Below are 72,089 nucleotides of genomic sequence, written 5' to 3'. Positions count from 1 at the left end.
CTTCTCTCGTTTGCAATAATCACTGTGCGCATGCTACATGGCACATACATACGCATATAGCCTTGCCCAGGAGTAAAACAGAAGCCCAGCTTCTACAGAGCTGAGCCCCTTAGAAAATACTGAGTATGAAGCAAGCATGCAGGAAGGCAATTGCTTCCGGGGCTTAAGGAAAGCAGCAAAATAGGTGCATATGCTGCCATTACAGCTTTAAGAGAACATTTCTTCTTCTGGGGATGTAGACAGGACGGAGCCCTGCAGGCCTGCACCTGGACTGGACCTGCTATTGGTTCATCTCTTTGATCCTTTGTCTGGCAGATGCTGTATGAAAAAAAAAAAAAGAGTTTGTACCATCTACCTATAGCACGTGCCACTGTGGGTTCAGTAGAGCAGTTCTGATTTACCATGTCTGGTCAGTGAACGGTACACTGAGCCGCGCAAGTCTTTGCAGCCAGGCGAGAAGCAGGACAGACAGGAACCTGGTGAGGCAGATCATTCTCAACAATAGTCTCTAATGCAGAATGAAGTGGCAGAAACAGTACATTATGGATATTATCGTCATTATCTCTTGCTACCTCTAATAGGTTTTTATATCATTTTGCTCATTTTTATAGCTTGCTGGCTCAGAACAGACATTCTTCGTAATTCACTGGAAGAAATGCTTGATTTCAGCTCCCCTTGTTCTAACCATCCACTGAATGGATGAAATAGGGATGTGACCACTGGGGTAGAACAGCCCTTTCTTGCATGATTCAAACTAAGACATTTCTAAAGCATGGTATTTTTCATACACAAAGGGATAAAGGAACCTTCCTTTTACATTTCTTTTTGGTTAGATTTTTTTATTATTTTTTCTTTATGCTGGTGAAAAAACTACAGAAAGTCACAAACTGGGCAAAGCACGGTCCTCATGAAGCTGCAAGGAGGGATTCAGCAGTGGAAAAATCTCAGAAGACTATGTAAAATGGTTACACAAACCCCTGAACCAATATCTGTAGGATTTTCCCAGAAGAGAATTGATAGTCTGCCTCTTTCAAACTGCCTCAGGCCGTGGAACAGAATGATACCTCATTATGGAAATATCATAAGTTGTTCCAGCATTTTTTATCATCTGAAAATGAAACCTCTTCTGTGCGAAGGCTAACAACAGGTTAGCAATCTGTGTTATGATAGAAACCCCACTGTAAATACAAAATAATTTCAAATCACCACTATACTGGGAGCGTGCCAAGAGCCTGCATCGGGGCAGCTCTGGGGAGCAGGTAAAGCGTGCCACTTCCTACCTCTTCCTTCAGCAGTTTATTGTTCTTCTCATGTGTTTGCTGACGTAAGCAATGCCCTGGGGTTCTGCGGGCTCTGCAGGGACACACACCCCGCGGAGGGGGCACGGGGAAAGCAGGAAGGGGACACAGAGGGAACGAGGGCCAAGGGGGTATTGTAGAGCACGGGCCGGGGAAAACAGAAGCACTGGGGCTGCAGAGTGGGAGCTGGGCTGGGAGGAACATGGCAGCAGAGAGGGGCATGACCGTGGGGTCCTGGGGGAGGAAAGCCAGGTCTGGAAACACGGAGCTGTGCTAACACGGGAGTTCAGTGGGAAAATGGGATTGTGCACGAAGCGTCTGAGAGGTAGGAGGTCTGAGATGAAAGAGAAGGAATCTGCCGTGGGTACAGGCAAGAGCGGGGATACAGCCACCAGCAGCACACTGCAATGCTGATGGACACCTGCAGCATGGGGATTAGCTGCTTGCAAAATAAAATAAAATTTTGCTACCGAGTGTCTTTACTGAAAGAGGCAGTTCCAGGTGTCACATCCACTGCTGTTTCACACTGCTAAGTCTTTATTAACCTGCCCACACATTTGCCTTGTATACCCCACTCATACTGTTATTTCTGAGTATTCTGCTGGCCCTGTTCTTATTACATTCAATAAGTATTTTTCAAAATGGTGGGTATTCGGTTTGTTGTGGGAAAGGAACAAGAGCTCACTGGGGAATGCAGGTGAGTTTTCTGCCTCGCTTGCTCTGTATTCTTTTGTAGGCCATGTATTATTCTCTTAATGTCTTTTCTTATTTTTTTAAGGTAAGTACAGTCAATTCCTACAATCCCTCTACTTCAGAGATTTTTCTTACGCTGTTTGTTACTCACAGTGTTCTTTGCTAAACAGCTCTAGTCCTGTTTCCAGCTGAGCTGGGCCGGTATTGTCCCAGCTGTTCTAGATGAGGTCCAACCAGAAGTGTCCTGAGTGACGTGACAGACAGCAGTCACACATCCCCTGAAACGCTGTATATGCATACATGCATATATCTTCGGTGTTCAGTTTTGATGGGACTTTATATATAATCTCTAAATGTTATTATGGCACTTAGACAAGTACAAAGACTTGTACTTGAGGAGGAAGATAGTAGGTTTGGGATTATTCTCATTTCCTGTGGGTGTTCGGTCTAATCTTAGACAGGCTGTCAAGAAATCTCTGTTCCAAACACAGTCAAACGTAACCTTTATCTGCAGGAAGTTCTGTTATCCCAGAGACATAGAAACCTTGAGCCCAGTCTTTATCACAAAGCTTTAGCTAACACTATACGTAAACTGAACCCCAGCCATCAGAGGTCTGAAGCATGAGGTCCAAAGCCTTGAATTTTCTTTAGGGGTCTGCAGGTTGGTTTGGGGAGGAGAAAAGATATAGGTTGTGTGGGCTCATGGTGGTGTTTTCTGCACTTGGTGGAACGGCTGGGGTGCCAAGCCTTTCCATGCAGGTTTAGGGGATTGCCACTGCCTAGAGGAAAAGAGAGTCATGGGGAATGGGTTGATGTTTCTGAGATGGAGCTAGGGTCCTCAGGATAGCTGGAGGTGGTAGGAAGCATTATATACTGCTATACTGCTATGCAAGAGCTTGTTTGAAATCTATATATTTGGCTGGCACTCAGGTGCCTATTGTGTCACCTCTTGTCTAGTGGTTACAATATAAGTTAAATAAGGCAGGAAAAAAAAAAAGAATTAATCCTTCAGGGACTCTACAAGTGAAAGAGTGTCATGGGGAACACTGATAGGTCCCAGATATAGTCCTTAGGGGTTATGCTGTTAAATTCTGCACACAATACATGATCACACTCTGTGTTATTTTAAGGAGGACCGAAAGGTATACAGTTTATTATCCTTCTTTGGCAATTGGTGTCACTATAATGCTTCCTATATATTTCTCAGAGATAACATCCTGCTACACAGTGCTGAATTAATTCTGGAGTGCCTGTATGTAAATTAAACCATCAGCACCAAGAAAGCAATAGATATATCAGCCAAATATTGTTACCTTTTCCGAGTGCTAGAAAAAGTTGTATTTGATGAACAAATATTGAGATGACTACTTGAGGATCTTTCATTTCATTTGAGAGGTGTAAGCTTATGAAAGAGTGTATTTAAGATCCATATTTGACTCTGCTTTTTTCTGCATGCAACCATGTTTTGCCAAAAGAGTAATGAAAGCCTCATCTTTTCCCTTTAAGTTCTCCCCATTAAAGTGGAGGTCGAAGGTTTGGTTTCATCTGTTGAAACTGTTATTGACAATACGTTAAGGCCACACGCCACTGGTACTTTGCTCATGAATGCCACAAAACCAGGAGAAGCATTTTTAAATTGGTGGCTTCTCACATCACTGGTTTTCTCTTCTAAAACTGGGACTCAATTTGGTTGAAAGGGATGTACATATGCAAATGCTAGACAAGAGCTCACATGTGTACAAAGCAATGGATCCGTGCCCATAAATTTCTTCCAGATGCCAGTAAATGCACCAGTCTATGTGTATTTTTCTTAGAGTTACTGCTGTAGTATTTTTCATAAAAGAAAATACCTATGAATCCTGTCTGTAAATCAATCAGCTATAATTTTCAGCCTCAATAGTGGTGCGGTGTGATAGATACAATATGTTGCCAATCCAATTTCTTGATCACAGTTGACTGTCTTCGACAATGCTCTGAGTAGTAAGAAAAGAAAGCATTTCTATTTCGTAGTAATGCCATGGTACTTTAATGACAGTGAAGATTGGTGCTGAGAATCCTGCTTATAAAACTGACTTCATACAATTCCATCCTAAGATATGTTTTTCAAGTTATAATTATCTAATCATGCATTCATTCAACATGAACTTTGTCTTCACATGAAAAGATACAATATTATACGGTTTAAAATAGAGTGGAACTGCAACCGTGTATTTTAGTTTTGCTTGCAATGCTAGAGTACACACAGTCATGTTAGCTTTTGAGAGGAAGCACAAATTAAAAATGTATGTTATAAAATGCATTTCTTGTGAATAAATGTCAAAATGGCACACCGTTTCATCCCTTCACTAAGCTAAAGAACTCATTTAATATATTAAAATGAAACTATATAGATTATAATGGAAAAATATTATAAGAGTATCAAATTCAGATTATTACCTGCTATCCTACAGAGACTGTCTAAAAATGAAGGCTTCCATTTTCTTGTTTTTCTACTTCAACCCACCATCCATCCTGTTCACTTTTAGAAATCGTATAGTTTGAGAAAGCTATACTGGGGTGGTGGATATAGCCCGCACATGCCTATGGGTGAGCTAGCAATGCAGAGTTGTTAAATCAAGAGAGCAGATCTTAGGAGCAACACTGCGCATTACAACCTCTGCATCACGCAGCCCAGTGCCGTGACTGCAGGGATACTGCAGGGTGAGAGCGCACCAAAGCTACAGCACTGTTTACAAGACCTTCACAGTACTTCACTAATAAAAATTATGGTTAGATGGAAAGGAAAAAGAAAATATAGATTACCCTTTGCCATATCAACAAAATTTCCTATAGCAATGTGTTTTTTCAAGGATAAGCAGGATCTGAAATCTGCTGTGCTGTTTAAAGACAAGGAGAAAGAGCTAAGGCATCTGCACACATAGAGCAGGTAGCTAATTCGGGAGTCCTTTTCCCTACCTGTACCTGGGAAAGACACACATAAGTGCTCACAGGAGAAGCCCCATTTTGGAAGCTTTTTCCACCAGATGGAAGTATGTTACAACACTATCTCATGGACACTAAATGCACATACGAGATGCGAAGAAGCTAGAGAAAATAGTTCGATTAGATAGGAAAGCATACTGAGTTTAGCTGTTCCCTGCATGACCCTGAATCCTGTTCAATCCTTTAGTTAAGAGCACAAATAGTTAAGCGATAGCACTTACTGGAGCCTCAGGTGCTCAGCTTGCTCAAGGCTGATATGGGAGAAACTATCTAGCCAATGGCCATTTACGCCTTCCTCCTGATCTACTTACTGAAATGTCTTTCCCCACTGATAACGGCAGTTAGGCACGATTTTCCATGCACCTGCTTTGGGGACTTGCACAGCTGTGTAACCAGCTCAGCTGCACAGGGGGAAGGCTATAAGAAACTTGGGTTCCATTGTTTAAATTTTCAATGCATTCTTTGGGGTAGGTGAGATCAGATCTCATCCTAAGAGAGAACAGGACCAAACAATGGCTGCTAAAAGATAGCAGTATTTAGGAAGAATACACTTCTTCCTTACAAAGACAAAACGATAGAGACAGAAACTGCTTTCTGCTGGAAAAAAATGCACCGCATATGCAAAACTGGAAGATGCCTAGGGGAAAAGACAAAGTTGATATCAGTGTGAGTGGCATCTTGGGGAAAACCCCAGCTGACAGAAGGAGGCTGCATAGAGGGACGAGTGCTGGGAACTACCAGACGACTGACTGGCACATATGTGGTTTCTGGTGATTAAAATAAGCCATTTAAAAACAGACCTGCTTGAAAAGCAAAAAAAAAAAATAAATGACATTATACTGGATGGAACAGCTACCAGATGGTCCAGTTACCAGCAGCTACTAGATTTTAGTTTTGTTTTTTTTTAAATACACACATGCACTCACACGAGCAAACGCTCATGGGCCAAACTGGACTGTAAAAGCCATCTGGCACTGCCTGTGTAAGTTTACTACACTGTGAAACCTCATTCTCTCTGACATTATTTGTGGTTAGAGGACCAATTCCGGTTCCAGCCAGGCAACTAGGCTGCAATCTGGAGCATGAGAATCAGAGGGCATGGAAACAAAGCAGGGAGCCATAGGGTGGATTCTCAGCTGTGAAGAGACAACTTCCAAAAGGAAAATGAACTTCACTCTCTCTTCACTCTCCTAATATGAGTAATGGGACGGTAAAAAGAAAATTCCCCTCATTCTTTACTATAAATCAAAACCTGTAAAAGCCTCCCCCCACCCTCTACACACGGCAGAGCTCCACAATCCTTTTAAAACTAGGATTTATTTTTTTATAGTCACTCGCTGCTTTCTTCTGTCTTCTCCAATTCCTGTCCATTATGACATCACAGCATTTGATGAGTTTCTCTTCTCCCTTCAGTCATCAACTCCCAGTTCTACTTCCTTGCTTTGGTACATTAAGGGAGTTGTGATCATCTCCAGGTGTATCCTAAAAATGAAAGAGAAGTATCTGCCACCATGCACAAATGACATTTGATATGTCATCACAAAGCCTTTATAAAGTACATTCGTAACACTCGTATTAACATCTCCTGTACATCTGTTTCTTAATTTTTAAGGAAGATGTTTAACAATGTGTATTCCTAAAGGATCTCACTCTGGTAATAACTGGCATTATTTTTATAAAACAATCAAAAAGTTGAACACCTACCTATCACTATACTGGAGACCATGTCCTTGCCCTGGGGTCTAACCTGGCAAGTGACTCAATACAGTCAGAATTCAGTTTAGTTTCATTAAATATTCTCTTTGGCTGCAATGCAGAATTGTTTTTTGGTGTAAAGAAGGAAAAAGAAACAAATGCAAACAACAACTTTCAGATCTATAAAGGTGCATCAACAATCCATATAGAGGTAGTTTTCTAGCATATTAAAAGCTACATCTGCATCATATATGTTAGGTACCTACTCCCTCCCAGCTGAGACCTGTATCTGAGGATGTAATCACAGTGCTTCAACACTGTTGCCGGACCAAAGTCCAGAGCCCAAACTGAGGTTTAACACATGGTGCAAACATAGCCCAAAGTGCTATGGCCCACCTTTACCTTACAGTCCCTGAAATTCACTGGCAAAGCTTTGAAATGTGTGAACATGAACTAGCTCTGACCTACAGAGCATCTTAACAAAGCTTAAAGCACTGCAATCAATGTCCAGGCTACAAACATTGCCATACAGCCCACTTATGAGGGCAGAGAGGCTCAGATTTATTGAATTTATCTATATAGACTTGCCCTTGCTATACTTCGCCAAGAAAATTCAAGTCACTTAAATTGTGGCTGAGAGCATTTACACAGGAACTAGATGTGGTTCGCTTTGTTTTCAATATTCCGAGATGGCAATTTAGGACTCTGAATTAGGAGGTTATAAAATTTACGAGTCTTCAGTATAACAAGAAAAATGCTTGCAAAGGAGATAGTGGAAGCTGCTAGCTCCCCTCTGTAAGGCTGCTAACACTTTGTAACCAACCCAAAATGTTCCTAGGAGAGTAGCAAGTCAGGGAAAATGTTATAAAGGGCCAATTATCACTATATAACCCATTCTAAAATTAATTCAAGTTACAGATAAACCCCAGAAATGCTCTGGTCACAAAAGATGACACTTGCAATGCTTCTTAGCAATTTTACCCACAAAAACACTCAGAAAAAGTAAACCAAACAAACTAATGTGAAAGCTAGGATAGCTCATTGGGATTTTCATAATCCCTTTTCCTCTCTCCCCCATCTTAAATGCATTGTTTGCATGCTTAAAAACATCTGTTGAGGAGGCCGATCCACAGAGCTTCAGTCTCATTCTCTCGAGAGGTCAGGGGCAACGGCTCAGCCACACCTCTGATTATTGGCTATATATTTTAGCATTTAGATATTGGCTATATATTTTAGACTAACTTTTAAAAGTAGAAATATCAGTATTATGATGATAGTCATTTGAATGATTATAATCAGGCTGTTGGAGTTTCATTTTACGGTAATTGAAACACTAAGCTTCTGTTATGATAATTCTGTGGAATTTACAGAGAAAGATCCATCCCCCAAGAACCTGTGTATTTCTCCGCCGAATGTTAGAGCAGACCTCTGAACTCTGCAGGACAACCTGAAACCCACAAAGCCTTCACACTTACTTACGATGCCTTTAGCGGAATTTCACTGATGGAAGATAGCTCTTCAAAACTTCTTGTTATAGGACTAGAGGATGACAAATGTATTTCTTTGCCTAAATTCCCAGGAAGCTGTACACAAAAATGTTCATGAGTCAGACTGGAATTTCTCAGCCCTTTCCCAGTCCCATTGCAAACAAAAAATAGGTTGGAGGTCTCACTTTTTCAACTTGTAATAACCATTCTACTTAAAAAGAGTGGCACTAAAAAAATACACTTTGTATCAGATTTGGTGTATTTCAATGATTTCTAGTTCATTTGGACTCAGATGCAAAATGCAACTTTGCTGATGGTATATAGCTGATCACACAAATTTACAGAAATTCCTTTGGATTTGTAAGTTTTGGACAAAACTAACCATTGGAGTGCACTACTAGACAGGTATCATCATGAAGCCCTACCAAATGATGAGATCTTTGAAGCTCTTCCCAAAGAGAACATAATCAGATGTGCCATAGCACTGCACGCTCAGTTCCGGTGCTCCTGGAATCCCAGCCTACCCGATATGTCATCTCACCTCCTACTTAGAACCAAGTGCTCCCACTAAAAAGAATATACACATCCACAAGTACCCCCACCCTTCTGCAGGCACCCGCCTTGCCTTTTCTGCTTGCAGTTACAGCGCATTTTCTGGAGGGGGAAGAAAGGGTTAAAAGGAAAGCAGCCTAATCTCCACTCACACATTTGTCACCTTCCCCAAAATAGCCACAGAATTTGAGCGTAGTATGCCATTTTCATCCCTGACAGGTTAATCCGTTTATTATTCATCCATTTAATGAAAATACTGGGTCTCCATGCTAAGTACAATACAAAACCTCCAACAACACTGGTTGTCCTTAAATCATATTCATAATGTTGCACGATTTGATTTGTCTTTAAATTCAGGTTTATTTTTTAACTATAAATTAGTAGCAGGAAACCTATTTCTTCAGATTTTGCATTGTTGCCTCTAGCCACATTTATGGAATGTTTTCTGGGTTTTGCAAAATTATCAGCATTTCATTACCTGCTTCTGCAACAGCCATGTATCTACTATGAAAAGGTCACCCAAAAGTTAATGAACCTCATGCTTAGCCAAACTGCTCTTCTCCTGTGGGACAGAAATTTTCATGAAACTCTGCAAGGCTCATCTTGCAAAGTTTCCTGAACATGCTCCAAAAAAAAAGAATAGTTAGTAAAGTCATGGAGCAAATCTGTCCCCTTTTCATAGACAAGTGAATCTATAAAGCTTTCTGCAAAAACATGGGGCTCAATTTCTCAGCAGCATCATTTCTAAAGGAAAATTACAGCAGTGTTTTGAACCAGTCACAGAAGTATTACGACCATGTAGCTATACAGAACAATCATATTCCCTTCTAGGCTTTAATTCTTCTAGAGGATTCCCTATCTCCACTGGAAGCACCTCTTTTGAGGCACCACATATGGTGGGGTTTTTTCGCAGATTTGTCATATTAGAAGACTGGATTAATGATCCATTCAGGTAGTATGCCTAGACCTTTCTCTTCCTCAGGCATTTCCTCATGATAACTACCTTGGGTACAGAAGAATTATATAATATTGCATTTTGAACTTCTGGATTTCATCCCACTCCTCTTGCTCCAGACCTCCTTTCCATCTTATATCCCAGCCTTTTTCTGTATGAACAATGTCTCCCAACTCCAGCAGGCCAGCACACTCCCCTATGTTTCAAATAAAGTATTAATGAAGGTATGCAATAGGAAAAGCCCCACAAATAGTATTTAATTCTTTGATAGTTCCTTTCCCAGCGCTGATGACTGTTGCCATGTTCTCTGCCTTCCAGTTCCCTCAGGTAGCCTCTACCCCAGCAGCTTCCACTTTGGGACCATACCAAAAGTTTGCTCTTATCAAGGAGTGACATCAGAGAAGTCCAGTGGGATCTATTCTTCATGAGCCTGTTTTACTATACCCCACTTTGCCTTTCTTAGGTCCGAGTATCAGAGAAAAACCTGTGGCCATTTATTGCACATTTAGTTGGAGCTCACAAGATTCTGAAACACCTTCATGGAACCTGATGCTGCCTCAAAAGTGAAACACTGGAGTTAGTTGATTTTGAGTCTGATCTACTACTTAGACAGAATAACTGCACGAACAAATTGCTGGAAAAAAAAAGATGACCGGATGATTATTATTATTTTATTTAATTTTTGGAGAAAATGCTCTTACACCGAGGAGTACATTCAAAAGGAAAATATTTTGAAAAAAAAAAGAAAACAAAAAAACCAACCAAAAAAAAGCCCCGCGTGTAAAAGACAAGGGCAGTTGTTTTGGGGTTGTTCTGCTTTGCATTACAGGCAAATCATTCCAACAAGAAAAGGAATGTTTTGTCTTTTTACTGTTAGAGGAAATTATTACAGCATTATATGTCTGTAGGCAAACTAGAAATAGAGCAAGACTTGAGTTTAAGGGATGTTAATTCCACTGAATGCAAACTCTGCTAGACTCTGTGGTGTCTGGATTTCATTCACTGATAACCAGAGTTGCTAGTTCGAGTGAACTGTGATTTCCACCCACATCAGCCACTCAGTTCAGACAATGCCATTCCCAAAAGAAAGAGACTATGTTGTCTAATGCTTTCAGTTCATGATTAGGAACTGGTGTTTCCTAACTAGATAAGGTTATGAAATTTAATAAAAGGCATATTCTGATAAAAATCCAGATTAACAACAAGGGGAAAATTTAATAGGACTGAATTGTTTTAGGGAGAGAAACGCAAATAAGTTTGTAGAAGCTGTAAAAACCTCAGGTCACCACTAGAAAAAGACTGGGTAAACCCAGAATACCCAAAGGTTACAAGATCTGTGGTGTGCCTCACTGGCCCAGAGATGATAACCTTATCTCTTATATGTCTCATCAGCCCCCTTCCCAGTTAGTTATTGGTTATGCTTGACTCTGAAAAAAAGGTCTTTATCTTTCATTTGAAATGTCCTGGTTTCACCCTAGTACAAAACAGGAGACTAATTTGGGGTGGGAAAACAGTTCCTTCTCCATCTGCATTACCAAATCCTGACCTCAGCCCTCATGGAGTCTTTCCTCGGGCTTCAGCCAGAGTCACCTTTTCCATGGTTTCACCAACAGTAATACGAGACAACAGCTCACGGAACTACTGAAGGTTAACTGTTGTTTGAAGCACACCATGGAAACGAATAGTACTTGCAGAGGTGTAACTCTTAGGGCCAGGACTTGTAGAGGCACAACAGGGCTTGATCAGGTTCAAGCCTTGAGGCAAGGCAGCAGTCCACGTGCACAATCACAACCACTCAGGCTGGAAGGGACCTCCAAAGGGCTCCAGTCCAACCTCCTCATCAAAGCTGGGTCAGCTGTGAGATCAGACCAGGTTGCTCAGAGCTTTAGATAGGTCTTGAAAACGTCTGAGGATGGAAACTGCAGAACCTCCCCAGCCAAAATGTATATTTTAAAGCATCTGTTGTTCAAGTGCTGCCTCAGAACACCAATGTTTCCAGCTCTGAATATCCCACTGGTTTTAAGTCAGCAACCGTTCCTACTTATCTGTCTTGACAGAAGTCGTCACCATGGCATCCAAGCACCTGGAACAATTACCTAAGGGACAATATGGAAATTGCAAGGCAGCTCCCAGCACAGCTAAGAGGACTGAAGGGCAACGCGATGCCCAGTGTGTCTGCAGGCTGCCAGGGGCTAACGGCACGCTCTTATTTCACCCTAAACCTGGGTGACTCTGCTCCAGCATGAAACCTCCAGCTGCCTGCCTGCGGTGAAAGCAGACGGCGCTTCCCAAGCTGTCAGCGGATGCTCGGGTATCGTCACGAGCAGCTCAGAAATACACCCGGGCATAGGCAGAGCGACCAGGCAGGTCATAAACAAAGTAGATGAGGTTCTTAAAAATAGCAACTCTCTTTGAGAGGTTACACTTGAAAATGTAATGACATGCACATTTTTCTTTATCTGTTACTGCAACTACACAAACTCCACAAAACCATCATTGTACTTCTTTAACTGAGCAAAAATAATGTTTCATACTCTGCTTTCGACCAACAGACATAATGAATCCGTGCAGGTTCATTTGTTCTGGTGCACTGCATGCCCTTAGTGTAATTGTTTAACTTAGCTGTAACTTAACTTAATTTCCTAATAATCCTCATCAAATTTCCTCAAGCTGTCAGAATACAGATCGTATTTAAGTAGCAAATTCTAGGTATTAATAGTGCAGAGCAAATGACAGTTAAACAATGAAAAACTTCTTTTTTTCTTGCCACTGCCAGTAGGCAAGCAATCAGCAAGGTATTTTAGCTTGCTTGTGTCCCTCAGACAGCAAGGCTAAAATCAAATTACCAGTTGTGAAAAGACTTACATATGTCTGTACTGATTTCAAAGAGAAATTCAAATTTCCCACAAAACTTAGGTAAAAAAAAATCAGTATTCATTCATTTTCATATGAAACCATGCACTGCTGTACATTTTGGTATGCAAAAGAGGTCTCAGAATGGGGCAGGGAGCAGGGATGTCAATACTGAAATAGCCTTCGGTAGGGCTGCTTTGCAAGACTGGCTGGCACTTACACAGCAGAGAGCTCAAGGACTTGCTGACCTTGGGTATGTTACTGGCCAATCGTTCCACAAGGAAAGGACATTAGATTGCTTGGGCCTAATAAGTGAGGCAAACACTTACCAACAGGCATGGAGATACCTGCATTTTTTTCTCATTCTATCATCTGTTTACAAGATTCATTTGAAATATTAGTAAGTGTCATTAAGTCCGGATGCTAGAACAGGCAAGTTTATGAGGTCTGAGTACTGGCATATTAATTAATGTCTAGGGTTCAGAGTAAAAAATGTGATACACACAACTCAATTTGTATGGCTCAGTTTTGAGTTGTGAGAGTTTCTCTCTGAGAGCTGGGAATGGGAAAGGAACAACTATGACTTGTAAAGCAATAAGCTTTCTAAGTTCTGCTTTTAAAAATACTGTGATGACTAAGTAAGCGCTTAAATGTTAAGAGAGATTTGGAATGAGATCTCGCCCAGCTCCCAGTCAGAATACCCAATGCAAAGCAGAAAGAGCTGTTTGAGTAAAAAGACGAGTTTGTGTTGTGCACACAGAACTTTTCCGAAGTTCAGACGAAAAGTAGATATTGCCACCTGCTGACAAAACGGAGAGTAGCAACGGGGATGAGAAAAAGCACTTGCAGGGAAATCCAGGCTCTGCCAAAATCAACGGGGATTTTGCCACTGACTTCAGCAGAGTCCAGATCCCACCCTTGCTCTTAATTAGCCTCACCGGCCAAATCAAGACTTGTACTCATAAAACCCCAAAGCTGTCTACTTTGTCTGGAGAAGAAAACAGCTGACAGAACAAGAAACATACTTAGGCAGCAGGTCTCCTGTTCTGCTGGCTTCAGCTCATATTATCATACTCATAGTATCATAATGTCATAGAATCATAGAATGGTTTGGGTTGGAAGAGACCTCAAACATCATCTAGTTCCAAGCCCCTGCCATGGGCAGGGACACCCTCTACTAGACCAGGCTGCTCAAAGCCCCATCCAACCTGGCCTTGAACACTTCCAGGGAGGGGGCTGGCATCCACAACTTCTGTGGGCAACCTCTTCCAGTGCCTCACCACCCTCACATTAAAGAATTTCTTCCTAATATCTCATCTAAATCTACTCTCCTTCAGCTTAAAGCCATCACCCCTTGTCCTATCACTACACTTCCTGATAAACAGTCCCTTTCCAGCTTTCCTGTAGGCCCCTTCAGGTACTGCAAGGCTGCTATAAGGTCTCCCCGGAGCCTTCTCTTCTCCAGGCTGAACAACCCCAACTCTCTCAGCCTGTCCTCATAGGAGAGGTGCTCCAGCCCTCTGATCATCTTTGTGGCCCTTCTCTGGACATCTGTAACAGGTCCATGACTTTCTTATGTTGGGGGCCCCAGAGCTTCATGCAGTACTCCAGTTGGTGTCTCACAAGAGCAAAGTAGAGGGAGAGAACCTTCTCCCTCAACCTGCTGCCCATGCTTCTTTTGATGCAGCCCAAGATACATGGCTTTCTGGGTTGCAAGCGCACATTGTCAGCTCATGTCCAATTTTTCATCCACCAATTGATCAAGCGTGGGGGAACATCTGATCAATGGGGTCCCGCAGCAGTGTGAGGGCCCCATACAAGGTGGCTGGTGGAGACAGGAGGCAGCACTGGACCACAGCCAGAGGCACACCACTGCTCCATCTCGCACAAGCACGGAGGATCCTCTCCACACCAGCAAGAAGGCTGCAAATGCACTCAGCGTGGCCACAGCCACCAGGAAACACAAGACCTGGACTGCTCTGCGTTTCCCAAGGAACAGAGGACAAGAGAGGGGAGATTAATGCTCTTCATGCTCTGAGAGTGGCTGCAGCTTGTCACCCCTGATGAGCTACCAGAGGATCCACATAGAATGGGGACCTTAGAAATGCCTCAATCACAGAAGGAGCTTCAAACCAGAGCTCACATCTTCTTAAACACTAAAGCTAATAATTTCTGTATAAATCTATAGGAAATCAGACCATTTCCGAGCAGTGTATGAAAACCACCTCTTACTTTACCAGAGACATCAGGCATAATTATATTATGCTGCTAATTCCTTTCCATACTGACAAGAGAGAAGAAATAATCAAGGAAATATTTGCTTTTGGTTTTTATGTGACTGCAGGTAAAACAATGATGCAGATGTAGGAATAAGCAACCTGCATTGGCAGGAACTCCTTAAATTCCTTAAGTCAGATTCAGTGCCAAAGTCAAAATATCATGGAACTACAGGATCAAAAAGTTATGGCTGGTGTCCAATAATCTGGAGCAACACCAACAGATTTGCCCTGCACATCAATCAGGAGTGCAGAGACAAAGAGGCTACTAACAAATTCTTTCAGCAAAATACTTTTAGACTGCATATAAAGTAAATAAGATCAAGTTTGTATCAGTTACATTAAAAGACACATCTCAAATCCAAAGGGAAGTGAGCTAGGCATTGCAATGCCATGAGCTTCACACACATGTTAAGCAAAACCAGGAGTTCTCAAATTGTTAGAAAACAATTTATCCTTGTGAAAAGAAAAAGAAATGTTGCTGCAATAATGCTGCAAGTGAACTTTTCTGTGCTGCAGGCACAAGTGTATGTACTGAACCTGCAGGTCTCCCACTGCCAACTTGTGTTCTTGACTTTTAAGCAAGTTCTTTATTTTGGATAGGTACGTATTGGTCATTCATTCATCTACTCTCTCGTTTCTTTCTGCCCCCCCAGCCAATGGACTTATCACCCACTAAACAAGCTGTTAGTGCCTGTCTCGGAATTGCCAGTTTGCGGTAAGCGGCACACGAATCCCAAATTGGCTATTGTACGTGGGTTTGATGAGGGCCTAAAAATTCTGCCCACTTCAGAGAGTCTAGCCAAAACCTGTAAGGCACACACCATTGCACAAACAGCGCTTTGTCATGGAGGTGAATTTGGGGCTGAGGAAGGTTGGATGAGCTCTGTGAATTACTGCCTGCCTCTTGTTACAGGGAATGTGGGAACGCTACCCTCAACAACAAATTTAAGTTTTCTGGCTCAAATATTTCTGGCTACGGGAGGGAATGTGCCCTTTTATATAAATACTGGAGAGCTGCTTCTTCTGAAGACCTAAGAAATTAGGCTCAAATATACTTAGCTATTGAGTCACACAAGTGTCCCCAAGGGAAGACTTTGACACAGCATCTTGGAGAAGACATAAGGAGAAAAACCATAAGGGAACTGTCATCCAGGAAAAAAAGTGAAAACCATTGCTATAGACAAGAAGAAATAAAATTATATGGTCCCTGTTTAGAAAATTAAGATATTAGATTGAAAATATATACATCAGATCTAAGCCTATATGTTGGCAGAAGAAATAAATAGGTTTATAATAAATAGATACGTAAATACTACCAGTATAGACAGTAATATCTGAACCATTTAAAGTTTGTTACTTTATGTCAAACTGAAGGAACTGCAAAAGGAGAGTTAAATGAGAAAGTACAAGGAAACAAACAATTGCAAAGTTTTAATGAGTTCTGCAGTCCTTTAAAAAACATGAAAGACCACTGGAGATTTAACAACGAGCAAAGGCAAGATAGAAAAGGAAATCAGGTGCATGTTAGCAGAGATAAGAGCAGCATGCAGCCAAATAGCACATACTTAACGAAAATTTTCACTTCATTATATTTAAATCTTGAAGAGAAACTTTGCTCTTTTACACTATCACAAGCCTAAAAGTAAAATTGTGCTTTGAGACTTTAAATACATCACGTCTCCCTGGCAATTTTAATTAGCATGCTTCTGTTTATACAAATGTGTCTGTGGGGAGCTGGTTTGAAGAATGGAAGAATGAGCCTAGATGAGTGTATGGAATAATTTTAGTATCCATAATTTAAGTTTCCATTGTCTGCTCATGAGCAAAAGGATCCAAAAAAGCATAAAATTAATATTTTAAAATTATCCAAAATCCCTGTTCATTCAATGCACTATTTACATTTTCCTAGCTTGCTCATATGCTAGTGCAAATAGCTGTCTCAAATAACGTTGCAATTACACAGAGCACAATTTCCATCAAATGTAATTGTGAGAAGCAAGTTCTAACTGCAGTTAAACTGGAGTTGAAAAATATAGAGGGAGGGAGAGAGAGGGAAAAAATGAGAGCAGGAGAGGAAGAGGAGGAAGATGGAAGGAAGGAAGGAAGGAAGGAAGGAAGGAAGGAAGGAAGGAAGGAAGGAAGGAAAGAAATATCTTTGAAATACTTAAAGGACTCTCTCTTTGCTATTTTGTTATTGTGCTGGTTTCAGCTGAGAGAGAGTTAATGCTCTTCATAGTAGCTGGTATGGGGCTGTGGTTTGGATTTGTGCTGGAAACAGTGTTGATAACACAGGGATGTTTTAGCCATTGCTGAGCAGTGCTCACACAGAGCCAAGGCCTTTTCTGCTTCTCACCCCACCCCACCAGCGAGTAGCTGGGGGTGCACAAGGAGTTGGGAGGGGACACAGCTGGGACAGCTGACCCCAGTTGACCAAAGGGATATTCCATACCATATGGCGTCATGCTCAGCATGTAAAGCTGGGGGAAGAAGAAGGAAGTGGGGGACACATTCGGAGTGATGGCGTTTGTCTTCCCAAGTCACTGTTACCCGTGATGGAGCCCTGCTTTCCTGGGGATGGCTGAACACCTGCCTGCCCATGGGACGTGGGGAATGAATTCCTTGGTTTGCTTTGCTTGCGTGCATGGCTTTTGCTTTACCCGTTAAACTGTCTTTATCTCAACCCACGAGTTTTCTCCCTTTTACTCTTCCGATTCTCTCCCCCATCCCATTGTGGGGGGACCGAGCGAGCGGCTGCGTGGGGCTGAGCTGCCAGCTGGGGTTAAACCACAACAGACAGCAAGAGCATTTAAGAACAGCTCTACAGAGGAAACAGATGTAGGAGGCCCCCCTCCCTCATTTACTCTCAGTATTTTGATATCAGAGGAGTAATCTATAATATATATCCCAGGAGAATCTAGAAATACTTTCACCTGCCCCGGAGGTTTGGATTAGTTGTCTAATAAGTTATTTTAATCTATCCTCCAGGCAAAGTGAGAAATTTGGCATATGGCAACTCTGTCCTTCCTTCCTCTGCTATATATAAGGTAAAATACCAATTTACATGCAGTACTCCACCACTACAATTAATGGAACTGCAGCAGGAAAAGTCGGGGCATAATCTAGTGCTATAGATATTTTTCGGGGATGGTTGATTTCACAAACTTTCACTATTAACAGCCTATATTGAGTTCTGAAAGTTCATGTATCTTTCTCCTGACTCCCTTGCTCTCTTGAGATATTTTATTGCAGGCTTGTAAAGAAAGTTCTGTTAAGCTGTATAGGATTTTAGTTTATGGGGAGTATGTGTACATCGTATTTGTGATAATCATGTCTCTTCAGGCTCTTTTCAACAAGCAGTAAATCATGAATTTGGCTGAAACAAGCAAGTACAGAAGGATATTTCAAATGACAAAAAAAAAATATTCCAGATCTCGCCAAGGAGATCTTTGTATTAGTTTTCAAATAAAGCTGATTTTAACAATCACTCAGAAATCAAATCTGAAAAAAATACCTCCCAAGCTCATGCCAGGAGAGACACACAGACCAGGATACAGAGTAGACAGGCTTGGAGGCAGGACTTTGTAGCACCAGTCCTGAGAAGCTCCTTTCCCCTTTAGCGCTCTCAACAGCTACACTGCTTCACGGTCTCCCTCCTTTTCACTTTAGAAAGCAAGAAAAAGGAGACTGAAGTATCCTTGTCCAATGTGGGCAATTATTCATTCTGTCTCAGTGGAGGGAGAGTGGGAAGCTGGTGCTTCTTTCACTAATGGACAGGAGTAGATACAATCAAAACCTGGAAAACTTCAGACTCAGTTTTCTCACAAGAGAAATCAAACAGTCCTGGGAAAGGACTTCACACTTACAGAGAGTCAAAGAAATAAATTTCCATCTATACTTGATATTCAGACTGAGAAAACCATAACCAATTTAGATCACTTCCTTTGATGCCCGCAGCTTTGGCAGGACTGGAATATTTTGTTATCAGTGATAAACACTGCAAAACATCCCACTGCATGTATCACTTGAGGGCAGCAGAGAGGTCCAAGGAGAGTTATCCTAGTTTCTCAGGCTAGGTGCCCCAGCTACCAGCCTCTGAACCTGACACACATGTTCTCAGCAGGCCAGAAAACACCTTGACCCCCTGTTGCATGCAGAAGCATTTCCTTCCCTCTACAAAGCCACCTCCTGGCACTAGCTGGAAACACTGGTGTTACTGCAATGGCAAAAGATAGAGGTGGAGAGTGGGTTCTTGCTCAAGAGTCCTTAGGACAGAGGAGCAAGTACAGTTTTGGCTGCAGAGGAGAGCAGAGGGTTACTGGCATACGGTTCGTATTTTAATTCTCTAAGCCTTTCATTGTTTTTTCTAAAACTGCCTTTCTTGACGTTTGAACTGCTAAGACATTTTGGGGAACCCTGAGCAAGCAGGTACTTTGGATGATCAGGTTTCCTTTCGCTGATCCGCCATCTCACAACAACATATGGGAGAGAGGGGCATTGCCCAAAATTTTCCCAGTACTTTACTGATAAAAGTGAAAAATATACTTTTTAAGTCAGTGCATAATGAGAAAGAAATTAAAACTGTCTTTATGTAAAGCATACCATACAGCTGGTTAAAAGAGCCTGCGGCAAATGGAGATAGCTTTAAGACATTTCTAACTACAAAATAAATCCGCTGAACTGCAACGCTGCTCTCTTAAGCATTGCTGTTACAAAACAAGCTGTATGACATCAACAAAGCCAGTCAGGTGATGATCATTAATACACAGCAACAAAGACCATGGGGTAAAATAAAAAAAAGGGCAAGTTAGTGATACCTGAGGCAACGTCTGGAGGAGATGCTGCAGACAAAGCAGTCTTGCCCTCCGTGCTTGGACAGGGCTGCAGACGAGCTGGCTGGATCCAGCAGCTGTGTGCCAGTGGTGCTATGCTTCAGCTACCCGTCACCTTCCAGCCAGCATATTCTTAAAACAGGAGAAAAAGGCTCTTGCAAAGTTGTTTTCCTCCTTTACAGCTTCAATAGCTCCTTTTTACTGGGTACAAAAAATGTTCAATTTTTTGTTGTGGGTTTGTTTTTTTTTTTTTATGAATCCCATTGCTGGAGTAAACATCACACTGCTCCATTTCAGGAAGGTTTCAAACCTTGCTAGGAGAACATAAAAGCTAAAATTACCAGTACATTCAAATTTCTTATTCTTGTACACATTTTAAAATACTCTCTTCCTACTGTAGGATCAAATTTGAATGTTTGGGATTGGCATTGGTAATACTGTTAATATTTTCCCCTGACTTTCCATTTTCCTCTGGTTAAACAAATGAAATAGAAAACCTTGCATCTCTCATGCTCCCCAGCATGAGCAAGTGGGCGCACTAGTCTGGGATTGTTTCCCCTTGCCTGACTCCTACATCAGTTCCTATTCAGAAAGCAGCTGGTCTCTGAATGTATTCAGAGCTGGTTATCTCCATATACAATATAGCCTAGCGGATCCAGCCTTCTAATTCTCTTTTTTTTTCCCAGGAAACAATTATTTCGCTATTTGTCAGTCTTTCTCCAACCCCTGCCCCATAACTTTTAAAACAGTTGGCCAATTTTAATGAAATCTGGCAGAAAAGCACAAATCTTAAAGACATTAAATTCCTATCATCTTTGTGCAAATCAATAGGTGGGGAGGAAAGATTTTGAACAAGCATTATTATTTCTGCTGTTTCACCAAAGATTTTTTTCCCCCATGTCCCACCTTCTTCCGAAGGAGTCCTGAGGGCTGCCCTTGGCCTCGAAGTGCAATAGTTTAGGGTACTCCTCTGGGTAGGTAGGAGATCCCCGGGCTCCCATTTAGACATGCCACCTGGATTTACAGTGGGACCAGCCTCAGGTGGGAAACACCTTCCTCCCATCTCCGCACTTGAGGGACAGCCAGGCAAGGATGCCAAGCACGCTGCTGGGGTATCCAGTGGGATCTGCAGTGGACTGAGAACAGGGGAGCACCCTTGACTGCACCTCACCCACAGCCTTGATTGGCAGCTGGACGCAGGAGGGCAGTGTGTTCCACCCACGCCTCCTTCACACCAGCCCTTCCTCTGCACGATCCCGCCTTACCAATGACTTCGGATGGAGCTCTCTTAATTGCCCAGCTGTATGGGGAACCAAGCACGGAAAGTAGGTCAACAGCAACAAAATGACCCATCTCGCTCCCTCCTTCCACCCCACCTCTCCTAATAGAACGTTGTTGGAAGGTGACTCACCGTCACTTTTCCTCTGAATGTGTGGCACCCCCAACACAAAAGAGCAAGCCAAAAGCCCAAAATCATTTTTTTCCCTTTTTTAAACTTTATTTTCCTAAACAACATTTTTGAATTTTTCCATGGAAAATACTGGTTTTGTACTAGATACAATAACTCTAATTTTTACTTGAGATTTACAACCAAGGTTGCAAAAATGATGGCATGAGCAATTTTGTGCACCCTATTATTTAGCAGCAAAGTCCTGCTTTGATCCATCTCCCTGCTGACTTCAATGGAACTACACTAGGTATAAATTAAAGCAAAACTGAGTCCATCAGCTCTACTTTAGGCTTCGTGCATCCCATTTAAGCAATGCCTCCACCTTGATTTCACCTTGCTGCAGTCAGCAAAGAATGCTGATATAAAAGGTGTCGTGCTTTTGTGTATCCACTCGCTCTGCTTTCATGTTTAAGCTGTACCATTTTACCTTACCATTAAAAGTACATTTAGGCAAAAGTGAAAGAGTGTATAATCTCTTGTGCTCTCTCTGGAAAACAAGCTTCCATTAGGTTTTTCTCCATCTCCCTGTACACGAATAGCAAAACTGTGTATTTTCCAGTCAAAAACAAACAGCAAAGTAAAAAGTCTATTAAAGGGAGCACAATCACTCATTCTAACATTTTTCATCTGAATGGAGAAATAAAGTGGTATTTCTCCAGCAGGCAAGAACCTACATTTCAAAAAAAAAAAAGAAAAAAAAAAAGATTAAAAAAAAAAGATATTCTGAGATCATCAATCACGTTAGAGAGAATTACATATCCAATCCATTAGATGCCAATAACAATCCCAACCATATTGCATCAATTAGTCATTGATTGCTTGTGAAGAGTTAAGAAAGCTTTAGTGCTTCTTTCCCTTCCCTCATTACCATGGGAGAGTGCAGGACAAAGAGCTGTACCACAAGTCGCAGCCATGGCCACACGGACGGGCTTTCCTCTCACGGCAGGTCAAGTCTCCATCTGCCATGGAAGATTTCTTTCTGGTTACAGAAAAAAAAAAAACAAAAAACACCAAATAAGTCTGTGTATTAAAGCTATTTGTGACAGTAATCTTCTTTTCCTCTCAAATGTCACCGGCTAAGCAGGCTCTACTCATCTTCTTGCAAAACTTGGTGGTCCAGGAACATCAAAATAATGTGCTTTAAAAGCATAATCTGCAAACTGGGTGTCACATTGAAGTTCTGAAACTGGAAAAAATAATCCTAACCTTTCAGATAAAGTTACACTCAGAAGTGTAACTTTAAATTGCTTTTATATGTTAAAGTTAGATAAATAAAGGTAAGTTCATTTCTCTGCACATCAATGAAAAAGTATTAGAAAATGCAGTTTGCTGAAATGTGACTTAGAAGACTTTACAAGTGGGTGGGGGTTTTTTCAGACTTTAACCAGTCAGTCTTCCCAGCACATAAAACCAAAAGCATTAGCCACTGAACATGAAAAACTTAGTATTTTTTAAAAACACTTCAGTCTATTTGACTAACCACTTTGAGGAGCCACCACATGCTGTCTCCATCGAACTAAAGCGTCACTGACAACCACCACCCTGCTCAGCTCCAGTGGGAGACCCAGGATCTCACGGTACTTCTAGTTTCGCTCAAGGAATCTCTTTAGAAGTGACCAGTAAGTATTAGAGGTGTCAGCACAAGGTCATGACAGGCTATTTTAAATAGCAGCTTTCCTTTCATCACTTTAAAATGTGTTGTCCAGTCACTGTTTTCATTCCTGCCAAGTCTTTTGCTTGCCAAAGGCTTGCCTGTGGAAAACACTCAGGACAGGCAGCCTCCTACTGAATCAAAATACATTTGCTGTTCCACTGGATAATACACTTAAACCATCAAGCATCACCTTTTACATACTTGCCACTGCAAAATGAAAAAAAAACACATGTATGTATATACGTGCTTGAACAAGTAACACTAGTAACACCTGGAAAGAAACGTGGTTGTAAAGCCAGAAAGAGCACTTCAAGCAGGCTTTATTAAACAGCAAACAGTTGATCCAAATGTTCTTCATTTATCCAGAAAAGATTACAAAATCATATCTATCAGTCTTGGAAGTCCAAGAGCATTCACCCCCCAAGACTACTGCCATGTAAGGAGATGGGCATCGCTCTGACCACATCACAGCTGAAGGTATAGTGCGTGTCTTGGCTACATTTTAGTTTGCAGCTACAGCATTTCATGCCGCAGCTCAGCTGAAGCCACATTTGCCATTATCGACAAAGCATAAAACCTCAGCGATGCTGGCACCATTTCTCTGCTGTTTCAAAACAGGGTGGACTAGATTGTGATTACTGGTGTTGCTCCTAGGCATAATAATTTTGCCTTTTTTGGGGGGAAAAAATCCCGTATCAGCAAGCATCAGAAAATTTGAGACTTTATCTACAGATGATCATAAAATATACTGTTTATGTGCAGGGAGAAGCAAATGGGAAATATGCATCAGGAGATGCATGTTTACACAACAAATCAATTCATCACTGACGGTTCTGGTGTTTATTGTACCACAATAAACAATACATAAGCTGCACACTGATAGAAAATAAGCCTCAGAGAATGGAGCAACAGCAGTAACACAGATGGTGCAAGGCACAGACATGTTACCACATATGTAGAGGAAGAAGCGAGCAATTCATCCGGGGCAGATCTCTATCTGGTGTCGGGTAGCTTTAGAGCTTTTACTATCCAAGAATCTGCTCAGGCATTTCAGTCATTCCTGGTGAAAAGTCTTTACTTTTTCTAGAAAACTCGAATTGTTTCTAAACAGCTCCCCTTTCTGTATACCCTTGCTTGTAAAAGACTACAGAGATTTAAGAGGAATATTACCCTTGTAAGCTCAACGTTGCCGGCACCACTTTATCTTTAGAGAGCGCAGAACTTTGCAGCACACAGAGTTCATCACGGAGCAAGGGTGTCTCTCGTCAAAACCAAACTTGTTCAGATCAGTACTTCACTGTTAAGCAAAGTGAAGGATTTTTTACCTTCTTGCCTTCTTTTTACCTTCTTAATCCAGCAGTTACCTGGATTTCAGATACTTCATAAATTTAGATTCATTATTAGCATACACTGCATAAAGTTTTTGAGACAGAGGAACAAAATGCACACAAAAAAAATAGTTTTATTGAAAAGAAAAAGAAACAGAGGGAAAGAAAAAAAAAAAAACCAAACCAGAAAACATCAGGTAGCCTGCCAAGTTCTGTTACCACTTTTATCAGCTATGGTATGAACTGACTTCAAGAGAGTTTAATTTTATTAACACTCATGGAATCAGTTGGGGATGTTGGCCACTGCATTTGACACTTGTAGCAAGCATTCACAGAATGAGATTTCTGCAACATTGTCTAAAAAAGAAAGAGCTATTGCAGGTGCTTTATTTTGTCTTACAGTACTACCAGTATTTCCAAATTCAACATATTATTTTATTATTATTTAGGAGCAGATTTTCTGCTTCAGAAGTGGCATAATTATTCCATTTATGTCCCAAATTACTCCACCACAACCTCAGACAAAAGGATGTTAATCTGACATCACAAGCTGCATGCCTTGCTGCCACAACAGCAATGGCTGAAATGGGTCTGTCCAGCCTTACAGTCCGGCATCTGATTCAGAGACCAAAATCAAGCCTAGAGCTAAAAAGAGAATTAAATACTCTCCCAGTCCTGAGCAGCACACAGCGCAGGTACATTCTGAGCCAGAAGTATTTTCCCCGAATTTCAGGACTTGTCGCACTTTCATGTCCTTGTCCAGTCTCCTCTTGCAGCCATATAACCTTTTTGTTCCCACAATATGATATGCAACTCCTTTTTGCCTGTCTTGTGTCTTAGTATTTCTTCAGAAATGTAAATGTTGCCTGAACTTTAAGGATTGCAGCTGGAACTCAGAAATATCTGTTATCATCTACTTTATTAAGTAAGAAGATATTAAGAAATTTGCTTGGAATTTTCATCTTAAATATATGTCAGAAATATTTTAAACTGAGACTGTTTCCCTAAAAGAGAATGCAAAAGCAACTGTAGTCATTACCAGTTTGTAAATACCCATAGCAGGGGCTGCAGGTTGCAGGGTATGAAAAAATGAACAAATAACAGTAACATGATATTTTTAAAACAAAAACATTTCACTAGAAGTTCCAGATAAAGTAAAATGCACTACAGAGTATAAAATGAAGATTCTCATACTGTGATTAGGGATCACAGATGTTAACAGCAGAAATATTCCAAATTACTTCACAAAAAGTGTCATTCAACGTACAGAAAAATTTGCAGTGTGAGACATAAGCCAAACAGACACTATATGTAATTCAACTGTTTATGTAAGTGAAAATGTAAAGAATGAGGTGAATATGGAAAAAGCAAAAGTTAAGGAGAGGTACTCTTAGGACAGTCCCAAAAAAGAACTGTTCCAAGCCTAAGGGAAGACATGAAGCATGTGCAAATTCAAGTGATAACAGAAATATAGATTAACTAAATTAACTGGTACTACGAAGGTAAACAAGATTACTCAACTCAGAACGACAAAATACTGAAAAAAACATCCTTCGTATTCTGTTTCTATTAATTATCTGACAAGTCTTTTTCAATCTATTTTCTCACAAATAAAAACATTTTACTAGCACTGGGTATCAGGCACCACTAAGTGACTATACCAAATGACATAATAATTACATTAAACTGCAAGGATAAATACCAAGTACAAAATAAACAACCACAAGTACTGAATAGTACTAGAACAACTGAAACAGTTACACTTAAATATATTTAACTTCCTTTGTGAGCTCACGGAATACAGCAAAATGGCTTAACATTTAGTTGTACATTCATAATTCTTCGTATAGCCATATATTATTTTTGAGGTTGAACTAGGTGATCTTTAAAGGTCCCTTCCAACCAAAATCATTCTATGATTATAGTGCAACCAACAAATAATGTATCTTTTTATTAGCATACAAGACTTCATGTAACCATATCTTAGCTAACATAAGACTGCAAAGCATCTTTAAAATGAGGAGACAACAAAAGGTTGACTTCAATTTAATTCAAATTCATGTTTTGTTTATTTTCAGGAGGCTTACAGTTTCCTTTATAGCATCTTCCTGTAGGATAATGTACAGTTGGACCCAGACAACAAAAGAGCCATTTTCTGCCAGTATTTAGGACAAAGGTATTTTATTTGATAAATAAGATATCTGACGAGCCTGCAACACTCAGTAAGTTGCATGAAACATAGGTTAGTACATAATTCAGACCACAGAACAATCTTTCACTCAATTAGAGTATGGACTGCTTGTTGCAGTACTTTCAGACCGCTGGGTCTAAATGATCCCTGATAGCCCTTAAATTCCCCAATCTCATTAATGGATTCCTGCTCCCTAGTATGTTCCCTTCACAGCACATTCATTGACATAGCCTGAGACGAAGGCCACAGATATTCCAGGCTGTCCGTGACATCTTGTGTGTGAATGGTATGCCATTCTGTGAGGCAGACATCTTGCTTGTGCTGTTAAAATAAAGATTTTTTTTTCTCATTTTCTGCATCACCCTTGACTGGGGGAGTGGGGGGTGTGGCAAAACAAAACAAACAAAAAGCACTAAAAAAAAACCCAGGAAATTGCAGTGTCTTTTCCTAACACAAAATTCTGAAAATGCTAACTTCCTAGTAAAGTCTGAAATTTTAATTCACTGTCACAGTAAATCACACACTATTTGTAAAATTAGTAGATGCATTTACTAAAATGACCCTCTTCACTTCTGCCCTTTCTTGCTTACTGCTACATGATCTTTAGTCAGCAGTGAAGAAACCTTTCTTTATTGAGAAGAGATGTAACAGAGTCACATATTTGGATATACCAGCACAGGCTGTACCAAGCTCTGAGCCGCAAGTTCCTCACTGCTCTGAAACTTGGGTGCTTTAATCCTTCTAGACGTCCGCGTAGAAAATACAAAACTACACAAATAGAGGCCAGATTTTTTAAATTACTCTGGTATCCAGAGATAAAAATCTCACAATACTCTTAAATACTTGTCAGATTTGTTTCCTTCTGTGGAGTTCTAAATAGTCTAGGAATACTTTGTTTACAGTAGGAAAACTAAGGCAAGCTTTACACTTCTAACCTGCTTTTAAGTCTGCAATAACAATCTCCATGCTCATGCCTTTACAATCAAACCAATTTTTAATGATTACTGCAGAGGGCAATTTCTAACATTTGTAGCTGGACAAGATCTCCACTCATTACACCACAAAATTTGTGTAACCAAAGCACTATGATTGCCAAGTCCCATGTCTTTTTTGCTGCAAGTCAGTCACTCTTGATATTTTTAAGTACATTTTTATACATCCTTTTATCCTTACCCATCCTGGTTAGGACAGCTCAGCCACCTAGGCAGGAAGAGACCGGAGAGCCAAACCATACCCAGTGAGACAGCACTCTCCCTCAGTAATTGTCCCACTTATAACAAAATTAACTTATTTCCAAATTTTTTGTTCGCTTACTGCCTCTGGGGTCCTGTTTTAGTCATAACAGGAGAGCCTGGGAATTACCAGCCAGCAGTCTGCACTGAATTCAGCTTCAGAGACCATGGAAACAGGAGATAGAGGAGTGACAAGTGCAGTAGAGCCGCTGACAAAGACTTACGGACAGCATGCTGAACAGTTGTGACCGTCACACCGAACAGATGTCGAAAGGTGTAACAAAATAAGTTGCAAACAAGAAACATCTTGTTCAAAACACTTGTATTCAAAAAGCACGTGGGAATCTAAAGAAAACAAGCTGAAATTCAAGTATTGTAAATGTCATGGCCCCGTCACCTCACCCAGGCCTCCCGCAGCCCCGCAGAGCCTACGGAAAGGTAAGATCCAGGATCCCATGCAAAGCCTTCAGTTACCCTTGGGGTGCCGGCAGGAGCGTCCCCTGAAGCAGAGGGAGGACCGGGAGAAGGCTCCGTTAGCAGCCAGTAACAGCTGCCGAACACCCTGAGGGACAGCCACCCGTCCCCGCCGCAGCGCGCCGCCCTCACAGCCCCTGCCCTGGTGACAGGCCGCTGCCTCGGCCCCACGCCCGGCCCCGCCCTCCAGCCAGAGGCCCCGCCCTCCCGCCGCCGACCGTCGCAGCGCCGCGGCCCCGCCCCGTGCCTCGGGGAGGAAGCGCGCGGCATTGCCCCCACCATGATGGCGGCCAGCGCAGGAAGGGGCGGCGCGCGGGGCGGAGCTGCGGGGGCACCGCCGGGGAGGGCGGCAGCTGCGCGGCGCCGGGCGCCGGGCGGCCGGGGCAGCGGGTGCCCCCGCGCTGCCCGCAGCGCCCAGCCGCGGCCGCACGGCGCGGGGGGCTGCCGGCGAGGCGGGCGGGGACTGAGGGCCGCCGCGGCCGCCTCCGCTTCTTCCCCCCCCCCGCCCCCCCGCCGCCGGATCGGGGCCACACTGGAGCGGGCCGCGAGCGGCTCCGCCCCCCTCCATCCCCTTAAAGGGCCCGCGGCTCCTGTGCGCGGCTCCGCCAGTGCTCGCTTCGCGCCGATGGCGCCGCTCTCGGCGGCGTCGTCCCTGCTTCCCTTCTCGTCGCCCGCCGCTTCCTCCCTCCGTTCCCTTTCGCTTCCGGGGTCAGCGCTGCCGCGGCCGCTGCTCGGTAACAAGCCCCGTCCCGGGGTCCGGCCGGGAGAGCCGGCAGCCGCGCCTAGCGCAGGCCGCGCCGCCCCGCCGCCCCTATGGCCAGCAACTCCCAGCCGCAGCCCCCGCCGCCGCCGCCTCCGCCGCCGCCCCCTCAGCAGCCGCCGCCGCTGCCGGGTGCCGGGGCCGCCGTGGGGAGCGGCGCGGCCGAGCCCGAGCTGGTCTCCATGATCGTCAACCACCTCAAGAGCCAGGGGCTCTTCGACCAGTTCCGCCGCGACTGCCTGGCCGACGTGGACACCAAGGTGGGGGCGGCCGGGCCCGGCGGCCGGCGCCTCGGAGGAGCGTCCCTGCGCCACGCCGGTGGCTCTGCCCGGGCTCCGGCACGTCGGGGGCAGGCTGGGCCTGTCCGAGAGCGGCGGGGCCCGGCGCGGGGGTGGCGGGGGAGCGCGCCTCGCGCTCGGCGGTGGGGAGCGGCCGCCTGGGCCCGCGTGGGGCTCCGGCTCGGCGCCGGGGGCAATGCTGGAGCCCCTCTTGTCAGGGCGGAGCGTGGGCTGGCCGGCGGAACAAACACGCCAGGTTTTGTGGGGTGTTTGTAGCGATACGGGCGTGTTCAACACGCTGCGAGTGCAGCAAAGGAGAGGGAGCGCCTGCACCTTCGGCGGTGGGGGGGGTGGAATCCAACGGGCTGCCGGCTCTTCCAGCCCGGCCCCCAGGAGGATATCTGCTTATCAAACCCCTCCTATCCAACCTGTGTTGTTGCTTTCTAGCCTGCCTACCAGAATTTGAGACAGCGCGTTGACAACTTTGTTTCCAATCATTTGGCAACTCATACCTGGAGTCCTCATCTCAACAAGAACCAGCTGAGAAATAACATTAGGCAGCAGGTTCTCAAGTAAGTGACAGTTCTGGACTTTCTGTGTTTGGACATGCTCACGTACCATGAGAGATGACAGAGGCTCTAGGTCAATTGTAAACTGTGTGCTTTCTTCAAAGAAACTTCTTAAGAAGTGGGTTTTTAGCATTTAAAACGTGGTATTGTTCCAGATAGCAATTCACCATCAGCATTAGTCAGAGTTAGACTGTCAGTGTTATTTTGTTTGATCCAAGTTGATGCAGGGGTGGAAAGCATGTTTCTGACTTGGGATGTAACACCCTAGCTGGTCTATCTTTACCATCTCTTTTAAGGAGATATTAGTAAAATTGCATTATCAAGTTTTGAGCTAAGGAAAATTAAAAGGATTTGACAAACCAAGCTCTGTGGACCACAAAGCTAAATTCACAAAACAAAAAAAAATGATGGAAATCTAGCTAAGACAGAGAAGAGGTTTCTCAGAACTGTTGTTACATCAAAATGATGTCAGACACTTACCTGATGTCACGTTGTTTCATGAGGGCTCCTCTAGTTTTTCCTCTCAAAACTTAGAGTCGTAAGAAATATTAGGAAATTTCTTAAAAGTAGCATGAATTTGGTCACTAAACTGGGTCAAACAAGGTATTTGGGAATGAACTTACTCATTTGTGCTGTAGTGGTACCATTGATAACTGGTACTGAGAAGCTGTTAAAGAAGCAATTAGGACAAAAGGCAGTACATGTTCCACAAAAGATTACAGGGTTCTAGAGAGAACCCATAGATACAAAGCTCTCTATTCCCATTTATTGGATTTTACTGAAGATTAAGGATGTGCTATAAAGCTGCAGAACTCTGAGGTGTCATACTGTGTTAGGCAGAACATAATTTAGGGTGGCGATGACTGGTCTAGTAGTTGTTTGTCCCTTGTGCCTTTTGCAATTCATTTGTTTTATGCCATGGGAATCAGTAACATCAGGTTTCTTCTCAATTTTTTCCACAAATGTCACTTTTACAGTTGGGTAAGATTTGTAGGCATAACCAGTAATGACATAACAGGCTGTTGTGTTAATTCCATGTGGTTGGATTGCTTTGTTTCTCTACCATTTTTCTTCTTAGTTCATAAGGCATAGAGCGAGCTGTTGAAATACAGGCAGCTGGCTAAATACATAGCCGCAGTGATGCTTAGAAAATGTTAATGCTTCATTGGAGGTTTTTAAGAGTGTTTATGTCACATCTAAATGAGCATACTTCCTTAAGATGTTCTTTAAAAGTCATTTTTCTTATTAAGTATTCATGTGACTTTGTTCCAGGTCTGGAATGTTGGAATCTGGAATTGACAGAATTATTTCTCAGGTTGTGGACCCAAAGATCAACCACACGTTCAGACCTCAGGTGGAAAAAGCTGTCCATGAATTTTTAGCCACATTGAATCATAAAGAGGAGGCAGGCTCCAATACAGCTCCAAGTGAGGAGAAAGCGGATGCTTCTGTTACAGTACAAGGTATTATACCATTTGTCTGAGCAGTCTATTAACAAAAATTTGTTTTTCGAGAGAGCAGAAACATTGATTAGGTTTGCTGATGGCACATAATTGTTAGCATCAGTATTAACAAGCTGAGCTCCAGGCAGCATACCATAATATTTGTCTCTTGCTGTATGTATAAAGATAGAAGGGAAGAGAGATGTCACTATGTACCACCATGTCACTCCTGTCACTTCTGCTTGAGATTACAAGGGATCAATTTACATAAGGGAAAAAAGTTGGTCTCGGGGTTTGGCCCTCTTAACTATTACAGGATCGGATAAGACATAGCTGTTAGAGAAGAATGATTCAATTTTTTATACATTGGTGGATCGGACAAAAATTACATGAGAGACAGTTACCTGTCTTAATGCAGTTGGTGTGTGCAGTAAGATTTGAATGGCTGAGGTCCTCTCAGGAGCTCAAGTTCTGCTGTAAATCAGCCAATCTTTAGTTTGTTTATAAACACAGTACTCTTTCTTTACGGTTTTCATTTATGTTGCCTGGTATCAACTTCTAAACACTCCTGCAGGTAATTGTCCATTCTTTCCCTTCCTAAGAGACTCCACAGCAGTCCATCTATTTGTAACCAGACCCGTTATTTAAATCCTAGCCCTTTTCCTGTGAGGCCCACTTCCTTTAAAGTAAGTGGGTTAACAAGCCAGCTGCAGCTCTTAGTGCTAGTCCAGTTAACCCTTTCTCATCCATCAACAGAGTTGCTTCTAAGAGGATGGGAAGGTGATGAGGTATTTCTGATAATCCTATTGTTATATAATCACTATGCTGAGTCCATTTTCCATGTTGTTATGGAGACACCAGGGGTATGAAATACAGACTTTCTGCTGCAGTATTCTGTACTGTGCTTCTCCAGAGTCATCATCCCACTTGGTATGATGGTAAAGTTGAACAAGGATTGTGTTCAGAACATCCTTCCCACAGACAACCTCTGCTTTCTTTAGCTGATCTCAGGAACAGTGGTATGTCACAGAGTAAAATGAGTGTCAGGTAATCAGATCAGAATTGCTACAGGAATGCAACTTCTTGGTCTCTCTTTTTTTCTTTTTTTTTTTTTTTAACCCAAAATCTCTAAATACAAAATTAGCTAAACCTTTTAAGTTAATTTTGCTTAATTTAAATAGAGTAATTATTCTTTATTTCACTTGCTTAACATTTTGTCTGAACAGAACTACAGAAACTAAGGAGAACTAAAACTATTTTCTTTCTTACTATTCAAGGTGTCTCTGCTACAGCTCCTAGTGGCAATGTAGCTAGTGATGCAATGTCCATTTTGGAAACAATAACTTCTCTTAACCAAGAAGCAAGTGCTGCCAGGGCTTCAACAGAGAACTCAACTGCCAAGAACAATGACAAAGTTACAAAAAGACTCTCATCTCAGCAGAGTGTGGATGGTAGCACTGATAGAGAGAGAAATGCGGAGGACTTGCCAGACAGAGAGAAAGCAATTTGTGATCCTTCTGGAGAAGGGGCTGAAACATTTGCAAAATGTGAAGATTCAAATGAGCTGCCTTGCCAAAGTGAAGAAATAAAAAATTCAGCAAAGGATACTAATAATTTGACTTTTACAAGTAAAGATACAAGTAAAGAAATTCAACAGGAGGGTGAAGATCAAAAGAGTAAATTATTAGATAAGTGTGACAAGAAACCAGACAGCAGTGAAAGAAGAAAAGAAAAGAAGGAAAAACTTGACAAGAAGTCTGACCATTCAAAGAAAAGTGATGATACTGTGAGGTCAAAAGAAGAAAAGCAAGCAAGAGAGTCGGAACCAATGAAACAGTTAGTTACAGAAAAAAATAGCAATAAACATAAAACAACTGAAAGCACTAAAGAAAGTAAGGAAGGTATGGTTTGGGCAATGCTCTTCCTTAAATGTATACTTGGAATGTAGGTTCTTTGCTAGTTCTGGCAAATTTGTCTTGGAAGCCTCAGCTAGGGCGTGGTTCATCTCCCTTAACCGAGGTACCCACATTAGGAATCAGGTGAGCTTTGATTCCTCAAGTGTGTGATTGGTCATCTGCCTTACTCTGGCAAGTTCACTCAGCAATTCCAATCTGCATTTAAAGTTTCTAGTCGTACCTCAGGGTGACTCTTGTTTTCAGTAAACCAGAGTTAGCCTAATAACATTTCATTAAGATGGTACGGATGTTTATTTTTATTTTTTTCCTATTTATTGTTCTTAAAATAATTTTGTTCTCAGTGGCAAAATCACTGTTTTGGTAAGAGAAATTTCTCAAATACAGTGTGCTGCATTACAGCCCTTTCTATTTTTTCCTTTGCAAGAAAATACGTCAGTAGATTCAGATATGGATGTACTCAGTGACATCACTGTCAGCTCCGTCCATACCAGTGACCTTTCTTCCTTTGAAGAGGAGAGTGAAGAAGAGACTGTAATTTCTGACAGTACTGAAGAGGGAGAGATCACATCAGATGGTAAAATAATTAGATTGTTAAGCAACAAGAAAGAATATGCAACACTTTCGTTGAGTGCATCATATCATAAATTTGAGGGTTTATAGTATGTTTTATTGTACTTATGCGAAAGAATTTGAATGTGGAATGGATAGTATTTGTGCTGTTACGAAATATAAGTAGTGGACATACTTTGAATATTTATTTTTAATAGCCAGGTATATTCTAAACATTGTAAATCTTATTTGTACCTCGGTATTTCATAGGTGGCAAAAACACATAATGGTGATGGATATGTTGCTTTCCTGTGGGTTTTTCCCCCCCCCTCCCTTCTGCCATGAACTTAGAGTGCTTTGTTTGTGACCCCATGGTAGCGGTTGCAGCTGACTTTGCAGATCAGGTTGGTTTTGGAGCTTTAGGATTGTAGGAATTTCCAAATTTTACCTTGATGCAGTAGAAGGAACAGAAATGGATCTAGCTTTAAGACCTTGGAAACACTAGATCTTTTCACTGACTGGTTGTGCTCTCCTTGTCTAGAGCAGACCTCAGGCTCTGATTTCTGCAGATAAGTGGCTTTTGCAGTTAATAAGACTTTCCACTTCATAATATAGAATGCCTTAGCATGTGAATGAGTTGTCTCTAGTATGCTGTGAGCTTATCTTTTCTGCTCTAAGAATATTTATTTAGAAGCACTGAATTACTTACATATTCTCTGACTGTGGTGTTACCTTTAAATGTGACAGATTGTGTTCAGTTATAAATAAATATTTGTGAAGTGAAAACAAGCCTTAAGTATATTTCAGGGATATAAATAATTTGTACAGTATGGAGCACAAGTGGTTTTGCTGTGTTTCTGATAATCCTGATAGAACTGAAATAGATTTATTTATTTTTACTTGAATAATACTTAATATAAACAAAAATGTGTTTTGTGTATCTATTTTAGTAAGCCCATCTAGTTTTTAACATATTCAAATACTGTACAAATTTTTTTTGTGTATGGAAGAAGCTTAATTTAATAGCAGAAATTATGTTCTGACTTCTTACACGGTGTTACCTACTAAATACTACATGTAAAAAGGCAGTGTGATTACAGGCAAGAGGGTAAGCCCAGTTGTTGTATCCCACTTTATTCTGGGGTTTGTATCTTGCAAATTTTTGGCTGAATGATGTACACAAACACATGGATATACCTTTCAGGTTTTCATAATCTAGTGATATTTTGATGTTAAAGGGTTTAATTTTTTAACCATTTGTTTTTAGGATAAATAACTGTTAATAAATTTTGAGTAGCTTTGCCTCCTCCAAAGTGACATTGAAAGCACTGTCCTAACTTATCTATCTCTCTACACTTCACTAATCTTTCTTCAGATGAAGAGGAGAAACACAGTCAAAGTAAGACAAAGCCTCATGCTAATGAGCTGGGTGATGGGAAAGCCAAGCCCGTTCGTCATGCTTATGTTCGCAAGCCGTTCTTGTACTCCAAATACTTCAGCGATTCTGATGATGAACGAACTGTAGAACAACGCCGTCAGTCCATTGTAAGTGTGGACTTCGTTACTGCTCGCATTCTGGCTCCTTAAACTTTTCAGCGCAAAAATTGCACTTCTTATTTGGTGGTGGTTTGTGAGGAGGAGTCAATCTGTTTGGTTTCATTTCATTATTATTTTTTTTTCCCCCTCCTTTTGTTAAAACTGCTCCTCCTTCAGAATTCCACCAATACTGCATGATCTGCTCTCCAGCGAAGCACTCTGCTGGTTATAGTTTGAAAGTTTCAGGTGATGAAAGCAATGACACACTTTTCCATCTTTTTCCTCTCGCTTTAAAATGAATAGTCTTTTAGTGTTGACAAGAGGATTTACTATTTACATGCAGTGTTTTGCATTCTTTCTCAACTGAGTGATTTGATAGGGAGAGTAAGAACTGCTACACATGTGAAAAAGCTGGTGTTCAGTAGACTTAATGTATATAATGACAATTTGGGTGGGAAAAGTAGCTCATATCTACCTGCAGCCTGCATTCAGTGGGGTTTTGTGCTGTTTGGGCTTGTGTTGACTACTGCAGGTTACTTCATTACATCATCTCTTTACCAATGTAGTTCTTGCTGTCCGTGAAATCAGTAGTTTGTGGTATGTCTGCAGCCATTGAGAATGGAAAGAGGAGTTTAAGCCTGTTCACTGTGTTCTGTGGAAGAAGGACCAGCACACAGAAGAAGGAGCAGCAGTTCCTTTAGATCTTTTTCCTTTGGCTAAATATGTATTTTTTAATAGTTTTATATATATTTAATATATATACAGTATGTGTATATTTTATGTACATATAAATAAAAAATAAGATACTTTGAGAAGGTCTCATAGCCTCAGTCTGCAGTGTTAAGCATCAATGAAACTCTGGAACTCGTAGGATTCCATTAACTTTCATATAGTGGTTTCTAAGGACTATTTGTTTTGTTTTCTTCAAGCTACAATGATCTGTTTTCTGTAGGTTTTAGACATACATTTGTACTCAAATAATACTCTTTGATTTAATGATAAATCGTTTTCCTTTTTTTTTTTTTTTTTTTTTGTATCTCCAGGCCAAAGAAAAGGAAGAGAGACTCCTAAGACGACAAATTAACAGAGAGAGACTTGAAGAAAAACGTAAACAGAAGGCTGCAGAAAAAACAAAATCGCTAAAAACTGGAAATCAAAATGCTAAAGGTATGAGACGTATAACATTAGCCCGTGCTGCCCTGCTTTTGCTCGCTCACTCACTCTGGACAAAAACATTCAGCTTAAAATATTGGTAATAGGTCTGTAGTCATTTCCCTAAAAAACCCAACATTTCAACAGTGATGTAACAGAAAAATGTATAATGCAAATCATTAATACAAAATTCCATATCTTTTTCATATATACTTTCATATATCATTACATTGCTTAAACACAATAAATACCTATATACACTAGTATTATTACTACTCTCGTGACTGAAAGCAGTACAGTTTATAGCTCAAACAGTAATATAATGGCATGCTTATGTATTTCACCACTTGTGTATTTTAGGAAAAAGTGGCTTGAACATAGAAGAACCTTCATCAGGAAGTCTTGAGTCAAAAGCTACTGGTACCAGCATTAAGGATGTGCTTAAAGAACAGAAATTTTTAGAAAAAAAAGTAGCCTTGAGCAGAAAAAGAAAGAGAGATTCAAGGTATTAATGTATTTGCTCAAAAGGAATTAAGTTTTTGAATATTCATTTTTGCAGATTGAAACGATTCTCTTCAGCTTTGCAGTTAGCCTTACCCATTTTAACAATTTCCTCTTAAAGTCATAGAATCATAGAATGGTTTGGGTTGGAAGGGACCTTAAAGCTCATCTAGTTCCAACCCCTCTGCCATGGGCAGGGACACCCTCCACTAAACCAGGTTGCCCTTATTCACATTATCCACAATAATTCATGTAATTCACAATTATTCACATAATTTTGTTAGTAATAAGCATGAAGTTCTGGCAGAAAATCAAATTATATGTGCTTAAATACCTTGCAGCTCAAACGCTGCTACTGCAGTCTTATGTAGCATTTCACACACAGAATCATAATAAAGGCGTGATAATGGAGAGTTTCTAAATGTTTGTGCATCTAATATGTCAGTCAACTTGGCTTGGTCTTTTACATAGATATATCCATGTGTACGTATCTCTCTACATACAGGTATATATGGGACAAGGAGATCTCTTACCCATTTTACAGACAGCTGTAGTACTAATATTGTCATCCTAATATTCTCTGCTTTAAAGCACCAATGTCCAGAGGATATCTTTGAAGTTGGTACACAAAATTTTCCAAGAGGAAAAAAGCTTGGACAATTGGCTAGTCAAAAGTTGTGTGATCATGTTCTATTTCAGTATTTTTAGCATGCATTTTTCTCTCTCTCTCCTTCATCTTTAAAAGCACAAAGTTTACAAACTAATGTTAGGCTGATACCGATTTTTCTGGTTTTTAATTGTCCAAATACTTGTTTCAGGCATGCTGAAGATGGCTGCAAAAAGAAATATGAGCCATCTGAAGAAGATTCTAAAGACATGCAAAAGACAAATGAGGTATGCACCTCTTAAATATAAACCTTATGATCTTCTTTTTTTATTGTAATAGTACTTGTTCGTATGTCTGTACCAAACTGTGGAATATCGCATTCATTCTTATGAATTAGTTGTTTCCTGCTAGTTCTTTCAATCACATTAGTGATCTGACATTGCTGTAGTAATGCTTTCTGAATTCCAGTAGCCACTAGAATGTACAGTCTATGTATTTGGTGCTGATGTTGTAAAACACAAGATACAGTTTAAGCCCTGTTCTGCGAAACATGTTGGGTTTTTTAAAAAAGTAAAGTGGTCTTACATGCAAAGACTTGAGCTTGATCTATTTAAACTTCTCACTGGGAAGTTAAAGCAAAACAATGTAGTCCAAATGCTAAAGGAAGGAGAATTCTTATGGTGAGAGTTCTTTACCAACAAGGTTATTAACAAAAAATAAGTGATAGTTGAAAGATCAAATGGGAGTCCCTAGATTTCTCTTTTCTGGGTTTTGGGGTGTTGTTTGGTTTTGTTGGTTTGGTTTGTTTTTTTTAAACAGACATCATAATGACTGTTAAAAGTAACTTACGGAATACTTGAAATTGTGATTGTCCATTTAAAAATCCATTAATTTTAGAAAGAAAAATCTTTTTATAAAGAAAAGATACTCAAATTCAAGCAGACTGCTTAAGTTTAACTTCTGTTTCTTTGAATTTTCCCTCAATGGCATATAGTTGAAATTAAAATGGCAAGTTTGATTTTCTTGCTGACTGTATTTTAGGTGAATTTTCATTACAATGTTAAGTGTATTTTCTGGTGTATTGTTTTAGGGAGAGATGGCCCTTGACAATTCTGTTTGGTCACGTAGTGAAGGAATTGTGTAACGTTTGCTTACATGTATAAAAACTTTCTTTTGTAGACTTGTGAAAAAAATTCTTCCAAAGAATTGAAGCATAATCATGGGAAAAGTGAAATCTCTAAACAGCTTAGAAGACTTTCAGAATCGGTGCATTCAACTGAGGAAAGCAAAAGTGATTCTAAAGCAGAAAAAGAACATAAAAGAAAAACCTCCACCTCTCTTCAGGTTGAAGGAGCCCAGCAGGAAAGCGAAACAAGGGATCCAAAAAGACAACTGGATAGAGCAGAAGTCAATACTGAAGAACTACAGAGGCAGAAATCCATATTTAAAAATGAAAAACACCCCAAAAAAGATAGTGACACAGAAGTTCAACATATGAGAAATGCTGCCAAAAAAGAATCCAAGTCTTACAGAGATAAAAATGAAAAGGAAAAAACTACTTTAGAAGATAAACTTTCTTTAAAGCACAAATATAAAGGAGATGGTGTTCACAAATCAAGTGAAGATGTTGAACTCCATTCATTTGAGAGAAGTTTGAAAGGAGAGGATGGTGGTCAGAAACATAATCAACAAATGAAGGTTTCCTCAGATGATAAATCTGAAAGAAAAAGTAAACACAGAAGTGAACGGAAAATATCGGTAACAGGAAAAGATGGAAAAAATATTTCTGAATCAGCCTTAAAAGCTGAAGAATTGCTGCGTAAGGAAAATAAAAAAGACAGACATCTCTCAACAGAAAAATCAAGAGCAGAATACAAGTCCAAAAGGTCCCTGAGTGATTCTAGGCCACAAAAGGATTCCCTAAGTGCCTCAAAGCAACTTGCTTCTGCATCACACAGAAGGAGCGAAAGCTACTCAGAAGATAAACATGAAATAGAATCAACTAACTCTGATTGTAATTTGAAGCAAGAAGATGGTGTTCATAAAGACAGACGAAGATCTAAGAGCCTTGCAGAAGACAAGATTTTGTTAAAATCTAAGTCAAAGAGTCATAGTAAGCAATTCAAAGCATCTGAAACAGAATTACAGGAAAATTTAACAAAAGAGAGTGGTCAGAAACTAGACAAAGATAAGAGCATGGAAGAGAACGACTCAGATAAGCAACACAAATCCAAGAATGAAGACAAAGTTTTTGATGAAAGTGGAGCTGAGTTTGAGCTTGTAAGCGGCACGCAGTCAACTCAGGGATCACAAAAAGACTTTAGTCACAGAGGTAAGCTACATTCTGGAGAAAAAGGATCTGTAAAAGAGAAGTACAGAGGTGATAAAGATTTAGGCAATTCCAAACTAGAAAGAAGATTCTCTGCTGAAGGTCACAAAAGCAGAAACTTAAAGCACAGCAACAAGGAGATAAAGAAGAAGGAAGAGACTATCAAATTGGAAGATAAAGATATTAAAGAAATGGATAGCGGGCAAGAGAAAGTATTGAGCATCACAGTGGCAATGGATAAAAAACAAAGTAAGAAGATAGCCTGTGAAAATAGAAAAGGCAGTATATCAAACCAAGATTTACTTGGAGAGGAAAAGCAATCAGCTAGCACAACTGAAAGCAGCCATGCTCCAGCTTCTCAAAAGTCAAGTATGAATAATGATGACTTTCTTTCTGGTCACAAGGAAGAGCTGATGGAACTTGATTTGAAACAAACAAAAGTACAGGAAGCATCTAACATCGAAGGAAAAAACTTTCAAAACTCCCTCCAAGCCACAGATGCCAAGTATGCAGCAAAAGAAAAAATATCTCTCTCTCTTTCAAATAAGGAATTAAAACACAACTTGGCAGATGCCAAAGCTTGTGAATTACAGTTTCTGCCTGCAGCTGAAAAACCTGTAAAACAAGAAGATATCCCTAATAAACAAGTTGGTGCCTTAGACACTTTGTCCAAACAAGATTCTATGGATCAAGAACCCAATAAACAAGGGGCTTATAAAATGAGTGTTGTGTATGAAACAAGTGGTAGAATCTTACTGAATGTTCCCAGTAAGGATCAACCTTCAGAAGATAGCAAAAGACCAAAGAATTTAAAAACTGTGATAAATTCTAATTCAGATGATGTTCCTGTAGCAATTAATTCTTCCAGAGAAGATGCTGCTGATGCAAAATCCATGGATATGGATATCTCAGATGTTACAGATTCTTTGCATAGCATGTCTAAAGAATGCCATAATTCAGATAGAACTTCGTTATTTGAAGATACTTTCATTTTGAAGAACGATGCAGCACAAGTTGTATACATGGAACAACATCTTTCTGTCATGAAAGATGATGGTGACAACACCACTGTGACAAACAGTATAGAAAAAGATAATGAGGTTCACCGACCTGATGAACAGGCAATGGGAGACAGTACAGCTGGATTACTTAGTCAAGCAGACTCTGATGAAGCAGCAAAGTTAGAAAGCACTCAGGGAAGTGAGTTAAAAATAAAAGAGGAAGATTTGATGACTGATATAACTGAAGATTGTGGAGATGTAACAACAAAAGAACTTCTCCTAAAAAGAAGAGAAAGAGAGTGCTCAAATACAGATCCTTCCATGAAGGGAGAAAAAAGCACGATGATGGATAATGTGGAAAAGAACAAGGTGCATGATATTGATGATATGATACAATCTTCCTCTGTGCTAGTGCCTGAAAGAGTTCCTGAGGAAACAATCAAAGACTGTGTTACAGCCAGTGAGCAAGAAGGGAATACTGTGATTGGCAGGGAAGATAAAAATGAAAGCAATGCAGTAGGTACCAGTGCAGGAAGTAGTAAACTTAGTTTGTTGTACAGCAGCCTACAAACAACTCCAGCCACTGTGATAGGAACTAGCACAGAAAAGATCACCGAGAGTACTGTAACGGCCACTAGTACAGGAGAAGAAGGACCTGAGGGTGCATCACATTCTGAAAAGGACAGTGATGCTACAACCACTTGCTCAGAAGAAGAAAGTGAGGTGACTGTAATCTGCACAAGCATAGAAGCTGATGAAGGTTTCACAACGGGCATATGGGTAAAAAGTAGTGAGGGCAGCAGTTTTATCACAGGAGCAGATATTGGTGAGTGTACTGTTGCAGCAGCTGAAGAAGGTGGTGGCAGTGTTGTCACTGAAGGATTAGCAGAAAGTGAAAGTTTCCTAACAAGTACAGAAGAAGAAAATGGTGACTGTACCATGGTTGATGCAGAAGAAAGTGGTAAGGATTCAGTCAATGCAAGCGGAGTAGAAATTGAAGACAGTGTGAACAGTGCTGGCGCAGAAGAAAAAGATGATGCTGTGACTAGTGCAGGCTCTGAAGAAAAGCGAAAGACCTCAACTTGTGTAGATACAGGCAAATTTGAAAGTTCTGTATCCTGCTTAGGTGAAGTAGAGAGCGATGGAGCTGTAACTAGTGCAGGGACAGAAACAGGTGAAGGGTCGACGAGTGGTGACAGTTCAGGTGAATTTAGGGTCAGTGTGAGAGCTGGCCAAGTAAAAGAACACGAAGGTACTGTGACTTGCACAGGTGCAGAAGAGAGAGGTCATAACTTCATCATCTGCTCAGTGACTGGTACAGATGCCCAAGGAGAAAGCACTGTAACTGGTGCTTGTATTGCAATGGTCACAAACAACAGTGCCACAACTGGAACTAGTGGTGACAAATCTGAGGATACTGTAAATGGTGAAAGTGCGGTGACCAGCACAGGCATAACTCCAGAAGATGATGCTGAAATTTCAGTAGTCTGCACAGGGCTAGAAGACAGCAATGAGGGGTTTGCAGTTTGTTTAGAAGCTGAAAAATATGAAAGTCTAATGGACAGTACAAGGGCAAAGGAAGAAGCCAGTATCACTACAGTCAGTGTAGGTCCATGTGATGATGAAGGTTTTGTGACTAGTACGGGCTCAAAAGAAGAGGATGAAGAAGGTGAGGGCATTGTGACCAGTACGGGAAGAGGAAATGAAGAAAATGAGCATGCTTCTACTTGTACAGGAATGGAAAATGAAAATGCACTAATTTGTATTGGTGCAGAAGAAGGAGAAAGTTCCATTATCTGCATAGTTGCTGAACAAATGGAAGCTGAGTCAGGAGTGGCTGGCACAAATATAAATAAGCTTACTGTTGACAGTATGACAAGTGCAGAGAAAGAAGCTAATTGTGGCACAAACTGCAAAAATGATAAAGGGATTGTTGAAAGCAGCGTAACCAGTGCGAGTGCTGCGGATGAGGGTGCCTTGACTGCACATATAGGAAAGCATGAAAGTACCTTGATTCCCTTAGATGCCGAGGAATGTGAGGGTCCCATGACTAGTGCTATGGCAGCGCAAGATAAGAGTCAGTCTGGCACTGAAGACGAACGTGAGAATGCCATGACTTCCTTTGACAGCAGAGAACTTGATGCCTCTATAAGTAGTGCAGTTCCAAAGGAAGATGAGAATTCTCTTACTCCTGCTGGCAGAGAAGAAAAAGTAAAAGGTGATATCATCTCTACTAGTACAGTGGAAGAAAGTGATGCTCCCTTACATTCAGCCATGGATGCTGAGGAAGGTCCGCTTGCTGTTGCAAGAGCAGATGAAAGCGGGGAAAGCTCTATGATCTTAGTAGACACTGAAGACACCGAGGTGCCTATGCCCAGTACAGCTACAGAGTTTAAAGAGTGTGTGCATACTTTTGGCAGTAAGCAGGAGAAAGATGAGTGCACTATGATTTCCACCAGTATTGTGGAAGAATTTGAGGCTCCTATGTCAAGTGCGGCTGTTGAGTATGATGGTCAGCTCCCCTCCATGAAAACAGAAGAAATAAATGAAAATGCTATGGTTTCTATAGATATGGAAATATATGAGGTTCCCATGCCTAGTGAATCCAGTGCAGGAGGAGATGATAACAATGATGATGATGAAAGTCACCCAACTGCTAGCGGTAAGGAAGAAAAAGATGAGTGTGCTATGATTTCCACAAGTGTTGTGGAAGAACAAGTAATCCTAATGTCAGGTGAAGTTACAGAAGAGGCGATTCAACATGTGTCAGACACGGAGTCGAAAAATGAAACCGTAATGATCTCTACGAGTACAGCAGAATGTTTTGAAGCTCCTATGTCTAGTGTAGCTATGCAAGATGAAAACAAACTTGATGCTTCAGAAACAGAAGGAAGATATGAAGCTGCTATGATCACTACAAGCATGACAGAAGAATGTGAGATAGTCCTGATCAGTGCAGCACCACAAGCTGAAAGTCAGCTCATTGTAGCAGAAGGCGATGAAGATGCCATTATCTCTCCAAATGCATCAGAGGAATGTAAGATTGTGGAGACCACTGCAACTGTAGATGAGCAATTTGAACTAGCTGCTTTCAATGCAGATGCAAAGAGCAAAGGTTCTGTGATTTTTGTGGGAGAATGTGGAGCTCCTGTGCTGAGGGTTGCCACCAACAGTGAAGATCAACATGCTGCTTCAAGTATAGGAGATAAGGAAGAGGGGGCAGTGATCACTTTGAGCACAATGGAAGAATGTGATAGTCTCTTCACCTTTACAGTCATAGAAGAAAGTCAACTTGCTGCTGAGAGTACAGAAGTAAAAGACAAAAGTGAGGAAATGTTTAATACTGCTAACCAGATTGAATGCATCCTATCAACTACAGGCCCAGAAAAAAGCAGTAATTCTTTGCTTGTCATTGGTAGAGACAAGACCCATGAGAGTGATGTGAGGGGAGAATCAGCAGCATCTCAGACCACAGTAGACAGTGAAATCACAGAAACAGATGAAAATGCAGTGAACCTCTTGAGTGTAGATGAAGCCCTTTGTGTGGAGATTAGTACGGAGACTGCTCTGAGTCCAGGTCCTTCCTCAGAGGCAAGCGAGGATGATCAGCAAGCTGAAGGTGTTTTGCATGAGGATGTTACATCAGAACTCTCTTGTATGATTTCAGAAGCATCAGTAGAGAGTGAAACGCTAAGGAATGTAAACTATAAATTTAACTCAAACTTGCTTTTAGAAAGTGACTTTTCTGAAATAAGGACTCCCCTGCCTAGGGCACAGGCTCTTTCCTTAGTTTCTGCAAATGAAGTGACTGTAAATACCAATCCTGGTGAAGTGACAATAGAAGCAGAATTAGGTGAAAAAAGTGACTTCCCTGTGTTGCATGTAGAAGACCTATACAGTGGTGATGACAAAACGAACTTGGTCAAAATAGATGATATTGGAATTGAAGTTACTTTTCCAAAAAGTAATGCAACCTTTAATTCAGGTGAGGATTTCTTTTTTTTTTTTTTTAAACCTCTTAAGTTTATAAGCTGTCATAAATCATGCATTTTACCATTCTTAGAGTTAGAAGTAACTTACACTGTTCAAATATACCGGCCTTCTTTGTTGGTTGTGAAATAAATAATAATATATTTAAGAATTGGTGACAAATATTTAAATAAGCATGTGATTCTGGGAATATAGGAGTGACTGAACACAACTATCTGAGGTATGTTGGAAAAGAATTAAATGTTATTAGAGTGCAAAAATTTTTAAGACACGTTGGCTTAAAATTGTGAGCTAATATACAAAGTGATTTGCAGGGGGTAATTATTGTGGAGCTACAGATGGGTTTTGTTATTAACGTGTTTTGAAATTAATGTTTTTATAGAAAAGAGGATGCATTTCATTTAGACATATATTCAACATTTTTAAAAGGTAACTTCTTAATTTTGAAGGTTAAGAGTGGCCATTCTTAATCATAACTGCAGATTTTCTCTGGATGGTTATTTAATGGTCATATTCAGGTTCACTCTCTTGTACTGAATTTTGTGTTGTCAATACACTTGAAATGGTCCTCCTTTGCATTACAAACGAATCAGACAGTCATCCTAAATAAATATGTTAAGTGAGCAGTGATGATACGTATCTATTTTAAATAGAAGACACAAGTTATGATAATATATGACATTAAGAATATCATATTTTATTTCCAGATCCATTTTTCTGGAAGCTAACATTTGAAATGAACTTGCATGGTTGCTAGTTCCTAAAATATTGTGTAATTAATATCCTGCTATTTTCAGCCTTTCTCTTCTTTGGCCCTCCAGAGTACTTGAAGCACCAAGTTTATGAAAAATTAATAAATTCTGTAGATGCCATAATAAAGTCAAGATTATGACTTCATTATAGATTTTGGAGAAATTAAACTGTTTAAAAATGGTAGAGAAATCCACTTATCTATCTTTATACCAAAGGAAGTGAGATGATGCCGATCAAGTTCTACTTTTAAAACCTTTTCCTTCTCATGTCTTTGCTATTATTTCAGAAAACATTTTTATAATGTGAGTTTAGGTCCAGTTTCTCAAAGGTTGCTTTATTCTCTAGTTTTATTGATATCTGGGGTGAGAAAGCTCACTCTGCAGATTTTGGGATCTTAGGAATTTGTCAAGGAAAGATGCTGATCTAGTAAACTTAAAAAATGTTATTCAGTATTTATACAAGAGACAAACATGAGCCATGAAAATGTAAACTGCTACACGAAGGTATTTCTGTCTTGGTGCTTTGCTGAATCCTTGTTGTCCATTGATGTAGCCTCTGTAAGTACCTGTGGTAACGGTAGTCTTATTCTGTGGACCACAACCACAATTTAATCACTTCACATGCATCATTACTGAATTACCATGTTATAACTATTTGTTTAGGAAAAGCTGTATAAACAGACTTCTGAAATAGGTATCCAAAAAGGCTGTAGAGATCATATGAAGATGCTGTCTACATGGCCTGTTTTTCAGATGTTATAAGCATACAGCTGTTCCCATGGGGAATGACATGTGTGGGGTTTTAAGATTTTCTGAAATTACATTGACACTAACAGCAGCTACTGAGCTTTCAGTTTCTATGGAAATTGGATAATTTCAGTGGTTGTTATGGTTCTAGAGCTTATGGATTTAGATCTAATTGTCACTAAAAGAAAAATATTATCCTTAGTATTAACTCTGAGCTCTGCATTCATTCATACAGAGGTAACTTGCTGTTTGGAATTTGGTCTGAAAATCTGTTGGTGTTTTTTTCTAAAGTAAGAGAAAAAGCCAAAGTCAGAATTCATAAATAAGCTGTGGTAAATCCCACATATTTCCCAATCCTTTTGTATTTAAGGAAAACATAGAAGTACTTGTGTTCTTGTAGATGCCAAGTTGGGTTTTTTTGAGCTGGTTTGCTGCAGACAGACTTGCTATTGTTTCCGTTGCCTACAGGAAAGGATTAAATTGATGTGCTGTGTTCATTGAGGTAGTACTGAGAAATAGCATCCTACTGTAGCATGAGATAAATACAGCATAACATAATCTAATAATTCTAACATATTTGTATTTCATTAGGCAATAATGCAGCTTTACCAAAGTTGGCAGAAGAACTAGAATTTGAAAGTAACTTGAGAACTGACGAGGTATTTATGTTATTTTGAAAATTTTTTACTATACTATTTCTTACATAATTATACATCTTGCTAGGGTTTCTTACTACATCTTTTGATTTTTGTGCAGCAAAAATGGCGTTTGAACTTCAAAACATTTGAAGGGTCTTTTTTCAGATTATTCAACTGTACTTTTCTAAGCAGCTGGCATTTAAATTGTGGGCTGTCCACGTTATTCTGTGGTAGAACCAATTCCCTCCCTCAGCCACGCTCCTTCTGTGACCATGACATCCAAGTTCGCTTTTTTTAGAATTGGTCATACTGCACGCATGTCGCTTGTGATAGTACTTGTAAAATAGCCATACATGCGTTAGCACTTGCAGTTGGCAATTTTTAGTTTAGGGCTTTGAAATAGCAAACATACACTGCTCTTTGTTTCTTTGTATCACTTCCTTGCCAGTCTTCAGACTCACCCGTTCTCTATGTGTTTGAGGAACACTTGCTGCTGTTGTGTGTTGTGATAACTACAGCCCGTTATCTGCCGTAACAGAAGAGTAGGGCATCCTGGATAATCTGGGGTATTGGGGCTCGTGGTCACCTGTAGCTTGTGTAAGACCAAAGTTGAGCCTGTCTGTCTGTGTGTCTGTGCTGTGATCCATACTAGCCAGGATTCCGCATGGGTTAATTCTTCATTCAGATGCAGGACTGTATTCGTATCTTGCCAAACTCTGATAATGAGCGTTTTGAGGGAGAACATGGTTCAAAGCCTTTCAAGCATCTGTGAATGGGTGGATCTGCACAGGGCTGCTGGCTGCAGCTCCAGGGCAGAGCAGTTGAGTTCTACCTGCAGACAGCTGTTCTGTTTGCCAGCAGAAGATGGTCCTAGAGTCAATATAGCCATATTCATATGGCACTGTATCTGAGTTTACAGTGTCCAGATCTGACTTAGGTACACTTGGCTCCATAGAGCATTATCTATGCAACAGTAACATATAGCTGATCTGTAACTTGAATAAAAGAAAAACCAACCCCACACCAAAACACATGAGTTGAAAAGAGTTCACTGTACCTTATTATACATTGCAGATACGTATTTTTCTGTATATGTGGCCGTTTCTAGAATATTGCTTGTATCTGGAACTCAGAGTAAGTGTTGCACTTTGACTTTCTGAGATTTCTCTTGAGATCTCCTTTTTTTTAAACTAATCTCTGGTACCAGTGTTAACTCTGAGGTCAAAGTTAGGCACTGTACCGTTCAACAGTAATGTGACCCAGCTCTGCAAGTGTTCCTTATTAATACTTATACTACTGTCTTAAGCAAGCTTTTGAAGACTTTTATAGATCATGATAAGACAATGTTCATCATCATGTGAGGGAGGGGAGTGAGACATACTTGTTCTGGATGTCTTCAATACTTTTGTTTCTTTTGATTTTGTGTTTAGTCACAACAGCCTGAAAGTCCAAGAAGTGAAGAGGAATATGCGGATGTTCATACTAAAGAATTTCAAAAAGGTGATTTTTATACTGATAGCAACTTTTCATACTGATTTGGCTATTACTTAGGATGGGAGGGTTGTAGATTTGATATATACTATGTGTAGAGGGTTTGAAGCAACGCCTGCAGAAATCTTCTTGAAATGTTTCTGGGAGCTCATGTGGCTTTGCATTTGGTTGGTGGGAAAGCAGGAGGGTCAGCCTTTTCTTCCAATGTGGTATACTGAAAGAAGGGTGGAAAGCATTTAGGATTTTAAAAAAGTAGACTGCTAACATTCTGTTTAAAATCAGTAAACACAGAAAAACATTTGCCCAGGAAAGATACAGAAACTTCCCCAAAGAATGGCTTTCTTCCTTATAAACTTAGAACATCCTTGTTTTGGGTGTTGTGACAGGCCTGGTGAGGATATGACAAGAGCAAGCACTATATGGCTTAGGTCACACATACTTTACAGAAAAAAATTTATTTTTTTTTAATTCTTTCTTGCTCTCTAGAAGATTAAAATATTTCTGACTATCTATCTACTGAAACTTGAAGAGCGCATATAAGTGGATAACCACCTAGCTAGAAATCTCAATTAGTCAACTTGTATCTGTGCTCAGTAATTCCTTTTCCATATATTAAATTAATCTTCAATAGGACGAAAAAAATCCCTGTTTCCCAAAACCATGTTATTTTAAAATGTGTTGCAATTGTTTGACTTTCCTATTAAAGCAGAAACAAACCACTACTTTGTTCCTGTCTTGATGGATTTTGTGCTCCAGATGCATTACAAAGATGTTTACAACACTACCAGATGAGAGTTAATCCTCAGTTAATGGAGTAACAGGCAAAACTAAAGTGAATTCCAAGAGGTACCAGTGATACTGCTGCATATAGAGTCCAAAGAGGTTAAAGATGTATTTCTTCTTATAGAAAGTTGCAGCTGAAAGCCCATATGTTATGAAAAGCCACTCTGCAAGCTCACTTCTAGGTTTGTAGACATGCACACCAAAATAACCATTTACTGAATAGAAAACAAAAAATAGCAGTAAGGTGAGATACTAGCATTGGTATAAAACTTCGGATTCCTTTTTATTCTTGGGGTAGGTCAAATTCGCATACCTGGTTTAGTACATTCATCTCTGTGATAAGAGACATGCTCTGCTCACAAGAAAGAAAATGTAAACCCTGAGAATGGATTAGGAGAATGTGGTCTTCAGAACAGGAGATCCAAAACTTGAACCAGTTTGTCTGTACTGTGAGGTTTCTTTGAAGCATCTGAAAAACTGTGCCTCTTCACTCAATCTTGCAGACAGGACTTAAAGTTGAAAATGTGCAGATTGAACGAGCTGTGATAATCTTTTTCCATGTAAAATGTTTAATGAAAATCCATTTGTTGTGTAAATAATGTTGGATATGACACACACTGAAGAATAATGCTTTGTAGCTCTTGGTAGAGAGGTGTTGTGTTTTTTTTTCTTTTTCTCCCCACCACACAATAATCTTTTTTTTTTTTATATATATATATACATGCATATATACATATAGCTCAACGTACGTAAAAGGAAGTTGTTTAAAAGACAAATGTGTGTCCTGTCATGAGTATGAATAGCAGACACAGTAGTTTAGTAGTCCAAGATTCCTTGGAATGTAAACAAATCATTGCTGTTTGAGTGGGTAGGATCTAGCTCTTCATTTGACACTGCTTTAAAAATTGAAATATGTTGTGCAACTAAACAGTGTAGCTGTGGAAGAATTGTTGCTAAAACATGTAGATTTAAGAAATGAGATACAAATTATATAAAATTGTATGTAGAATTGAGTGCTTTTATTGAATCATAGGTTTATGTTCTTACTGTAGCTGGAAGGAAAACTGCTTGGAATGTTTTAGCAGCTTTTTAATTAAAATATTAATTGCCTTTATGAATCAAACTTTAAGGGTTTTGTAGAACGCTCAGTGGAGCAGCGTCTTTATGATTCTCTTTCTGTGAAATGGCTTTGAAACTTACAGAACTTTTTCTAAAGTGCAGAGTACTCATCCACTCCCATACTTCATAATTATTTTCCACATGTTTGTGGTATGGAAGGCTAAGGCTCTACTTTGTTAGAATACAGTAGAGTCTAGCAATTGGACAATTTCCTCATATGCGCTGTATCAGCTACAGGTCTCACTAGTACAATTATGTAAACTTTAGTTCTCTGGAAGCATAATGTTACAGCATAGTTTTCCTCATGTTTTACTTCATCCCATGATCCAGAACCTTGCGTTGTGATGGGTAAAAATCTGATTCAGATGCTAGAACTATATTTGAAATGTCAAAGTTACCATATTTTTCAAAGGTGATAGCCCTGTGATTGCCTGTATTTTAGCCATAAAATGATTCTCAGTTATCCTATGCTTTAGAAATCCATATTCTTTTTTCTTTTTTTTTTTTTTTTTTGTTTTTTCAAAATATTATTAAAGAGAACATCAGATGCCTCTTACTTCCAACACTGAAAGTAAGTTTTATATAGTTTCAGGTAATCTGGAATCCTTTCAGAGAGGTGAAGTAGAGGATACTATGATACTTGACTCTTGCTTAGCTTTTCTGATTATTTTTGTAATTGTTTTTTAATAGATGTGCTGCAGCAGAATATTGCTTTGGAAAGAGAAACTTTTCATGTAAGTTCTTGATTTTTAAATTTACTCTCTAAGTCTGTGCTGCCTTTTTTTTTTCTTGTATTTCCTTCTATTTACATTAAATATTCTCTAAAGGAAAATACTATTTTTATATATGCAGAGTCTATGTATATTGAGACTGTGCAGCTGTGTAGGTTGATGTCTAATTATTCTTTCAAATTTGCCAGTAAATAAATCTTGTGTTGTTGTTCCACAGTCTATGACTCTTTCAAGACTGTTGTTAACTGGCAGAAAAGAGAAGCTTGATTGTCCTCCTTGAGAACAGAGGACAAAAATTGGGATTATTCTTGGGGCTTTTGATCAGGACTAGAAATGTGTTATTTAATGCATCTATTGTGATTTCGCAAGAACTTGGAACTTAAAGGGTTGACTGAGAAAGTTGCAACTGTAAAGTGTTTCTTGTGAAGCAGAAACAAGACATTTAACACAGATGACAAGCTAAAAACGTGTTTGTGGTTTCTTAAACTTGAGTAGTAAATTTATTTATTACTATATTGTGATGCTGGTTGACAATATTTGTGGTGTTAGTGAGATACTTCTGTTCCTGCATGTAAGAGAGTGTCCTTTTAAATCCAAAACTATTTTGTGTGAACTGCCATGATAAACTGCTTTTAAAGCACATAGTGGGGTGCTTAATTAAAACTGAGACATTTTTCATTAAAAATATCAATTAGAAATTCTGAAAAATACTACGAGTCAGAAGTTTTTTCATGGTGCTATCCTATAGTAGTAACACTACTTGAGCTCTAGGAATAAATTGCTTTTGTAATACTGTTATATTTTGTAATACTTTCCATTTTAATGCATGCTGTACTTGAAAGTAGCAAGTAGGAAAACTTTCTCCCTTCTGTGTTTATGAACTTTATGGAAAAAAGAAGGTAAGGAGTTATCTTTCTTTGTGTTTTATGTGTAGGTGGAAAACTCGGAGACCCAGACAACTGAAGAACATAGATCTAGAGGAATACAATGTAAATCTTCAGGAGCAATGGATAAAGAAAAATGTAAGTGATACAGAACTACACGAATTTGTGCGAAGCTTTTTGCTGCAAAACAAAGTTCTACTACAATTAGGCCAGAAAACTGTATTTTGGAGGAGAGAATGGAATATGGAGAATTCCAAATTCCAAAGTAATTGTTTTTCCCAAAACACCTTTTAATATTATACTTAATATATTTGATAAAAATACAGTAACAAATTTAATACTGCACGGAAGAATATTATAGTAACTGTTTCAGTCATAAGTGAACAAAATTTTTTGTTTAGTCTTTAAAATAATTACTAAATTTATCCTTTTTAAAATAAAACACAGGGAAGGAATATAAAGCTGAGGAAAGCTGATCATCAGAGGAAGATCTAGCCATTCAATGGACTTTGTGAGGCTGGATGCTTCCTTCTGTTAGATTGGAAAGAATTAAGTTTTAGTGTAGCCTTTTATCTCTCTAGAAGCAAAAAGTGAGAAGAAAGTCAGTCCATTGAATGGCATAAACATTTCTAGGTTAAAGTTAGATAAATTTAACTTACTTCTAAGTTAGACATTTGGTTGAGATTGTAATTATGAGACCAACTATGTAATATCTGTTCAAGCTTTGCCCTCAACTGCTTTTTATCTTTTCAGCATCAGCGCAATTAAAAAGAAAAAAACAACTATTAGGATAACTATTAATGTCATTTTTATAACGGGTTTTATTCTACTTCTAAGAATTTTGATTTGATGGAGTAATTAGAAATCATGCTGTATTCATTATACTGTCCCACACAGCATTAACTGCTTTCTCTGTCTCTGGGTGAGTTCAGGTTAAGGTTGATGTTATATTTCTTGATGATGTAGTACCTGTAAATTTCAATTTTGAGCTTATCTTTAAAAACAAATAAAGAAAAAACCAAACCCCACCTGTTACAATGCAGGAAACATGGAATTCTTTTTTGTAATTGTTTTGTCTTCACTTTTCAAAGAGGGGTTAGCATTATTTTCTGTTCATATTTTTGTAAATAAGACGCTGCTTTTCAGAATCTTTTGAATTGCACTGATGATGAGCTGATATAAAAGTCACATCAAAATCTGACAAATGCAGAAGGCACTTTTTTAACACCCCAACTGTTGTTTGTTTTTGCAGGTAACCAGCTGATTGCTCAGGATGTGAGAATAGATGATGAACAAAGTCATTGTTCCAAAGCCAAGCCTGATAACATCAAGGTATTTTCAAGAACACTTTTTTAATGTTCTGTAATTGTAATGTAAATAAGATGGAAGTCTTTATTTCTATGGTAGTTTATTTTGGGAGGTGTTTTCATTATTAACTGTATTCTACTTTTGTATTGTCTCAAATACAAAATAACTGACTGTAGAATGTTACTCACTTTTCAAGGGGGAGATCATTTAAAAAAAAAAAAAGGCAAGGGTCCATGTTGTATAGTTAGGAGCTTGGGATCACATGGAGCATTGCTGGATCCCAGCTGTCCAGTCAGTTCAGCATCTTCATGGTCATACTGATCTGAGATCTGCAAGAGGTTATTGGACTTTACCCAAGTCCTGGGTTTGCACTGATCCCTTCTAAGTCAAAACAGGAATTCAGGACAAAATAGATGATCCTTTTAAGAGTACATGCAGAATATTTGGGACTATCTCACCCACTGATTTTGGTGAAGCTTCTCAAAGTTTTTAAGAGATAATACAAAATCTTGATGAGTAAAATAACTATTCCTGTATTGGGGTGTGGTGGGTTGTTTTTTTTTAGTATAAGTAACAAACAATGATCTTAATGGTTTAATTTGTGATCTTTAATTTTGTTGTTTCAAAATAATGTAGGAAGTTATTGCAGGCGATACAGCAGAAATGCCCGAAGAAATTGATGTAAAGCATACATCTCCTAAAAGTACTATGGAAGAAAAAGGTAATCAAACTGCCCATTCTAGGCAATTTTCTGAACCCATACTAAATGTTAATTTTTTTTCATTTGAATGATTCTGAGAGAAATTAGGAACTTGATCCCAGTTTGATCCCAGCAAATAGTTGCATATATTCTGTAGCTGCTGTCTGTTCTATTACTGCTATCAAATAATGCATTAATCCTAGTTCCTTTAACAGTCAGAGCAGATTTGATGTTTCTGCTGTGCTATCACCCATTCACTCCGTTATTGCTTCAGTATGTGCCTTGGGTAGGAAAACTAATTGCAAATAAACAAGTAGATGGGGAAACGGCACGATCATGGTATGTGACAAGAACTCCTCCTAACTCTGACCACAAATAAGAAGTGTCCTTCCATGAAAAAAACCCATGACATATTCACCATCAAAATCAGCCGTTTGTTTCTGTAGAGAAACCAGCCAGGAAAGTGTGCAAGTTGCACTGTCACAGTTGACTTATTAATTGCACTAAAATAAATAATAAAAGATGGTATGTGTACAGTGTTGATAGTGGCTTTAATATGACTTCAGTCTGTCTATGTGTGAACAGTGTATCTTCCCTAATGTTACTTTGACCTATTAATAGATTTGTCTCTCCAGTGAGCATGTTGACAAGTCTGAAACTGTTCTGCAATGAGCTTGTATCCTCAGCTTCCTGTTTCATGGAATGTGGGAGAAAATTGAATAGTGGCTTATATTTATCTTACCATTTTACAGCGGGTCATACTCTCGAGCTTTTGTTTTTACCTTAAATTAGAACACCTGTCTAACCCATCTAGTGTTATGGAAGCATTCTGGCAGACCAATATGTTGTTGCTACAAGGCCAATAGTGTTTAATTTCTGATGGGTGTTTTTAGGGAATTTTGGGCTACAGAGTGAAATAATGCTTTTAGTGCAGAAGTTGTCGCTTGTACCGTTTTCTTTGTCTTATAAAACAAAGGTGTACAATTTCTTTCTTTTTGGTTTTTTTTTTGTATGCGTGAAGATGAATTTACCATCGAACAGGATATGTCCGAAAAGGAAAAGCATGGTCCGGAATCAAATGAAAATTCTCCAGAGGTGAGTGGTCTTATTCATGTTAACTAACTGAGATAATGTGGTTTCACACTGAAAATAAGTACTTCATCTTTGTCTTTCGTTGATAGCAATATTAAAACTTTTATTTCACCGACACAGAAATAGCTGTGAAATTGTGTTTGATACTGTAAAGTACCAAAGACTCAGGTAGTTCTGTGTCACAAAGCAAAACTCACAGAGCATAAGACATTAGTGGCTGGTAATTAAAGTAGAAGTAACTCCCTTCCTACATTTAATAGAACGTGTTTAATAGAATTGTAGAGAAAGGAATTCTGTAGAGTTGCATTATATAGAAATCATATTTTCTGAAAACCTTGTAATTGAGATGTGGACAGTGTAGTCACTAGCAAATATGACTTGGCTTTACAAAAATACTGTCACTCAACAATTTTAAAACTCTTTGTTATCTATTAGACGTATTGTGATATTCTACAGTGGTGGTTGTAAACAAATGTCTGAACCCTAGAGATTAAAATTGTTGCTGGCCCCTAGAAATAAACACAGTTCTTGTGAAGATGTCAGGTTTTGTCATTCACTTTTTTTGTTTCCAATTTGGAATTGGAAGAAAATTTAAAGAATAAATTGTTACATTTGTTCACCAAAGGCTTGAGTCACTAAGATCCATTGTGGGGGGGAGACATTGCTAGACTTCAGTAAATGCTGAAAGAGGCACTTACCCTTCTTTCCTTGTAAATAGGAGGAAGTCTGTTGTTGGGGATTTTGTGATCTGAACATCTGACCATATTCATTACTTGACAGTTGTCTTTCAAAGCTTAAACTTCAAAATAAGAGGCCTTTCTTACTAAAAGCCCTATTTATATAGAGAACATCACCAATGTGGATATTGGGATATTGTTTCTTTTCAGTTCTATAAATAGATATCATAACAGGCAGTGTCTCTTCCTATGAAACCTGCCTCATCTGTATTTTTAAACTGATGAGCGTTACGTCTGTCACTATCACATTATGAAGTTAGCAGCAATCTTTGTATTATATTGCTCAAATGCTAAATGTCAATTACAGGAACTAAAATATTTTTGTCCTTTACTTTTAATAGGGAAATCAGCCTGTAATAGTGAAAAGGAAAAGGGGAAGGCCTCGTAAATACCCTCTTGAAACTGTACAGCCTGGTGGTAAGTAGTTCATAATATATATGTGTGTGGAAAAACAAGGAAAGTAGTGACATTCAAGTTCTGAATTCATATTTCTTCCCTCAGGTGGGGAGTCAAAAGCTGATATGAGCACTGGGAATGTAAGTGCCTTTATTTTGTTTGGGTGCATTTAAACACAGTAATTCAAGAGCCATTTATCCATTTAACAGTTAATGGTATTTCAGAAACATTTTATGGAAAACTTGATAATTGAGTTCAGTCTATTAATAGTATCTCCTAATATACCTGAACTTTGTAAGCAAAATATAATACTAAGTCAGAACACAGCGAATAACCTAACAGGATCAAGTTAGTACAACATACTTAATACAAATCTAAGTGTTGCACTGGCTAGCCATTTACTTGTACACAGGGTGAAATTCTGATTGTGTGCACATCTTAATTTATGCTGGGAGTAATTTTGGCCTGAAGATCAAGGGTGACTTTATTTTGAAAATTTGAGATTTCTTTTTTCTCTATTGAACCTATCATAATAATAGCTCATAGTAACTCTTAATATCTGTAAAATAAAGTATTGTGTAATGCAGTTGTATTATCTATAGTACAGTGTGTACAGTTCATTCAAAAGATAGAGACATTCTGGTTAGTAACTTAAGAGCTCTTGAGACATATCTCTGTATTTTAAAGGTCAGCAATATCTTAATTTCTGAACTCCCGTGAAGTACATTCACTGCTAAGAAAAGGATTCTGTTGGGAGTGTGTCTGCCACCCAGTTGGATTACAGCACAGGGTAGTAATGGATCAGGCATATTTGTGGGGTACAACTAGTTGGATTTATTCTGGTGGAAGGCTCTTCTCTTGGGAATTCATGTATGTCATAATCAACGTTATTGTTTAGAAAAGAGCTGATTTTAAAAATGAAGTTGTATTGAAACTCATGTTTTCTGCCTGCTTGCCTGGTGAGGTGCCAGCTGGCATGGGTGTCAGGTTATAGAGAGCAGGAGTTCCCATCCCTGCTTGTTTGGTCCCTGCAGCATTTCAGGCAGCCCTTTGAGTCCTGTCCCTTCTACAAGTCTAGTTGAGTTTTGTTTCAGCATCCCTAATTTTTTTTCTAATTTTTTTTTATTCCCCCAGTATTAACTTAATGAAATGTAATTTGGACTGGTGTGGGTTTTGGTGTTTGGTTTTTTCATTGGTTTTTTTTTTTGGGGGGGGGTGAGGTTATTTTGTTGTTGTTTCAAATAAGAATTAAAACTAATTTTAAAACCTCCCTCAAAATAGATATACCTTGGCACCCTCAGTACTGGAACAGAATCATCTTGTTCTAGTTCGACTGTTTTAAAGGTCTTGTACCTTTTAGTGATGACTGACTGGTGTGTCAGTCAGGAGGAGCAATATCTGCCCTCCATGTAAGATCATGGTTCTATAAGGTGAGATGTTACCTTTGCATGACAGTTTCCCCTAGACTGCTTTGAGAACATGTTGTCCCTTCAAAGGAAGGGTAGGCATCCTAGTGTAGTCATTCAGTAACAAAAGCAACTGGATTTTTTGGACAGTCGTCATAGGAGATTATGTAATTATACATAGCTCTTTCTGCATTCCGGGTAAATATAAAATTCTGGTGGTTTATAATTCTGCAAATCTGTACGTATGATTACATAAAGTGACTGCACTAAACTTTTTTGTAGTGTTGATAATTAAGTTTTCAGAAATGTATTTGACCGAAACTGCTTTTGACTTTGTCTTTTATTGCAATGATTTTAGTGTCAGTTAAGTTACTAAAACTGGTATGAGTTCTTTTGTTTATGGGCTGATTTAACTCATTTCAGATTTTTATCACAAATGGAAAAATGCACGCTAGTGCTAAGAAACTCAGCACAAACCTTCTGTATGCTCATTATTCTATTCATTTTTTCTAGATTGCAGATGTGTTCTGTGAATGGGAGCGAGTTTCTGTGTTTATGTAATACAATCCTGGATTTTTCTGATTTTTTTTTTAAGTTGAAATACCACCTTTTTTTTTTTTATTTCAGCTGCAGTTTCCTATCTTTGTAAGTAGAGGAAAAACACCTCAAATAGGTAAGCAATTGATATCTGCTTTAACAAATAAAACAAAAGATGGAAGAAATAAAGAGAATTTTCCAGAAAATCACATGGGTCCTTCCTAAACATTATGTCTGGCAGTCAGTATTATTAAAGTGTGAAAACATATGAGTAAATAGAACAGTGAAGACTTGTCCCTAATTCCTACTGAGTTTTTAATTTAAAAAAGAGCAGCTTGATAAAAACCTATTTCAAAGATGCAGCAGCACTGTTAAGTGCTGAATAATGCATTGCAGACCATACAGAATAATTTATTTGTGTGGATAGGCACATGGCAGAGCTTCAGAGGCAGGTAGGTACCCCATCAAACTTAGTGACTGTTCTCCATTTCTGCTTATGTTCTTTCATATGGTGACTGTTAATCACACTTACTACATTAACTTTTAAAATTTCAAATTTTGTTCAGTTAATTGGATTATCTGTGGATTTGTGTCTAAAGAGCTGAGTGATAGCTTGAGGGGATAATTCTCCTTTCACAACTGGTGTAAGATCTTTAGAATATGATCGTTTAACTTTACTCAGAAATGTACTTTTAGAGCTTCAAACTAAAGTCAAATAAAGTAAGATACTTCTCTATTTCTCTTTCCTGTTCAAACATCTGTCATTTGTAAGAGGTCAAACTTGGTGAATTTTAGATGACATAGTTAATTTTTTGCATGTATGGAGTCTGAACTGCACTAGTGGTTTAAATGTGTCTTCTTAATTATGGCCATTCATAAAATAGATCTTAAAATCCATTGAGGAAGCACACAAACCTGAAAGGCAGGTTAAAAAATGGTTTGTAACATTCATGCAACAAATCTGAGAAAACAAGTATTCAAAACAAATCTTGTGGAGGTTCCAAAAGTTTAGGTTTCTACAGAGGTATTAATCTGGTGGCTCTGCACATAGGGACTGTTTCCTATTTTCTCCACACGTTAAAATCCATATGCTTCAGAATTGTCTCTGGAGGGTTAGCTGGTTGTGTGGTACTTGTTCTCTATCAACTGTAAAGAGAATAGACAAGAATGTGTGAAAGGCATAAAAGTGCATTCTGGTTTGCTTTTTATTCAAAAGGACAGACACCTGACTGTATTTAAAGCTTCATTTAATGTGTTAAGTAACATTTCCTTTTCCAGGTAAGAAAAGGCTGTTGCTGTCACAGCAATATTAAGAAGTGTATAAAGTGGCTGAAATATCCTGTTAAACTTTTCATCATATGTTAGCATTCATGTGAGAAAAGGGGTTGAAAACCCCTAGCAGTTGAAAAAAATCCAAAGTGGAATCCCTCTGTGCAGTTCACTTACTCCGGTAATTTCTGGATGTTCCGCACGAGGGTTTGCAATAGGGATATGCTCGTATATGGAGTGGGAAGCCGAGAGTTTCTCTTCAGTCAGTACAACTCGTGCAGTTAAGAGACATCTGTTTTTTGAAGGCAGCATCCTCGCATAACACTGACACTGAACCTCAAACTAAAATTATTTTGCACTGATCAGCGGTTGCTGCTGTAAAGTAAGACTTTTAAATACTATAGCTGCTTATTTTTATACTTGAGGAAAAAGTACATTTTCACATCCTAAAGAGAGAGTTGTGCCTCTTAAGAAAGGTGCGCCTCATACTGACATGGAGTATTCTTCAGTCAAAAACCATTTTGCTACAGATTTGCCAAAAATACCAGCATTTTGAAGTATCTGTCTTTTGAACACAACAGAACTAGTAAATGTTGGTTATATGTTAGACATGCTTTATGTAAAACACTTAATACAGTGGACAGTCCTATGTTTATTGCATTTTTTTATTCAATAAAACTTCTCCGTGTTTTATTTCATTTGCTTTTGTGTAAAACTTTTTCCCTGTAACCTTAACAAAAGAACTCCAGAAGACTTGTGTGTGAATTTTAGAATATGTTTCTGCTCTTTGAGATCTGTTTTTGATCCATTGCATTGACATTCTTCTGTCTGTTCTGTCAGTCTAATTGGTGATGGATTTAGACTTTGTGTCATCTTTTGCGTAGCTTTCAGAAAACAAAAATAGTTATGGCAGGGAAAAAGGATATAAAAACTTGCTTTTCTTTAGGTTGCTTCTCTCCTCCTATTGCTAAGGGTTTTTTTCCTTGCAGTGTTGCAGATAATTCCATTTGACAAAGCTCAAAAGCTTTGTCAAATAATCTCTTTCTTAGCATGGAGTTAGTCAGGGTAGAAGTGCTAAGCATCTACCATGGAGAGAGGCCAGGTTGAGAGATGGATTGCAGGGCTATAAATGTATTTCAGCGTGCACAGGCTAGTCTACAAGAAGTACTGAACTGGCAGTAAGAAGTACTTCAACAGAGCAAGTCAGGTAGCTTGCATACCAGCTATTAGACAGGTTTTAAATGTTGTCTTTTTGAGCTACAGCCATCTTTGTGCTTCACCATGGGCATAGTTAAGCACTAGGAGAGATTGCCTGGAGGGACTGTGTTCTTGGAGACTCAAAATTGGATTGAACAAGATATTGAGCAGTATGAACAGATCAATTCTTTTAGCCATGCTTTGAACAGGATTAGGTGACCTCTAGAGGCCCCTTCCAAGCTAAATTTTTCTGTGATTCTGTAATTGGTTGACAGTAGTTAAAAGGGGTAAGTAACTTTTGCTTTTCCATTACAACACAGCGTCTGCAACAAAGCAATAAGTAATGTCAGTCATGTGAAAACTTACTACCTAAAAAAAAAAAAACCCACAACAAAAGACTAATCATTGTCCCAGTCTCTGTATATAACAAAATACAACAATGCCATAATCTAAATTAGATAGAGACTTTAAATGTTTTCTGAGCTTCTGTACAGTTTATGCAAAGTTGACAGAGTTTGAAAGAACTCCTTTTTAAACTGATTGGTGAAAAATTTGAAGTTCAGGATTAAGTTTTATTCTTTCCTTTCTTTTTAGGTACAGACATATCTAATAAGAAAGAAACAACAAATGTAAGTGCAACCATTTTAATTTGTAAGTTTATAAGCAGTATGTAATGAAAAATGCCTGTCTTCGATTTAAATTAAGTTGTTCTTGACTTACTTGCTTCCATTTTATTTTTTCAGGAAGATGAAGCTGAGAAAGCAGAAATGATTGTGCGGAAAAGGGGAAGAAAGCCCAGGCGTTCTCTGCTTCAATCGGAGGAAACTGGTAAAAACATGAAACTTTGCTGCTCCTAACAGAATGAGAAGATAGTTCTGTGCCTTTCTGTTTGCTAACAGCAATAAGATAAGCTTTATTCAATTTTCCTTTCATGAGAAAAAATCATTGAGTTACAGTAGTGTAAATATTATGTAAATATGTGTAAATTGCTGTAATCTCGTGTCAAAATTGCTACATTCCAGATGTTTCTATAAAGCCTCATGAATTTTCTATGAATTCTGGCTAGGAGCTGCATAAGTAAACTATGGTGAATGTGTTAGCAAGATTAAGTCAAACAAGTGTGAATTAAAAATGTTGAAGCATAAAGGAAATGGAAAATTACTTTCTTAAAATGGGATTTGTGAATAGAATACCTTTTCTAAACTAAGTGTCCATATCCCTTTTGGAGGGCTTTTGGAAAATTATAGCACATGTGTAAAATTTTACATGGACAGAAACACTGGAGCCAGAAAGAAAACGTCGGAAATTAACATCATCTGAAGACGAACTAAAAGAGCAGGAAGAAGGTGAGGAAGAAGATGATGAGGAAGATGATGAAGCACATTCTGGGGCCACAACTAGATCAGCCACAAGATTAGAGGCTCAAAGGTAACTGTGTGTAAAGATACCAATAGCAAGCTTTTTTCTACATTGTTCTCAGTTGTTGTGGTGTTTGTTTGGGGTTTTTTGTTGCTTGCTTTTTGTTCTTTCTTTTTAAATTGATGAGAATTATTCCCAAATAATTTTGATTCTAACTTTAGTACCGCTCTTCTATGGATTGAGAAACAAAAGGGGAGGTGGGGAAGCTGTTAAAAATGTCAAAAGACATTCTTAAATATGTCAGAAGGTAAGAATTGATCCTGTTGGCAGTCTTCATCCTAGTGATGTCTCAGAAGTTGAGTCCAAGGGCACTTAGTTCTGATAAATAGAAAGGGACCTCTGACTTGACTGTGCTTTTCACCATTTGATATTGGGAGTTGGAACAATGTGAAAATGTAATTATCTATGTCCATTTCTTTTTCCAAATATTATCCAAGTTAGATACATAAATTTGCAGTACCAAAGGATTTTAATTTCCAGTATGGTGATCTCGGACAGCAGTCTTACTGCAGAAGACTAGTGTGGTTCTGTTTTCAAGAAGCAATTCTTCATCTCCCTTAGCATAGGTCTGCCTTTTTGTAGGCAAACTGAATTATAGCAGAGTTCATCCTCTTGACTTTTTTGCGGAAACAAAGATAGATATCAGCTTTGGGAAGTTTTAATTCATGTTGCTGCTGTCCAGAACAGAATTGGAGTCCAGGGTTTGGTTTTGTGTTCATGGTGAGATTTCTGTAAACTCACCGGATTTACTTCATTTCTAAGGATATCATATGTTATATGTTAGCCTTTGGGGCTTATTTGAAGTACACTCTTGAATTCACGATTTCAGAGCTGAATCAGAAAGTGGTTAAGTAGTCTTCATTTAAATACAAACTGTGAAGGTTTACCACTACCACTTAGGAAACAACAATTTTGTTTTGGTAAAGGCAACGGGACTTCCTTTGGTCTCACATAATTGTTACCTCTAAAATTGTAATAAAAGCTTATATGTTTGTGTTTTCATTTTGATTGCTTGTGGAAACATCTACCTTTTTATTTATAGAGTTGTTTGGTTGGTTTTGTGTCTCAGACTTCCAATACTTTCTGCATCTTCAGTATTGCTGGATTATCACTTTTTCTGACTTAAGTAACCTGCATTCCAAATGGTGAAGTTGATGGCCAGTAACCAGTTTTTCATGTTTCTGAACTGGTGAATACTAAAGCTAATACGAGTCCTTTCTTTACAATGGATAAGCAAATTCTCTTTTCTTCTACAGCCTGTTCATCTTTGCTGCTTTTGTTTTTCTGATGGTACTACAAGCTATTTTTTTAAACACGGACACTTATGTACCAGAATTATTGCAGATTTGGAACTCGGATTTTTATTTAGTTAATACTAAATATTGTCAGTAAAGTAGCCTTTTGAGTCTACATTTGATATGAAAATGCACAGCTTGGCATTGCAGTTTGTGTCTCAAAGCATGCAAAGGTTTTTTTTCACTGTTTCTTTTGGCAACTTTGATTTAATTATTGCAAATACTGTGCAGTCTTAATTTTCTGCACTTGGATTGCAAGAAGAAAGTGACTTGGTAAAAGCATTTTGTTATATATACATTCATCAGTCTTCTGTGTTACAGAAAGCAGCCCAGCAAGCCAACCACACGTGCAACTTCGAAAGGCAGCAGTCCAAGTTCAGTTTCTCCTAGAAAACGACAGAACCTAGCAATGAAAAAAAGATCTCCAAGTGATACAAAAATTAATAAATCTCCTCCATTGACACAGTAAGTATTAAAGTTGAATCCACTTCTGTTATTTGTTTTGGGAGCCACTACATTGTTTCTTTCCTTATATGTAATATACTGCTTCAGAATCTGAACAGCAGTCTAGCTTCACTCCATTCTGTTCTCTTGTGATACATAAAAGCTTTTAAAGGATTTTCTTCTGTTTACGTCTTTTCTTTTTCTTCCTTTCTTTAACATTTGGAAGACTGGAATTTTTTTCCTTCTGTCCTCAGAAACCTCTTGGGAGAATCTGAAAATGCTGTTATGCAGTATTTTAACTTGAGCTGTGATCTTTCCTGAATGGGGGGAAAGGCAGCTGTAGTTCAGGTTAAAGCAACATATGATGACATGGTTCTGATGCTTCAACAATCTTTCTAAGATCAGCTGATAAAAGAGGAGAAACTCTGAGAGTCCTTATATCAAGTTTTGAAAATATTTCCCTTTCCCTCCTTCCCTGGTACACTTTTTAATTTTTAAAGTTGAGATCACAGTGTAAAATCTCAGGGGAGTAATAAATGTGATGCACAGTTGCTATTCATCGTGTAGTTTATCTGTAAACTCTGAAATGTGGCAGTGTCTTCAAACTGAAGCTTGGGAACGTGTATCACACACTGATCGACTGTCACAGTTCACTTCATGTTAATTATTTTGCATGTTTATGAATGGCCAAGAGTTTAAAGTTGCAGCTGCAATGTGGTGGGCTTACATATGGATGCTTAAATAGAGATAAGGGTACGTGATGTGTGCCCTTTACTCTCTCTTGTGCATGCAAGACTTAAGCCGCTATTGCTGTTATTCTGTCTTTGTGAGACAGAGCACAAGGTAATGTAGTTCATTATATTCTGTTATAATCCACAAGTCTTTCCAAGAGAAAGAGGAGGAAGGAGGAGAGCTCTAGCCCCAAATTCTACATCTGGAGCACTCTTACAACATACAGAATTAGTATGCAGTATCCTGCTAAGATATGATGGGAGTGTGCAAGGTCTCCCTATGGGCTCTGCTGGTATATAATGTTTATATCCTGTTAATTCATGAGAGATGGACAATTCAGTTCCATCCACTAAGCAGAATTGTGCCCGACCACCCTTTTTGCTTTACAGGTCATTACAGTACGTTGTTAAAATAATTATTAATAATGCTTTTCAGGTTAAAGATGCAGTCTACCAAGCGTAAAAGGGAAGACAGCCCAACAACAGTGGTACGGAGAAAAGCCCAGCAGAAAACAGAGGAGACACCAGTAAAGAAAGCAAAACGATAATCTTTACCAGCTAGCATTGTTCATGGAAGAGGCAAAAGAAAAACTAAAAAAAACAACCATCTGTGCTTCTGTTTCTTTTAAAGCAAAGGGATTTGCACGTGCTTGTTTCAGAGCTCTAAGTTAATCAATGCAGTACTTTTAAGTTAAACTTTAAACAGCTTTATAAACTATTGTTTATACAGAATATTATGTACATTTATTTCAGATGAAAAATAAGTTTACTTTGTATCTGAATGAAAAACAAAGTAGTTATATATTTTATCACTGACTTGGAAAGTTGGGGTTTCCCAATGTGACATGCTAATGCAGATGCTTCCAACCCATGAGGCACCTCTGGGCCTGCTAATACACTTTGTATATAAACTTGTAAAAATAGGTTGTATTTTACTCTGTGTATGAATCTAATCAATGATGGACATTTTATTTATTATATGGAAAGCATTGGTCTGTAAACTTTAGTATATACCTTAGGTTTTTTTAATTATATATTTTACATTCTATGCAGATGTCAGTAGGAAACTTCCCCTCTGCTCCCCCAGGGCTGTCTAAAACCTGAAGTTCTCTAAAATATGCTCAGACAGTTGGTAAAGTATTTTTCTCGCATGCATTAAAGTAGTTTAGCCTAGTGAAAGGGACTTGGCTCCTTTCTGTTCACATTTGTGACAAAGTATAAAATTTAAAATGTAAATCTTACTAGATTATATTTTCACTTGTGAATTTACTACCAACCTCAAGAAATAAATAGTATTAGGTTAGGTTTATTCACAGTCAGCCAACAGTACCCTGAAATGACAAGTTTTATTTTGCAACTAAACACCTGTTCTTTCAGTATTTTGTCTTTTTCAACCAAGAGGGACCCATTGAAATCAAATGTCACTTCTCCTAACTATAGAGCTTCAGCATTTTATGTTACATTTTATACACAGGTATTAAAAATAGAACCTGGTATTATTGCCAGAATCTTTTTTTAATGTATATTAACTCTGGTAAGAGCAAATGTTCAAGTGAAGTTGTATATAAAGTTAAACTTTTCTTATGATCAAATGTGTCTCTTGTTATGATGTGATGAGTTGCCAAACAATCTGAGATTATTTTAAGTGTTTTGTTGATATTCTGGTTTATAATTAAAAAGGATTCGGGGGGGGGGAGGAATTTTACTTTTCTTTTTTCTTTTTTTTTCTCTTTTTCTTTTGTGAGGTTTTTTTGAACTTGTTGTAAGGCGGATGTTTCCGTCAGATATTCTGCTTGGTTTCTTACTGAGATTTTTATATAAAAATTACAAAATGTTTGCCAAAAATCTGAGTTGCCTTTTTTTTTTTTTTAAATTATCCTTCAATTGTATTGCTGTGGAACTTGTTTTTACAGATGTATTTGGTTGGAGCCCCATCTATAAGCTTTACCTGATTTGTGTCTTTAAATGTTTACAGGTGCTTATATTTTAGGTATATAAACAGTAGGGAAAGGACCTGGCCATTTACCAGGCTTAGTATGCTATAAAAGCAGGTGCACACATAATTATTTTTTTTACTAAGTAAACTTGAGTCTAAAAAAAACCTCTTTGCTCTGAAAATTACCTGCTTTTGATCTCTATCTTAACTCTGCTGCCATATGCCAGTACATACCTTGCTGCCACACTGCTGATAGATACATATATATTACTAACACTTATGTTTATGCACTTCATATGCAGTTGTAGGATAAGTTGAATCTTTTCCATTTTTTTCCCCCTTTTTTCCTTTTGCCTCCTGCAGTATGCGTAGACCAAAATTGTAGATTTCTTCTCAGCCTTTGTTCTGTAAGGCTAAAACAAGCGGAACTGTTTGGTTTTTATTCGGTGCTTTCTAGACTTTTGGTCGTATGTGGAGCCCTTCCCTGCATCTATTGTGGTTTTGTTTCCTTACACCTGAACGCAGTAGTGAGATTGCTCAGGAGGTTCCAAAGGCAGTTCCCCACCGCGCTGTACGTTACTAGCATTTCTTCTTCTCTCTCTCTGCTGGTGGTACGGGTCCTGTTTGCCTATTTCACAGGCACGTCTCTTCTGATGGATTGTAATGATGGACAAAGCTCCTGTTTGTGTCAGATCCTTTTGACTGTCTGTTGTCTAATGATCTCAGTAGAGAAGTACGGCCCTGAAGATCAATGGCAATCTCTGAGCTAAGCTCCTAGGAGGTCTTCTACTGTCCTTCCCCTTAGCCATAGGTAACATTTAGGAAAATCTTCTTGTCTATGGGATGTATCTTTGATCATTCATTAAATTATTCCATGATACAAAGGCATTAAAGAAATTATCTTTCAGCAAGAGAGGCACTTTTACTTAAAGGAAGTGCCAGTCCCACAAACTTAACTTATGCACGCTTCACTCACTGCATGATGTATGAGAACACCGGCTGCTTCTTCCTTCTCAACAAAACAGACATTTCTGCCAGGCCCCATCACTGTCAATCCAGGTTTGGAATTTTTTTTTCCTTTGTTTAGTGGTTTCAAGTCCCTGTCATCTAAATTACCGTTACGCTTTACAGGTACAGTAGTGGTCTGCTGTATTGAAGTGTAACTTGGACATTGAATGTTTATAGTTTCCAAGTCTTCCACACAGTCTCTTCCTGAGCATGAGGAAGGAGGGGGCAGAGGAGTCAGTTTTCCTTGGGCATGGCAGGAGGTGCATCCATCTTGTTCAGAACTTAGGCTTGTAGTCCAACTGGAACCTTGATAGACGTATAGAGCAACTATACTTTCCTACCCTGTACAAATTTAGAGAGTTCAGGGAAAAAAAAATACTCTTCTGCACCAAGATGAAACAATGTCCTGAAAGTGTTTAATGAAGATACTTGCTCGAGGCAGTTTGTTGCACCTTTAGTGCAAGAACATGGCTATGCTGCAACCCAAATAAATTTCTAAACCACTTGGCTATTTTTTTATGTTATAGTGGCTGGTTTTTCTTCCAGTTCCTTCTCTTGGAACTGCTTCAGTTCTCCAAATGTTAACAAATTGAGTGAACCAGAGATGTCCTGGTGTGGAAGGTGGAGTTCAAGTACCCCTGCTGAGCTTTACGGAACAAGAACTTGAGTCCTGCTTACTGTACCTCAGCTGCCTGTGTTAACCAGCTGACTGTTGGCTAGTTGACAGCATCTCTTCATATTTTCTAGTGCATTCTACTTAAAGGTTACTTACATTTGTTTAGTGTCTTCAGCCTAAAATACTACGGGGTTATCTACTATAGAGAGTTTAAATCACACAAATGGATTTTGTTTGGTTGGGGTTTTTGTGATGATGTTTTCTTAAACCAACTAAAGAGTCATCAGTAGAAGTTCATTTGCAGTTTTCATTTTTTGATGGGGTCTGGCAAGCTTGTAACTCTTGTGACTGGTGAAAGTTCCCTCTAGAACCTGATCCAAAGTCAGTAGGTGCACTCAGCAGCTGGGGCAAAGTTTTTGCTGATGCTGGCAGATGTCTGAATGCCTCAATTTTCTATTCCAACAGCTTCTCTAATAACACATCTATTTCTCCGTACGTTTATGGGGGGGGTTTTGAGTCTGTGACAGCTATCTCCAATACACATGTTCACTATTTCTTTTCTCTCAGCCTATATTCTGAGAGCATCATGTGCACAGACCAACCTCTGGCCCTGACCCCTCAGAGGCTGCATACTACACTGAGCTGACTGCCTCCATCCAGAAACTCAGTAAAAATTTGTCCCATAAAACTTGGCAACTGAGAGCAGCAAGCGCTCCTGGTCATAGTGACTATAACAGATGTACACTATGATGCAAGACCAATACAGGCTTAGCTGTCAACGCTAAAAGTGGTCAAAATCCGATACCTCTATTAAGTTCTGCATTAGGAAAAGATAATTTGCCACCATGGACTTTAGTGTCTCCTTGCTTTTGGAAGAGGTAGCAGGACCTCTGTGATGCTGAGAGTTGCTGGTCTGAAGAGAATTGCTGCCCTGAAGCTGGGATACACTGAGTGACTTCTACGTGTCCTTCCAAAGCAGTGTTTGGTTTCCTTGGAGCTGTACCTGCTTATATTGTAAAAAGTGAATTTAATGGGTAGATTTTTGTTCTCATTAAAGTCATTCCATGTGAAATGAAATGCACATTCGTATAGCATACACTTACTCCAAGCTCTTGATAACTTGGATATTCTCAACGTTGTCTGCTCGGTCATTTCATAGACCAGCTCAGAAGACTTTTACCTTCACGACTTCAACAGCCTTCCATCTATTTCATTTGACTGTAGCTTCAGTTCAGAGGAAATTGTCCATGTCAGTCTTCTGCAGGTTTTGGCAACTTCTTAAAGATAGTGTGCTTGCTTCTTCCAGTAGATTCCTTGTCCCAGCTATGTACGTCACAGTCCATTACTTCCATCAGCTTCTCAAAAATCCTGGGCCTGTTTCAAGCAGCGTGGTTTTTTTCTACTAGAACATGAAAGTTTAAACACCAAGGAAATCCGATCTATATTCTAGTCTTTATTTCCAGATTCTGGTGTTTCACTAAAATTCCTTGAAAGTCTATTTCTGATTTAAACCCCCTTCCTCTTTCAAATATCAGCTTTTTAGCTCTTCTCCTTGCTGGCTTTGTGAATAAAGTCCAAAAGAAAAACATAATAAAAATAAATGTCTCTGTGGGAGTCCCTAGATAGCTGTATTTAAAGCTAGGAACATAACACTCTTGCCAAACAACTGGGGAAGGAAAATATGGTTTGAAATGGCCGTAACTTAGTAGGGCAGGAATAGATTTTTGGCATTGAGTGTGCAATTAATTAGCCTAGGGTGTGGTTTCATGGTCAGGGTAGTTCAAGCTGCTGCTGCAAGGCACCTTTCACCTTTCCTCTCCTTCTACCCTTTGGCCGGTGCCTTCCTCCATGCCGGTGTTGAGTTGTACAGTCACAGACTGCTGGACCAGGAAGCCTGACATTTCCTCAACAAAACAAAACTGCAGATTAGTTTTTAATGTGGCCAGTTTACTAAATCAGCTGTTGATGAGGCTGTGCAAATACTGCTGCCCGCACAAAGATGATGGCCAAGTGGCAGAGAAGGAACATGGAATCACCCTTGCATTGTACCACGGATTTGGGTACGCTTCAGTTGATCATCCAGGTGCACCATTAGCTCTCACATGCATTTACGGTACCTCTGTAGCAAGTAATTGGTGTATAAATGGACAGTGAGTTATTTTGTGGGGTTTATTTTTTCCTAGTGAGAAAACAATGAGAGTTCTTGCAAGAAGCATGGATTATCCAGCTAGGCGGGGATCCTTGCTGCCTACCATGTACCAAGAAGAGATCGTGTGGTTTTTGAAAGCTGAAGCCAGACAAACTTAGACTAGCTATAATGTGCTGTGTCACTTCTCAGCAGTGCAGGTAGTTTAACAGTGAAATGACTTGCAGGGGTGCGATGGGTTCTCCCCTAGTGGGATGCTTTAAATTCTGACATGGGACAAGATTTTTCAGGGTTCTTTAGGAACCAAAGCCCCCTTTCTAAAACTGATGTAAAGGCTGAGGTTGTGCTCAAAGATTAAACTGGATGTAATGTTGAAACGTGAACTTAAACCAGCTGGATCACTGAAGAAGTTAGGAATCCAAATGAAGCATCAAAGCTTCTCGTATTAGGAGACTTAGATCCTCAGAAGCAATCCACAAAGCTGAGCAAGCTGTCCTGGATGCTGACAGCACTGGCGTGTAGGAAACATCTAGGATAGCTCCTCAAGGATGAGCATGTAGTGCTTGAAGATGATATCTACCCTCTGCTTAGGTTTCACCAAGGATGGACCTTTGTTGGCCTTTCTTCCAAAGACACAAAGAAAGAAGACTTTTTTAACACTGTGGTTAGAGCATGGGGGGACTTGAATCCACAACGTCTCAGGAAGACAAGGCTGTAGGGTATCGGAAGGTGGGTACTACTTTCTCTCTTGTTAAGGTATTTCACATCCCATGACATGTCCTACTTGCTGAAGCAGGAGCTAGGGACTGGGTCTCACTGTCCACATTCCAGATGACTGTCCAACTCCACAGCACGTTGAGGAAATGGGTGTTAGGGACATACATGTACCACCGTCTCATTCAGTGTTTGTAAAAAAGAAATGCTTAGGCTTTTAACTCCAAGGCAGGCTTCATGCCTGTGGCTCCTGAACAGGACAAGGCATCTCCTTCCACCCCAAGTTAGGTGTTAAAGCAGACTTCGAACCGTTGTTTGTCCATCTTGGACATCTCACCAGGTACCTGGTTAGCCTGGCTGCTTCCCCGGGCACTGTGCAAGATTCCTGCTGAGGTGGTGTGACACCCAGTGGGTATCTAACCCCACGGAAGATATCACAATATTAATTATTATTAATGTAAATCCTCTTATAATCACAGGCCTCTTGTTTTTCTGTGGCCTCAGCATTGTGGAAATTCTTCCTTTGCTGCTTTCTAGAGATATAGTTTAGGTCAGGGCAGCTTGGTTTTCCTGTATTGGACACAGCTTATGTGAAGGTTATTAAAAAAAAAAAAAAGAAAGAACGCATGACCAGCAATGAGGGTTTATTGTTTATTTTGTGTATTTGTTTTGGGTTGGCAGCAAGATATTCTGGCGCTTGAAAGGCAAAGTGGGAGCAGTGAGGGGGGAGATGTTACTGGCTTTTTGATGTACTACTTTTTTGAACATCTCACAACCACTTGTGAAAATTGCAACCTCAGTATGGATGTGATGTAGCAATGACAAGAGAGGCAACCAATGACCTAGACCATGCAGGAGGACAGATGGGGTTACTTTACTGATCCCTGCTAGCACTGACACCAAGATCTTTATTAGTACAATGTAAAAATCTTATGGTATGCAGGATACGATGGGTAGAGCAGACACAGACTAGAAAGTAGAGGCGAAAAGCAAATACTGAAAAATTATTAGAAGTACTTTGTTGGGACTGATGGCTAGAATATCACCCCTGTGCTTGCTCTTAGCTTAGCTTTTATTAATTGAGCATTCACAGGCACTAACATAACTCTGCTGCGAGTTGACAGTGGAGGTAAGACACAGATGTCCTGTGGGTGCATCTCTGCCCTCACCATCAGCATCTCTTATCAGCAAGCTAAGGTACTCTGCAATGTAGAAAAGCTATCTGAGAGCCCTGATCTCTAATGTCAACAAATACATTGAAAATAAATATGTTCTCCGCTGGGGAAATATAAACAATATTTATATGTGGCTTCAGCTAAGCCACATACAAAGTGCAGCTCTTACCTGGCTTAATCAGCCAGTGGGAACAGAGCGAAAATACAAAAAACTCTACCACATTTTTCAGTGTATT

The 72,089-nt window shown here is 39.4% G+C and overlaps 1 protein-coding gene across 3 annotated transcripts; it reads left to right on the top strand.

Moving 5' to 3' along the window:
• Nucleotides 1–28,210: 28,210 nt before the first annotated feature.
• Nucleotides 28,211–66,103, top strand: BOD1L1 (biorientation of chromosomes in cell division 1 like 1). 3 transcript variants are annotated; one of them, XM_054823534.1, is made up of 25 exons: nt 28,219–28,972; nt 29,438–29,562; nt 30,832–31,022; nt 32,279–32,902; nt 33,342–33,491; nt 34,842–35,011; nt 36,046–36,169; nt 36,515–36,659; nt 37,474–37,549; nt 38,442–44,577; nt 46,673–46,740; nt 48,150–48,219; nt 50,803–50,846; nt 51,778–51,865; nt 52,980–53,059; nt 53,672–53,756; nt 54,757–54,830; nt 55,906–55,981; nt 56,066–56,100; nt 57,994–58,039; nt 60,964–60,998; nt 61,113–61,197; nt 61,644–61,797; nt 63,405–63,548; nt 64,695–66,103. In XM_054823534.1, exons 1-25 carry the CDS (start codon nt 28,766–28,768, stop codon nt 64,804–64,806), a joined length of 9,144 nt encoding a protein of 3,047 aa, XP_054679509.1. In that variant the 5' UTR covers nt 28,219–28,765; the 3' UTR covers nt 64,807–66,103. The 3 variants fall into 3 exon arrangements, 2 of the variants coding, with proteins under 2 accessions (XP_054679510.1, XP_054679509.1); XR_008576810.1 differs by lacking the exon at nt 64,695–66,103 and having other exon boundaries at nt 28,212–28,972; nt 61,598–61,797; nt 63,405–63,543; XM_054823535.1 differs by lacking the exons at nt 57,994–58,039; nt 60,964–60,998; nt 61,113–61,197; ... (1 more) ...; nt 63,405–63,548; nt 64,695–66,103 and adding an exon at nt 57,880–57,975 and having other exon boundaries at nt 28,211–28,972.
• Nucleotides 66,104–72,089: the final 5,986 nt, after the last annotated feature.

This window comes from Grus americana, chromosome 4, assembly GCF_028858705.1.
Source record: "Grus americana isolate bGruAme1 chromosome 4, bGruAme1.mat, whole genome shotgun sequence".
Lineage (NCBI taxonomy): Eukaryota > Metazoa > Chordata > Aves > Gruiformes > Gruidae > Grus > Grus americana.
The sequence above is the reverse complement of the archived record's forward strand: the minus strand, read 5'-3'. Positions and strand labels throughout refer to the sequence as shown.

Excerpts from the sequence above, each read along its gene's own strand:
- BOD1L1 (XM_054823534.1), top strand. The coding sequence starts at position 28,766 with ATGGCCAGCAACTCCCAGCCGCAGCCCCCGCCGCCGCCGCCTCCGCCG. Across the intron at positions 53,757-54,756 it reads AAGTACTATGGAAGAAAAAG|ATGAATTTACCATCGAACAG; the intron begins GTAATCAAACTG and ends GTATGCGTGAAG. Across the intron at positions 58,040-60,963 it reads AGGAAAAACACCTCAAATAG|GTACAGACATATCTAATAAG; the intron begins GTAAGCAATTGA and ends CTTTCTTTTTAG.